General features: G+C 48.4%; 1 protein-coding gene and 1 pseudogene across 1 annotated transcript; one reads left to right on the forward strand and one right to left on the reverse strand.

Moving 5' to 3' along the window:
- Positions 1–17,242: 17,242 nt before the first annotated feature.
- Positions 17,243–25,775, reverse strand: LOC125757398 (sterile alpha motif domain-containing protein 1-like). The gene is made up of 3 exons (XM_049412976.1): positions 25,643–25,775; positions 23,109–23,491; positions 17,243–17,290 (listed from the first exon to the last, which is right to left on the reverse strand). Exons 1-3 carry the CDS (start codon positions 25,773–25,775, stop codon positions 17,243–17,245), a joined length of 564 nt encoding a protein of 187 aa, XP_049268933.1.
- On the forward strand, positions 25,774–50,758 carry LOC119382015 (piggyBac transposable element-derived protein 3-like; annotated as a pseudogene).
- Positions 50,759–71,877: the final 21,119 nt, after the last annotated feature.

Genomic DNA, 71,877 nt, shown 5'->3' on the forward strand with positions numbered 1-71,877 from the left:
TCGCTTGAGGCCAATTGAAAACAATGTGCTAAAGTCCGCTCCACCATAGTGACAAGCGAAGATCGACACGAACGCTGAAAGGCTTCATACCTTTTTTTACGGCTATATTAGGCAGTTTTCGAATAGTGTACGCTAAGTTAGCGTTAGCGCTTGCGGCCCGCTATTTCCGTCACTTAACGGGAGCCCGCAAGCGGTTAGCGTACGATGCATGCGCAGTTGCGCGAGAAGCCAACGCAAAGCTTTGCGTACGCTATTCGAAAACTGCCTATTGCCTTTAATCTACCTCTGCGTTAGCCGCGCACCTTCGGAGCTCGTAGTCGCTATCGATGATCGCGCTGATAGCGACCGTGGTTTCGTGCGCAGCGGATGCGGCAAACGGTAGTTCCGTTTTCAATCCGCGTGCGCTGGCCGCGCACATGCCTTCAAAGCTACGTCGTTTGTTGCTATCTATGATCGCATCTGCCGCGGTTTTGACCGCGGCGTTTGCGGAAAGCAGCGTCACTTTGTTAGGGTGAGCGTTGGACGCGCGTGCACTCTCGGAGTTCCTTCAGTTTCGTCGTCGCCATACATGATCGTGTCAAGAGCGACCGCGGTATCGTCCACAGCGGCTGCGGCAAACGATAACCACAGTTGTGACAGTGTGCGCGCTGGCCGCGCGCGTACTTCTTAAGCTTCCAGCATTCTGCTCTCGGCCGTCGCTCGACGGATTCGGTACCAAAGTTCGTATCAGCCGCCGCAACGCGGAAAAGTGTTCGGAACATCCGAATTTCGGCCCATTCGACACAGTGGAATTCGGCTGGGGAATTGCGCGAATTCGTATCAGCCGGTTACGTTTACATCAATGCCTCCTAAGTTCGTTTACTATAGGTTCGCAAAAAGCCTGGATCGGATTGGGTTGCAACTTTTGTCAATGTGGCTAGATCACGCAAAGAAATTTCGATTTCCGGGAGATTTTCCTTCCAATCATACCAACGTAAGAAATGGTCGAAACCCGGGAGTCTCCAGAAAAATCCGGGAGACTTCGCAGGTATGCACTATGTAGGCAGCTTCCGTTCGTTTGCAGGAAAACTGTTTACGATATCGGAGTCCGTGAACATCCTCCGAAATAAAGATGTGGCCGTATCTGCCCAAGAGAAGGGAATTTAATTGACAGCAATTCTCAGAACGAAGAGTCTCTGCACGAACCACGCGGTCGCCTGAGAACGTAGCTGAACACTGCGAGAAGCCCAAATACGTCTGACATGCAGGTCTTTGGAGTTTTCAGTACACCTACTGAATTCCGGTACTACTTCGTAGCCTCAACGTGCCTCTTGCTTGTAGCATGCCACTTTATCGCTATAAAGCCATGCTGTCCTCAGTTAATAGTCTGACTGTGGACAATGCAAAATCCACTGCCATCGCTGCCTTGGCAACACCATAACACCATCTTCGTCCATCTTGTTCAGGATGTTGACATTGAACTTGGTGGAACGACCTGAGGCTCTGAGACGGCGACACATGCACGAACAATGCGAAAAGCAATTCCCCTCAAGAAACGCGTAGCGATACGCTTTTTGCTAACCCGCCGAGGACGGAATAGTCTTTGTTGCTAGCCATTCCACGGCGAACCTAGTTTTCCACGAGTTTTTCTCCCCTACTGGAGTCGTGTTCCGTGAAAATCCTCAAACAACACGAAGCTGCCAATTAACTGCGCCAGTTCACGGCTGGTGCGATGCTTGTCCGCCATCTTACCAGCTTCTCGGTTTGCGATAACCGGTTAGGAGACTAACTGCTGTTATGTCTGCTGTGTAGCTACCCCTAACCGAGGTTAGCCGTAACCGTAGTCAGCTTAACCACGGTTGTCCGTGTGACAGGGGTGTAACACTGGTTCGAGCAGCGGAACTTAAACAATGAGGCAAAAACAAGACACACAAGGACGTTGCTGTACTAACAACTGAAATTTTATTTCTATGCTGCTGCGGCGGTGCGGTCACACCAGCTCGCGGCGAGCCACTCCTTCCAAGGTGCGTTTTTGGGGGGTCACGTCAATTTACAACAGTCTGGAGAGGATTCCGTCGGCCCCGAAAAGCCTGAGCAAGCCAAACCCGTGCTTAACGAGCCTTCCCATGAATCTGCGTCTGGCCAGGTACCCCAGAAAGCACCGGGCGGTGTGCTGCGAAAAATGATGCACGAACCCAATCCTCTTGCGGCACGAAAATTTTGCCGCGCGACAGCTTTCGAGTGTCGTGTTTTGCCGCCGGCGGCACGCTGCGTACGTTTTTACGCTAGTGTGCTTATAGTTTGGCGCAGTTTTGGTACAGAACAGCGAAGATGTAGCAGGATGTAGCAGGTTTCACGTCTTGGCGCAGTTTGGCGCAATTGGCGCAGCTATCACATCACTGGCTGATGTTTCAAGCCTTGTATATTGCTAATCTCAAACGAATCTGGCCAGTGCTTAGCTTTTGTAGCTTGGCCAGTAGAGCAGCGTTCTCAGACCGTGATTAGTTTTGACAATAACATGTGTAAGGAATGAATGATGTGAGAACACGCAACAGCAACACTGCAAGGGTACAGCAGTGCGGACTTCGGAACTGCACCTGAAAACAATCACTTGATTTTTCAGCAATCAGGACAGATAATTTACTAACCTGTATCGCAAAGGTAGGCTCATTAGGTGGCTGCACTGTGGTGCAGTCATCGAACCCAATGGTGTTAGCGGGTGAAGTTCTTTGATACTTGATGGTGCTGCCGTTAATGACGACGTGCTTATTTGGTGACATGGTTGTGGCTATGTTGATGACATTGTTGCTGTTTCCGATGATCGCAGCTCGTCTGGTGGCACATTTGGTGGGAACGAGCAGTTGGTGCATGGTAGGTGGCAGAAGCCCAGTTCACTTTAAGAGCCTGGCAGTACAGACACCAATGACACCACCGGAGACAGCCATGCCATGTTGAACAGCAGCAGGCTGGCAAACAGGAGGACGGTCATCTGCATTGCAAAGGTAAGCGGATTATATGGCTACGTTGTGGTGAAGCCACCAAGCCCACCCGATCCCACCTGCTGCTGATCTCAAGCCCAGCTGCTACCGACAGGCGGCGAAGGTGCAGTCTGTGGCCGGCTACTCGACTGCTCCAAAGTGTGATTCAGTCTGTACGGTGCACTGCGGGATTTCCCATCACTCTTTCCTCTGAACAAAAAGGTGACAGGGGTGATTCCACGAGAGATCGAACATGCCTGTCCGGTCGCAATTTTTGTTTTGCCTGGGTTTTTTATATGTTATGTGGGCACATTCAAAGTGCACGGAACTGAAAATTTTATTTCCAAGAAACGCTCCCAGCGCGCCAAAAAAATATTTGAAGGTGGCGGCGCGTGCCTCCTGTTTTTGCTCACTGCAATGTTTTCGGATTTCACGGCCGAATTTAGCGCGAACTCTAAATGATGTGTCGAAAATTTCTTTTGCTGGTTTTAATACGCATTACTGTGAATTACATCCATGCTTTTTTTATGCCGTCCTCAAAAAGAAGAAAATGTGAAAAAATGGCAAACACGGCCGAAATCAAAAAAGGGTCCTAAGTTTGAGGCGCCTTGGCGCCTTTACTATTTCAAACAGAAACATGAAAACAGTGTCAACTATAGAAAAGAGCCTTTGCAACATTTATACGGAAGATGATTTTCCTACGGGCAGCGCAAAAAAAGAAAAAAATTGGTAAAGAAGCGAGTTTTTTAGAAAAGCACATTTTCAAAAAATAAAATAAAAAAAACTCCGGTCTCAATTTTGACGGCAATTTTTTATCGAAGAGCGCTTATGTCAATGAACACACGGTTTTAATATCATATGTCCTCATTTGCTTTGTTTACGAGATATAACTGGCCAAAGTGACCCTTGCTGTGAGTGCTCACTTCAGTGCGACTGATGGTTGTTAATAGCTTGCACTGTGCGTAAATCGCAGTTTTAATTATTCTGCTGCAGCAAAACCTTGCTCTGGTGGCTTTTCGTCAAGAAAAATGTGTTCTCAGATTTTATTTGGTTCTACCGTGTGCGAAAGTGGGCTGCTGCCGCCCTCTAAAGGGTGATTCCACGAGAGATCGAACATGCCTGACCGGTCGATATTTTTGTTTTGCCTGGGTTTTTTATATGTTATGTGGGCACAATCAAAGTGCACGGAACCGAAAATTTTATTTCCGAGAAATGCTCCCAGTGTGCCAAAAAAGTATTTGAAGGTGGCGGCGCAGACCTCCTGTTTTTGTTCACTGCAATGTTTTGGGATTTCACGGCCGAATTTAACGCGAACTATAAACGATGTGTCGAAAATTTTTTTGTTGGTTTTAATACGCATTACTGTGAATTACATCCATGCTTTTTTCCAAGTATTTGAAGGAGCCTTTGGAACATTTATGCGGAAGATCGTTTTCCTACAGGCAGCGCAAAATAAGAAGAAAATAGTTAAAGAAGCGAGTTCTTTTCAAAAAAGTACATTTAAAAAAATAAAAAAACTCAGGCCTCAATTTTGGCGACACTTTTTTGTCGAAGAGCGCTTATGTCAGTGAAAACACCGTGTTAATATGTATGTCCTCATTTGCTTTGTTCACGAGATTTAACGGGCCAAAATTACCCTTGCTGTGTGTGCTCACTTCAGTGCGATTGATAATTGTCATCAGCTTGCATTGCACTTAAATCTAGTTTTAATTATTTTCCTGCAGTAAAACCTTGCTCTGGTGTCTTGTCGTCAAGCAAAATTTATTCTCAAACTTTGTGTCTAGCGTGTGTGGGGGTGGGCTGCTGCCGCTCTCTAAAGGCCGAACGCGTACGCAGTTTGCAGCTTACAACCTCAACTTACCCCGCCAGTATTCGCTAATGAGAAGCACGCGAGACACCGCGAACACATGGTTTAGGTCACTTTGTCAAAACTCTCCTTGCACACAGAATAAAGCATCTGTATGCAGCGAAGGCCAACTTAATCTGTAACTAAATGCCACAATCAGCAGGCGCGCTGTTATGCAGTTGTTATGCAGTTGTTTTCTCACTGCCTGCTTGCTTCCCTTCCATTACATGCATTGTACGCTCTAACCATCTTCCCCATTCGACGCACACTGGGCCTAAACAACATTTGTAAAAAAGTTAGCCCAATGATTTCCGAGCCGTTTATTTCACTTCCCGCAATCACATGTTTTCGGCGTCGCAGATAACGTCTTCCTGTATCATCTCGACCTTCACCTCAGCGTTTCAGCAGCCAGAAAACGTGCGATGCGGCATGATTAAGCTATGAGTGGCCGAAGCTGCCCAATTTATGATGTTTTGTTGCAACTTTACTAAAGTGCTTTCCCACGTCGAGGACAGCAGAGGTCATTGGTGGCGCCAGACGGACATTACCCTTAGTTTTGACAATTAGTGCGGCCTAGAAATTAAATATTACAGCCCAAAGCGCTTAGACACCCTTCGTCATAAAATGTTAAACCGTAAGCAGTTCTGGAAAGGCATTCATGACAGCTGCGCAGATGTGAGATAATTTGTGCGGCGCCGTTCAGTATAAACGCTTCGACTTGCTCTAGGTCTAGCTGTTCACTACACGCGATGCGCGCCGCCCATGGCTACGTCCGATTGTTCTGTGCCGATTATTTACGCGTTCACAAAAAGAAGATTGCTGAGGAAAACGTTCTCGTTGCGCAATTTTTTTTTCTTTGCTCTTTTTGTTGTTGCCAACCTCTAGAAGCTACTGTCATATGCTGATGATCTTCGCGACACCTGCGAGGTCTGCTTGCATTGCTTTAGGCTCCTCAAGGAAAACCTGTTTACATCTAACCGCGATGAGGTAGACTAGGCATTCCTTCAGGAAGAAGAAGCGGTTGATATCTTGAACAGGTGCGCCCATCTTCCCTCTCATGATTGTAGGCGAGGTTGTAGGCTGCAAACTGTTTACACGTGAGCCATTTAGAGGGTGGCAGCAGCCCACTTTTGCACACGCTAGACACAAATAAAATCTGAGAACACATTTTTCTTGACGAAAAGCCACCATAGCAAGGTTTTGCTGCAGCAGAATAATTAAAACTGCGATTTACGCACAGTGCAAGCTATTAACAACCATCAGTCGCACTGAAGTGAGCACTCACAGCAAGGGTCACTTTGGCCAGTTATATCTCGTAAACAAAGCAAATGAGGACATATCATATTAAAACCGTGTGTTCATTGACATAAGCGCTCTTCGATAAAAAATTGCCGTCAAAATTGAGACCGGAGTTTTTTTTATTTTATTTTTTGAAAATGTGCTTTTCTAAAAAACTCGTTTCTTTACCAATTTTTTTCTTTTTTTGCGCTGCCCGTAGGAAAATCATCTTCCGTATAAATGTTGCAAAGGCTCTTTTCTATAGTTGACACTGTTTTCATGTTTCTGTTTGAAATAGTAAAGGCGCCAAGGCGCCTCAAACTTAGGACCCTTTTTTGATTTCGGCCGTGTTTGCCATTTTTTCACATTTTCTTCTTTTTTGAGGACGGCATAAAAAAAGCATGGATGTAATTCACAGTAATGCGTATTAAAACCAGCAAAAGAAATTTTCGACACATCATTTAGAGTTCGCGCTAAATTCGGCCGTGAAATCCGAAAACATTGCAGTGAGCAAAAACAGGAGGCACGCGCCGCCACCTTCAAATATTTTTTTGGCGCGCTGGGAGCGTTTCTTGGAAATAAAATTTTCAGTTCCGTGCACTTTGAATGTGCCCACATAACATATAAAAAACCCAGACAAAACAAAAATTGCGATCGGACAGGCATGTTCGATCTCTCGTGGAATCACCCACAGGAGGTCGATTAAAGGACCACTGTCAGCCAAATTTGTCTGCGACTTTTGTGCTTTGCTGAATATTGTCACGTGGTCGTGACGTCGACGAAGACAGCAGTCGGCGTTTGCAGGATGAAACTGTTTATTTGGCCGAACTTGTGGCCGGAAAATGAGAACTGGAACTACAGCAATATACGCTGTACAATGATAGCGGCGAACAGGGCGTCGTTCGTCGATCAACTGACAAGCAGTCAAGCGCGTCGGCTTTTATACAGGCGCTATCGAACTTTCCAGCGATATCGCTGGTGGCGGCGTAATCTCTAGCCAAAGCTGGAACATTCGCGTGCGGGGCGCAATCTTAACAAACCGATCTACTACAATCGCGACGCTTCTAGAACACTACTTCGCCGACAGCGTCGAGCGTTGATAACCGTCCCTGCCGGTCAAACCCGAATACATCAAAACAAGACAAGAAGTGGGCGTGGCATTGCCCCCCTCTGAAAAAGCATCGTCCCGATGCTTGTGAAAGAACATAGAAGAGAAAAAAACAAGTGCATACACAAATAAATCACAATAACAAAGGAAAAAAATAGAGTCCCCAGGCTCGCTAACGCGCAAAATACGGCTTAAGGCGCACGACATGGACGACTTCAGGTCGCGCACGGCGCCGCTGAGAGTTCGTAATGCCGTCAGGGACAACCTCATAGTCGAGTGCGCCGAGGCGTCGAAGTACCCTGTACGGTCCGAAGTATCGTCGAAGAAGCTTCTCACTAAGTCCTCGTCGGCGTATTGGCGTCCATACCCATACACGGTCACCGGGTTGGTATTCCATGGGGCGTCGTCGAAGGTTGTAGCGGCGGCTGTCAGTAGTCTGCTGGTTCTTGATCCGTAGGCGGGCGAGCTGTCGTGCTTCTTCGGCGCGCTGTAGGTAGGTGGTCACGTCGATGTTTTCCTCGTCGGTCACGTTTGGTAGCATGGCGTCGAGCGTCGTTGCCGGGCTCCGTCCGTAGACCAACTTGTACGGCGTCATCTGCGTCGTTTCCTGTACGGCCGTGTTGTACGCGAAGGTCACGTACGGAAGGATGGCGTCCCACGTCTTGTGTTCGACGTCGACGTACATGGCCAGCATGTCGGCGATGGTCTTATTTAGACGCTCGGTGAGGCCGTTGGTCTGTGGGTGGTACGCGGTGGTGCGGCGGTGGCTTGTGTGGCTGTATTCCAGGATCGCCTGAGTTAGGTCAGCCGTAAACGCCGTACCTCTGTCGGTGATGAGAACCTCCGGGGCGCCGTGTCGAAGGACGATGCTCTCAACGAAGAACTTGGCTACCTCAGCGGCACTGCCTTTGGGCAGGGCTTTTGTTTCGGCGTAGCGGGTGAGGTAGTCGGTAGCCACGACGATCCATTTATTTCCGCAAGTCGACGTTGGGAACGGCCCAGGAGGTCCATCCCGATCTGCTGGAATGGTCGCCGAGGAGGCTCGATCGGCTGAAGGAAGCCTGCTGGTCTTGTGGGCGGTGTCTTCCGTCGCTGACAGTCTCGGCACGTCCTTACGTAGCGAGTGACGTCGGCTGCAAGGCGCGGCCAGTAGTACTTTTCCTGTACTCGTGCGAGCGTTCGGGAAAGTCCGAGGTGTCCAGCCGTCGGGTCGTCGTGCAGGGCATGCAGAATTTCTGGTCGCAGTCCCGAAGGTACAACGATAAGGTAGCTGGCTCGGGCCGGAGAGAAGTTCTTCTTTACGAGGACGTTGTTTTTCAAGAAAAATGATGCCAATCCTCGCCTGAATACTTTTGGGACAGCGATGGTCCTGCCCTCCAGGTAATCCACTAGACCCTTCAGTTCCGGGTCGGCTCGCTGTCGTTCGGCGAAGTCTTCGGCAGTTATGGCTCCCAAGAAGCTGTCATCATCCTGGTCGTCGGGCGGTGGCGGGTCGACGGGGGCATGAGACAAGCAGTCGGCGTCGGAGTGTTTCCTTCCGGACTTGTACACGACGGTAATGTCAAATTCTTGAAGTCTTAAGCTCCACCGTGCGAGGCGACCTGAAGGGTCCTTCAAGTTAGCTAGCCAACACAAGGCGTGATGGTCGCTCACAACTTTGAAGGGCCTGCCGTAGAGGTAGGGGCGAAACTTTGACGTAGCCCAGATGATGGCGAGGCACTCCTTTTCTGTTGTGGAATAGTTGACCTCTGCTTTAGACAGCGACCGGCTAGCATAACTGATAACCCTTTCCAGTCCGCCCGTCCGCTGCACAAGGACGGCGCCGAATCCTATGCTGCTTGCATCGGTGTGAATCTCTGTATCGGCGTATTCGTCGAAATGCGCAAGTATCGGAGGCGTCTGCAGGCGTCGTTTCAGTTCATGAAATGCTTCGACTTGCGCTGTTTGCCACCTGAATTCGACGTCGGTCTTCGTGAGCTGCGTTAGTGGTTCGGCGATCCGTGAAAAGTCTTTGACAAAACGTCTGTAATAGGCGCACAAGCCGAGAAATCGGCGCACGGCCTTCTTGTCGGTGGGTAGCGGGAAAGCGGCGATGGCAGCTGTTTTCTGCGGGTCTGGGAGCACTCCAGTCTTGCTGATCACGTGACCCAAAAACAAGAGCTCCTCGTACGCGAAGCGGCACTTTTCTGGCTTCAGGGTGAGCCCGGAGTTCTTTATTGCTTGAAGTACGGATTGAAGTCGCTGGAGGTGTTCGTCGAAGTTCGAGGAATACACAACGACGTCGTCCAAGTAAACAAGGCAAGTCTGCCACTTCAAGCCAGCCAGCACGGTGTCCATGACGCGCTGGAACGTCGCAGGTGCCGAGCAAAGACCGAAAGGCATGACCTTGAACTCAAAGAGGCCGTCGGGTGTTATAAAAGCGGTCTTTTCACTGTCTCTTTCGTCTACTTCGATCTGCCAATAGCCGGTCTTGAGGTCCATCGACGAAAAGTACGTCGCGTTGTGTAGTCGATCCAGGGTGTCGTCTATCCGTGGGAGGGGGTACACGTCCTTCTTCGTGATTTTGTTCAGGCGCCGATAATCAACGCAGAAGCGCAGTGTCCCGTCCTTCTTCTTCTTCACTAACACTACGGGTGACGCCCACGGACTCTTTGAAGGCTGGATGATGTCGTCGCGTAGCATTTCGTCGACTTGTTTCTTTATGGCCTCACGTTCTCGCGTCGAAACTCTGTAGGGGCTCTGTCGGAGTGGTCGAGAATTTTGTTCTGTTATAATGCGGTGCTTAGCAAGGGGCGTTTGTCGGACCCGCGATGACGACGAGAAACAGTCCTTGTATTGCAGGAGCAGGGTTTTCAGCTGGTCTTGCTTGACCTTCGGAAGGCTCCGGTTGACGTCGAAATCTTGTTCGGGACCTCGATTCGTTGAAGCAGGTTCGGCAGCATCGAAGAGGGCGAAAGCATTGCTGGCGGCCACACATTCGTCGATGTAGGCGACCGTCGTACCAATGTTGAGGTGCCTATATTCGTGGCTGAAATTTGTCAGCACTACCTTTGCTTTACCGTCACGCAGTTTGGCTATACCTCTTGCGACGCAAATTTGACGGTTCAAGAGTAGTTGCTGATCGCCCTCGATGATGCCTTCAAGGTTCGCAGGTTTTTCGGTGCCGACGGAAATAATGACGCTGGAGCGCGGTGGAACGGTCACCTGCTCTTCTATCACGTTCAATGCATGGTTTCCTGGCGTCGCGTGGGGCGGGAGCGCTTTGAGGTTAGCGTTATCGACTCAGACCTCAGGTCGATGACGGCGCCGTGGTCACTTAGGAAGTCCATTCCAAGTATCACATCCCTAGAGCAATTTTGTAGGATTACAAAGCTCGCAGGATAAGTCCGGTTATTGATGGTGACTCTCGCCGTGCAGACACCAATCGGCGTTATCAGGTGGCCTCCAGCTGTCCGGATTTCGGGTCCACTCCAAGCGGTCTTTACTTTCTTCAGCTTGGTGGCGAACGGTCCACTGAAGACAGAATAGTCGGCTCCGGTGTCGACGAGAGCTGTGACGCTGTGGCCGTCGATAAGAACGTCGAGGTCGCTAGTGCGTCGTCTCGCGTTGCAGTTAGGTCGTGGCGTGGGGTCACGGCTGCGTCGGTGTGTTCCGCTGCTTCCATTTTGCGTCGTCGGGTCTTCTTCAGTCCGCGAGATTTCGTCGTCAGGGGTCTGTCTGGTTCGCGTCGTGTTCTGAAGGTTTCGTCGCGGCGTCGTCGTCGGCGACGGAGGATCTTCGGTAGTTCGTCGTACAGCAACCGCACCTCCATCGGTTGCTGCCCTTAGTTTTCCGGATACGGGCTAGGCGACCGGCCCCGGTTTGGGCCAGTGTATGGTCGGCAGTGCGGTGACATGTAGCGGCCTGGCGACGGCGAGCGGGAAGGTCGTCGTTCTTGCCACTGTGTTCCGGTGAGGTAGTCGTCAATGTCGCGCGGCCGTTCGCCTGGCTGCGGGCGCGGCGCGTTGATGGCGAATCCGCGTAGTCCCATCTGTCGGTACTGGCAGCGGCGGTACGTGTGGCCGGCCTCTCCGCAGTGGTAGCAGAGCGGGCGGTTGTCGGGGGCACGCCAGACGTCGGTCTTCCTCGGGGTGTTGCGCTGGCCGACAAGTGGTCGGTAGGGCGCCGGTGGCGGCGGCGGCGTCTGGCGACGGTACTGCGGCGGTGTGGCGTCTTGGCGCGGGCGTGGAGGAGGAGCATGACGGCGGGCTGCAGCAGCATAGCTCATAGCTTGCGGCTGCGGCTCTGCTAGCTGAGGCGCGCCGAGTGAATGCTGGATCTCCTGGCGCACGACGTCGGCGATGGACTCTACTTGAGGTTGCGACGAAGGTAGAATTTTTCGCAACTCTTCTTGCACGATTGCTCGAATCGTCTCACGCAGGTCGGCGGGTCCTAGGGCTTGAACGTCGGCGTAGCTTGTAGCCGAGAAGCTGCGGTTGTATTGCCGCGTTCGCATCTCAAGCGTTTTCTCGATCGTGGAAGCCTCCGATGCAAATTCAGTGACCGTCTTCGGCGGGTTCCTTATCAATCCAGCGAAGAGTTCCTGTTTGACACCCCGCATGAGGAACCTCACTTTCTTCTCTTCGGGCATACTTGGGTCGGCGTGTCGAAACAGGCGATTCATCTCTTCCGTGTAGATGGCAATATTTTCGTTGGGCAGCTGCACACGGGTCTCCAGCATAGCCGCGGCCCGTTCCTTGCGGACCACGCTCGTGAACGTGCTTAGGAACGTCGTCCGAAAGAGATCCCATGTTTGTAGGGCGGATTCTCGGTTCTCGAACCACGTCCTCGCGGCGTCTTCTAGGTAGAAGTACACGTGGCGCAGCTTGTCCTCGCAGTTCCAGTTATTAAATGTTGAGACCCTTTCGAAGGTCTCGAGCCAGGTCTCGGGGTCTTCACATGGCGAACCACGGAACGTCGGCGGCTCCCTGGGTGGCTGCATCACGACCGTTGTAGGTGGCAGGGGGTCTGTCATCGTCTCGGCGGTCGATGTGACGGTCTTCGGCTGCCTGGCGTTTTCGGGAAGGAGTCCGTACTCTGGTTGTAGTCCCTTCTGCCGGCGGCTGGTTCGAGGATCCGGGTTGTCCTTAGAGTCGTCTTCTTCGTGGCTTGGGCTTGGGTCAGCGCTCCGCGGTGGCGTCCGGATCATGAAGCAGCACCTCCACCAGATGTCACGTGGTCGTGACGTCGACGAAGACAGCAGTCGGCGTTTGCAGGATGAAACTGTTTATTTGGCCGAACTTGTGGCCGGAAAATGAGAACTGGAACTACAGCAATATACGCTGTACAATGATAGCGGCGAACAGGGCGTCGTTCGTCGATCAACTGACAAGCAGTCAAGCGCGTCGGCTTTTATACAGGCGCTATCGAACTTTCCAGCGATATCGCTGGTGGCGGCGTAATCTCTAGCCAAAGCTGGAACATTCGCGTGCGGGGCGCAATCTTAACAAACCGATCTACTACAATCGCGACGCTTCTAGAACACTACTTCGCCGACAGCGTCGAGCGTTGATAACCGTCCCTGCCGGTCAAACCCGAATACATCAAAACAAGACAAGAAGTGGGCGTGGCAATATCTCTTCGTTTAATGGTCATAAAACTTTATCATAAGTGCTCATATGAAGTGCCTTCAATGCTAGCATCATTAACTGTGATTAATTATGATCAACTTTGAAATCTCTTCAAGACACCCACCTAATATCACAAGAAAGTGGTGCCAGAGAGTGGAGTGCCATAAAACTATGTGCACTAAAAACATAGGTAACAGTGAGAGTGTGCTCTTTAAACTAGGGCCCCTTGTGCAGAAAGGATTGAAACAATATGGCTCGTTCAATATGACCCAGGTGGTTCAACGCCCAGGCACGCATTCTCTCGAAGTTGCTGTCTACCATAACACACCTATCATAAAACTACATGCGACATACCTGCCTGCAAAGCACCCACATAACGGTCGAAAGTACGCCACTTCTGAAACAAAATTTCTTGCTACGCTGCTTTAAACACCACTGACATAAGCAGCAAGAACCATACAAAGAGCAGCCCAACGTAAAGCCTGAAAGCTTCTCTCAAGCACCAAGTCTAGGTGGTGTTGCGTGCGCCCTGAAAATTTGTATATGGAACATCAGCAATACTCATGAAACAAATGAATGAAAGAGAGCCCAAGCAGTCACCAAATGCACCATAGTGATGACGATATTGCAAGTGCTGCCAACTTAGATGGGCTCTCGTGTTTACTTTAAAAAACTACTGGTTGGTTGGTCGGTTGGTTGGTTGGTTTTATGGGGTCCAATCTTTCAAAATGACTCATGCTATAAGAGATACTGTAGTAAAAGGCTCCAGATCACTTCAACCACATTGGCTTCCTTAATGTGCACTGATGTGGCACAGTATGCGGGCCTCTAGCATTTCACCTCCACTGCAATGTGACCGCCGCAGACAGGATTAAACCCATGTCTTTTGTGTCGGCCCCTGAGTGCCTTAATAACCACTGAGCCACCACTGCAACCTTAAAAGTAAAGAAAAATTGAACAGTTCCTAGATTCTAAAAAGTTTTTCTGGAGTGTACACACTTGAAATTACAGTTATCAAGATTTGCATTGTGATTATGCAAGTAGTGGCCTTGCAATTAAGAATTAAAAACTTAAAAGCACACTGATGCTCCGCCCACCATGGCTCACAAGCCAGCAAAGGCAGGGGAAGGAGAAATCTAGTAGAAATGAGGTCCTTATCGGGTACTCAGGTGCCCACATCAAAGTCGCTTGCTGCTTTTGGCCATCAATCACGTAGTATTCGTGACGCTTGTTGTAAGTAACCAATGTCACCATTTTATGTTTCCGGCGTATGGTTTAAAGAACTGCTGCTGCATGGATAATCTTGTCTAAAGGAAGCATTAGCTTCGGCGTGCCGCCTTTTTGCACTGCCTACAGCTGCACGAGCACCAACGGCCGAGACAATGTTGTCTTCTAAAACTTCCCACAATAGAAGAAACTTAACTGCTCGGTGGATTGCTGCGGCAAAAGGTAGTAGTTGAAGAATTGCATTTTCATGTGTTTGAAACATTTTTGGGACTTCTCGCGTCAAAAGAAGTAGAAATCCATGGCTAACGACAACAAACTATAACTGCGTTAAATCGCATGAATGATAGATTGGCATGACAACACATGTATTCAGCCTTTCTGTAATTGATCGAATTTTTTTTCGACTTTGCAAGCAGCCCAGGCAAGCCATGCAGGTGTTGATTACTGGTTTCTTATAGCATCGTGGGTCAAAAATGACACTGTAACAGAAGAACTGAGCTCCCGTGCAGCTTATATCTTCGCTGTATGTTCTGCACCTAGTTTCTTTTTTTTCCTACCTACTTAAAAAAGGCAACGTTTACTGCGTGTACAATGCAACTCCATGTTCACTTCAAGAAAATGAACTGCAGGTGTGCGCAATGTGGTGGTCCAACATAACACAGTGCACCAATGACAGGCCATTTTGATCTGGTATAAGATTGGTCCACTACTGAAATGGTCCCAGTTTACACCAATCACAAAAGTTTGAACTGGGAAACCTTGTACCTAACATCTCCAATGAATGAAAGTGTACTGCAAATACAGTCCAGAAGTGATGTGTATTATCCGGGTACTTAGGCTGTCGTACTAACCGTTCTTTTTAAAATGGGCAGCAGTGAAATGCACTGTGTATGAAATGAATCTCTCTCTGTGTTCAACATGCCGGTATGGAACTAAAACCTCAGCCGTGGCTAAACTCAATCTACAATCCAGCTTCTTGTCCAACAAGTAACAGCGTACGCTTGGGCATTATATATATATATATATATATATATATATATATATATATATAAATATATATATATATATATATATATGCCCAACCACGACACATGAAACAGAAACAAAATATCCTAACGAGTGAGCAGCGTGTAGGCTCGAATCCTCATCAGCAGCAGCAAGCACATCACCACAGACGTGGGCCACGGCTGACAGCAGACAACAATGACATTATGGCCAACGGCAATGTAGCGCAAGCTGGGCATACAGCACTTATTTCCGTCATCAAAGCTGGAACGTCTATATTTATGTCTATGATCAACACACAAAATTAGATTTCATGACGCCCTCGATGTTTAGAGACAACATGCAAGCGAAGCGCGCACCACTCGTCTGAGACAGTTGGTGTCGGTCTGCCTGCGAGATGCCTTCGCATCATAACTTCCGATGTTGCAAGTGGTTTAGTGCTGGATTCTGACGATGATATATGGCGCTTTATGACGCAAAGGCCATTGATGGTCAAAGAACACCAGGTCATGATAGAGGATGTGATAAATGATGGTGTTTAGTGGCTGTATAAGGGCCTAAAATTCTGCACACTCAAAGTGTGTAAAAACATATGATTATTACAATCATGATATTGATGTGAAACATGCATGATGAGAGTAACTGCTAAGCGTTCATGATGCTAAAATATGGGAGTGTGATTAACACAAATACCTTGTCAATGCCCTTGAGTGCAAGGGCCGGGAGGCCGGTGCTTTCTGTAACGCAGCAACCACAGCAGCAACTTTTCATAAGTGGCTGTGCTAAAGATTGCCTAGGTAAACGACATGAACACTGTGTACATCTTGTAAAAACGCCATCACTGATTGACATTTGAAAAACGGGCCTTTGCCGATGAACATAGCAGGATGAAGTGTAAGACGCTGCCGGTACGGCAACGAAGAATGCATTTACCGGTGAGCTTCTAGTACAGTGCATAGTAGAAGGATATGTAGCACAGGAAGTGGCTCACTACATTTATCACATGTGAGTGGATTGCCACGAAACAGAAGGTATGCGTGTATGCTGTGTGTGTGTCCTATCATAAGTCTGCGAAGTGTTTGTTTGTATGATGTGATTTTGATATCAACGGCCAGCTTCCAGGATAGACAGGCATAGACACGCCAGACACGCATAGACATACCACTGCATAGACACGCCAGCATGAGACTTGAATGCATCTGTATAAAACTCGGGACAAGAGCATTTCTGTTGTAAATACGAAAGTACATACGAATATGAGCAACAGGCGTGTCTTTTGTAATATCAGTGAAAGGTACATCAAACTCTGCAAGCTGCCACTGCCATGGTGGGAGCTGTACACCGCTTCCAATGCACAATGTTCAAAAAGTGGAACTCCCATTTCCTCAGCATGATCGCGTATATGCAGCGAGTAAGGCTCTCGCAATGCAGGACGATGGTGAAAGAGTGAGAGCTGGACAGATCATTTACAGTATGTAGGATGTTCACTGTTTGCACTGACTTTCAGAAAATACAGAAAGCAAATATAAAATCTATGCAGCTGAAGTTACCACTCGTTTGACTCCACATAAGGGCTCTCTACGGGGCTCGTTTGAAAGCACCCGTAGAAAGGCAAATGCCTAGATGGTGCACAGGGTGAAGCCTCTTTAAAGTGCCCTGGGTCGCAGACCGATATATGAACATGCTTAGGCTCTTATATAAATCCAACACACTTTTTGTCACTACCCCATGTGGTGCCTTTAGAATATTCATTGTCTTCAGCATGTCACAGCGATTGCAGTGTCCGCATCCCCAGTGGTGGGCCTCACGCCCAATAGGACAGAAGAGCGAAACCAAAACTGAGCGATAGCCAGAGAAGACAACAAAGAGCTAAAAGCACGTGACAGCATCTGAGTCCGAGCAGCGTTAGAGGGCAGGTGGTTCTTGGCTGGATGTCCTGTCCAGGGAGCTAGGCAATTTCCTCCTGGTGCTGCACTGTTCCAGGACTCTTGATGGGTGACTGGCCTAGGGACCAGGCGATGCACCACTGTTCCAGCAGCCATTCCCGACAGCTGGCCAACCGGCGAACAAGGCCTGTACTCTGGCTGTGTGACTGGCCCAGGGATCCACCTCTGGTGTGCTGTGGGCCACTGTTGCCGCTGTGATTCCAGGTGGCTGGCCCACAGTGTGCTGCCGAGACAAGCATAGTAGGTGAAGCTACTCTGCTGCTGAGCTACCAGGGTGGCCCATACTGCTGCTGCTGCGGCGGCAGAAAGCCTTGCTGTGGTGTGGGTCGACACACATTGACGACTTCAACGAGCCAGACAATGTGCCGTCCCAGAGAAATCAGCATCGGTGCCCCAACAGGCCACAAGCCAAGCGAAACACGGCGAGAGACATTCTTATTCCTAGAGACGTCTTGTGCAGCTAATAGGACTGCATGTGTTAGACCCTTTTTGATTTTTACTTCATTAAGAGTTGTTCTTTTGTAACTGTAAATCTATGTGTTTGCGTGAGTGCACTCGCGGCTCGATTTTGCTCCTTGGCGAGCGGTCCTGGGTCCACACTACATCTTTATTCTATCACAGCCATTCGCAGTGAAAGGTGCCAACAGGCGACACTTCTGTCGAGTATAATAACCTTTTCATGCAATCCCAGAATGCCCAGCAGGTACGTTGAGCACTACAGGAAAATTGTGTTTGTCAAGCGCACTGGCTGTTTGATTGGCTGCTGCTCACTGGCGTTGTGGGAGCACGAAACGAAAAGAACATGTCATCGCTTCTTGACTTTCCTTGAACCGTAATACTACACACATCGAACGCATCTGCATGAATCTATGAGCATGAAATGTGAAAGGAATTATGCAGTCAGGGTAGGTATTACTGAGCAGATGTATATCGGATGTAGCAGTTAAGCGGCATGTGCGTTATCCTGTGCCAATGCCACCCAGATGCACTGCCATGAGCTATATTAGCTGGAACACCAAATTCGTGTTTATTGTAATGTCCCGATATGAATGTAACTCTTGGAATTGCAAGAGATACCCTTCCCCTTGAGCATTTATTGTGAAGAACACTTTTGCGATTGCCAACTGCATTTAGCCGCTATGGCCTTTAAAAGGAAATTTGAGTGTTTCTTAATAAGCAATTATATCGGGAAGGTTGATATGGATCCATCTTGGTAGGAAGCACACAACTTTTACAAGAGGACACAAAAGAAGAGACACAAGCGCTTGTGTGTCTTCTTTCGTGTCCTCTTGTAAAAGTTGTGCACTTCCTACCAAGATAGATGAGTGTTTCCTCTCATATTGCTCAAAACTTTACATATCTACGGTACAGTCACCTGTGAGCCAACACAAGAAAACAAACCGGCATTTGTAAAATACAACACCTACATTTAGCATCAACGAAGGGTGGTAGATGCCTATCCTTCGTTACCTATGATGCGATGGACGCACATGCCAATAGTGAGTGCAATTTTACTAAATGCTGACTATACTCTTTCACATACTCTTTAAATATAAGAACCGTACCTTGTGGTCACCAACAGTGTCGATGGACGATGATCCCAAATGCATCTGCAAATTGCATAGACCCCTCCTGACTTCATCTAGGGAATATATCTAGTAGTATATTTCTTTTATTTAATTTATGACATAGAACATACTTGCACAAAAAAAAAAGAAAAGACAGACACTTCGGAGCCGTTAAGGTGGTCCGAAAATGGCAAGCGGAAATGCTAGGCAGATGGAAATCGTAGAGCGGCCGTCGCAGCGAAGCACAGAATAAATTTGTAGCAACAGTGCAGAAGAAATTCATGACTGAATTACCCACAACTATGTTGCCCCTTGCCAAATTCACTTGATCTGAGAAGTGCTGGCATGATGCAAGTGTCTAAGCATGTTAAAGTGTGAGGCGTGAGCTCGCCACTGCAGCAGCTGCGGCGTACACATTTTTCCCATGAGCGCTTGCGCACCCATTGGTGGTGCTCGTGTGCTTGAAAAAGGTGGTGATGATGATGATGAATAGTGGTGTTTTGTGGCGCAAGGGCCATGGGCGGCCAAAGAGCGCCATGTCTTTTGTGTGGTGTTGGCGATGACCAATGATTTCGACGACAGGGTGTATTATGGCTGTATAGAGGCCTAAAATCACGCGCTATAAATAAGCGTAAAAGGGGTGTATACAGTATAAAATTATGGCACTGACAAGTGATGTGATCTATGGGTGTGGGTCGAATGACGAGTGAGTACGGTATTTACAAGTGAGTAGCGGGAAAACAGCACGAACGCCTCCTCAAGGCCTTTGAGCCCAAAGGCCGGGAGGCAGGTGCTTCCTTTGATAGAAACCGCAGCAGCAGCCTCAATCACGAGGCCGCGCTACGGAGCGCCTGGAAAAATTACGTTGAAATTATGTACACTTTTTAAAAATTCAAAGAGGGACTGATATTTAAAAAGGGGTTCTCTGCCAATGAACATAGCAGGATGAAGTGGGTACTGCAGGTATGCAGATGAAAAATGCTTTCTCCTGAGAGCGTCTAGTTTCGTGCATTGTAGTAGGGTGTGAAGTACGGTTAAAGGATCGCCACAGTAGTCGCACAAAGGTGGATCGCCTCCGGACAAAGGGTATGAATGTGTACTGTATGTGTGTCCAATCCTAAGTCTGCAGAGTGTAACTTCTGTGTGGTGTGACTTTGATACTGGTGTCCAATTACCCAGTTGCGGCTTGATAACATGCAGTTTATTTTGTGTGTGCCTATCCCATGTGCTCTGCCAAAAGGCCCTGAGCTTTCTTTTGAGGAATGGTTTTAAGTCTAGCGGAGGGATAGCTACGGCTGTATTGGGACTGTTTTCGTGGGCGGATGCTGCTAGCTGATCCGCCAACACGTTGCCTTGTATCTCGCGGTGCCAAGGCACCCAGCACACTACGACATGTTGTTTGAGGGAGTAGATCGTGCATAAAATAGAGTATAGCGAGACAAGGACAGGATTTGTGTGCTTTGTCATAGTTTTTAAAGCTTTCACTACACTTAAAGAATCCGTGTATATCACTGCCTTTTGTAGTTTCATTTGTTTTATGTGTTTAACTGCCGCAAGTATCGCGTAAGCTTCTGCCGTGAAGATACTTGAATCAGGGTGCAGAATACCGGAATCGGAAAAGGATGGACCGACGGCTGCGTACGACACAGAAGTGTTAGACTTTGAGGCATCTGTAAAGAATTCAGGGTGTGGGTACTTGTATTGTAATTCGAGGAAGTGTGTACGGATATGCGCAAGTGGCGCGTGCTTGGTAACTTCGACGAAAGAAACATCGCAATCTATAAGCTGCCACTGCCACTGCCACGGCGGGAGATGTGGAGCGGGAGCCATTAGAGAGTGTTCGAGAAGTGGCACACCCATTTCTTCAGCTAGGTGCCTCACATGAAGTGAGTACGGCTGTCTCATAGAAGGACGGTTGTGAAAAAGTTCAGAAGCAGACAACTCATTGATTGTAGTGTGTGAGGGGTGTTCATTGTTTGCGTTCACTTTGAGGAAATATACAAATGATAGGTAAGATCTCTGGAGGTGTAGCGACCACTCATTCGATTCGACGTAAAGGCTTTCCACGGGGCTGGTGCGAAAGGCGCCCGTAGATAGTCGAATGCCTAGATGGTGGACAGGGTCAAGCATCTTTAGGGCGCTTGGTGTCGCATACTGATAGATTATTGCCCCGTAGTCCAGGCGAGTGCGTATGAGGCTTTTATGCAAATTCATCAGACACTTCTTGTCACTACCCCACACGGTGCGTGACAACACTTTTAGAACATTCATTGCTTTTATGCATTTGTTTTTTAACTGTTTAATGTGTGATACGAACGTCAGCTTATTATCCAGGATAAGGCCTAAGAATTTGTGCTCCGTCTTCACGGAGAGATGTTGGCCATGCAGGTCAATATCTGGATCAGGATGAAGGCCTCTCTTTCGAGAGAACAGGACACAGGTGCTTTTTTGTGGATTAAGACTGAAACCATTCTTGTTTGTCCATTTAGAGATCTTGTTCAGACCTAGCTGGACCTGCCGCTCACACATGGAAAGGTTGCAAGATTTAAAACCGACCTGTACATCGTCGACATATGTGCAATAAAACATATTTCGTGGTATGCAAAGACGCAAGGAATTCATTTTGATAATAAAGAGTGTACAGCTGAGTACGTCACCTTGTGGCACTCCAGTTTCTTGAAGGAATGGTCTTGACAGAACATTTCCTACTCGCACACGGAACGTACGATCCGAAAGGTAGCTCTCTATTATATCTAGCATTCTACCACGTACACCAAGGTGGGACAGGTCTCTTAATATTCCAAAGCGCCATGTCGTGTCGTAAGCCTTTTCCATATTGAGGAACACAGAAAGGAAGAACTGCTTGTGGACGAATGCGTCACGGATTTGTGCCTCGATACGTAAAAGGTGGTCAGTGGTGGATCTACCCTCGCGAAATCCGCACTTTCCAAGACGAGGGGATTTCGCCGGAAGACCAGATAGCATTGTACAAGGAAAGTACGGTTTTTTGCATTTCGGCAGGTAGGTGTTTCAACATGTCATATACCACACGGTCAGAACCCGGGGCGGAATTACTGCAGCAGCTTAGTGATACCTGCAGCTCAGCTAAGCTGAAGGGTTGGTTGTATGCCTCGTGTTTTGTACATTTCCGCTCTGGTTTTTGTTTTTCTATTCTTGTTTTGTACCGTTGGAAGACTTCAGAGTAATGCGCGGAACTAGACACTTGTTCGAAATGTGCGCCGAGGAAGTTTGCCTGGTCTTCCAAGGTGTCGCCTTGTGTGTTTACTAGAGGAAGTGAATGTACTTGCCGCCCTGCTACCCTACTAACCATATTCCATACTTTAGCCTCCTGTGTATACGAATTGATCCCTGTTAAAAATTTCTCCCAACTTTCTCTTCTTGCCTGCCGGCGCGTTCTCCTGCCTTGAGATTTTATGTTTTTAAAACCGTCAAGGTTCTCGACTGTCAGAGAGTCCCGAAGCAAACTCCATGCTTTGTTTTGTTTTTTGCGCGCCTTCCGGCATTCATTGTTCCACCATGGGACCCGTCGTTTGCCAGACAGTCCACTTGTTTGTGGGATAAATTTGGTGGCAGCATTAATCAAAAAAGCTGTGAAGTAGTGTACAGCTGCACCTATGCTTAAATCACACATGTCTGTCCAACTTAAGAGAGCAGTCTTACGCAACTGTTCCCAGTCGGCTTTGTCAATGTGCCATTTGGGAACCTGTGGGGGACATTCATTTACTATTTGTGTGCTCAGAACAATAGGAAAGTGGTCACTTCCGTAAGGGTTATATATGACCTTCCATTGAAGTAAGGGTAGAAGTGATGATAATGCTGAGGTCTATAGACGAGTAGGTACCGTTAGCGAGGTTATAGTATGTTGCCTCTTTCTGATTCAACAGACAAGCACCCGAAGAAAAAAGGAATTGTTCAATTAGACGACCTCGCGCATCGCATCGAGAGTCACCCCATAGGCTGCTATGTGCATTGAAGTCCCCAAGAATGATATAAGGTTCTGGAAGTTCATCTATTAAGGACTGGAATTCCTGTTTTTGAAGGTTGTCGTGTGGAGGTACGTAGAGAGAGCAGATGGTGACGAGTTTGTTCAAAAGAACCGCTCGAACAGCCACTGCTTCCAGGGACGATTGGAGTGGTAAATGTGTGCACGCTACTCCTTGATTAAATATAACAGCTACACCACCGGATGATGCCACGGCGTCATCCCGGTCCTTTCGGAAAATAATGTGACTGCGTAGAAAGTTGGTGTGTTTTGATTTTAAGTGTGTTTCTTGTACACACAGCACTTTTGGTGAGTGTTCGTGTAAGAGTTCTTGGATATCGTCGAGGTTTCTTAGCAGTCCTCTGACGTTCCACTGTAGAATTTGTATGTCCATTTTAATGTATGTAGTATGGTGCTGTGTGTACAAAAAGTGCTTCCTTAAGTTACAGGGCCCTTTCTAGGCCCCGTAATGCGTGCTTTTTCTTTTTTGGCGCGCTCCAAGGAGTTGCGCCGTTCCTTCGGCGTCTGAGACGCCGGAGTCGTGCTGTTTGTGTCCATCACCTCTTCAGAGGTGGTGGATGGTGCCTGCACAGCAGGCACGTTCGCGGCGGCTTTGGGCCTGACTGCGCTTGCAGCGGCCTTGGGTCCGGCAGGCTCGGGAGTCTGCTGGCCCTCTTTGGGAGGTGACGGAGCAGCACAGGCTACTCCAGCCGGGGGCGCTGATGGCGCGACCGCAGTCACACTCCGTGTAACTCTTGCGGGCGCTGGAAGATGTGGCGCGGCGCCCCGGCGTGACACATCGGCGTAGGAGGGACTAGACTGGTTGTGGAGGGAGAAACGTTTGCGAGCCTCTTGGAACGATAGGTTGAATTTGACCTTCAGTCCTATTATTTCTTTCTCTTTCTTCCACGAGGGGCATGATCGTGAGTAGGCTGGGTGGTCCCCTTCACAGTTCGCACAACGAGCTGCAGAGGTGCAGCTCTCAGACAAGTGCTCCTTGGATGCACATTTTGCACATGTGGCGCACCCTCTGCAGCTTTGCGACCCATGTCCAAAGCGCTGACACTTGAAACAACGACGGGGATTCGGAATATATGGTCGGACACGAAGCTTACAATAGCCGGTTTCAATGGAGTCTGGCAGGTTGCTATTTCCAAATGTAATAATAATGTGCTTTGTTGGGATCTGTTTATCATCTCGCCTTATTGTTATTCTTTGGACTTTGACTACGTTTTGGTCCTGCCAACCTTCCAGCAGTTCACTTTCGGATAGTTCGAGGAGGTCATCATCAGAGATCACACCGCGCACCGTATTCATCGACCTGTGCGGGCCCACTGACACTGGTATGTCCCCAAATGCTGTGAGTTTCGATAGATTGTCATACTGTGTCTTGTCACGAAGTTCGAGGAGGAGATCGCCGCTTCCCATTTTTGCTACCTTGTAACCTGGGCCGATTGCTTCCGTGAGAGTTTTGGACACAAGAAAAGGTGAACTTGCTCGGACTGGTTTGTTTTCATTCTGACTGTGTACTAGTACATGGTACTTCGGAAAGATCTGTTTAGGTTGTTGAAAAGAAAAGTTCTCATCGGTGCGCCACCTTTTCAGGCGGCGATCAGGGAGTGCGGGAAAAAGGTTATCCATATGAGAAATTTGAAGTTCGGCGGCGATGGTGACCACCCACCACCGAGCCCAACGAGGGGACGCTTCAAGGTAGAACACTTGAAGACGCCAGCCATACATCGCCGCTATAACCAAATATAACTACCCATGATTGAGTAACTACACAAGGTTAACCCTTGCCGCCAGGAAGACTGGAAGTAAATAGAAGAGAAGAGTAGACAGGAAAGATGTAAAGTGAGAGAGAAAGACGAAGATGAGGGGGGAGAGAGACAGGAAAAGGCGACTGCCGGTTTCCCCTGGGTGGGTCAGCCCAGGGGTGCCGTCTACGTGAAGCCGGGGCCAAAGGGGTGTGTTGCCTCTGCCGGGGGGCCTTAAAGGTCCAATCACCCCGCGTCGGCTCAACCCCCAGGATCCCCTTATCCCCGGACACGGCAAAGCCACGCACGGCTAGGCGTGGGAGGGGTCGAAACCCCCCGTTAGCTTGGGTCCGTGGTGTCGCTACACACCAAACGCCTACTTGCGCAGACGCCCCTGCGGAGGCTTGAAAAAGGTCTATTACTACACTGCTAGATGACATGATAGCATCCTCGTGGTCTCTGTGTAAATAGCATGCTGACGGAAGCTGCTATGTATGGAATGTAGGCGTGTTTCCGGCCCACACAGCACATTTGGACACAATTTACTTACAAGTTCTACATCATCTAGGTCAGGGGTCTCAAGCACGTGGCCGGTGGGCCACATGCGCCCGCTGACCTTTTTTCACTTGCAGACCGGTACGCACATGACTGCCTTCGTACCATATATATATATTTTTTCATCTCCTTAAGTATGTTCAGAGCTATGCAGACATGACTGGTCTCAAGCACTGTTTTCGTGAGGCACCCAGTGTTGCCATGTGTTGAAACATAACTGCGGAACAAGAACTCTACATTTCATAATCGCCATAACAATATGTAATTCTGGAGGTCTGTATTTATGTGTTTTTCAAATACTCACATCAAATTCCCTTGAGAAATGACCGATGTATGAGAGATGGCAATGGCATGCTTTCGAATGGCAACATTAGCTGACATCTGGTACAAGCTGAGGACACCCCCCCGCTGCAATCTTCCTTCACTGTCCAGGCCCTCGCGGGACGATATTTTGTAACTGCGGCCCAGTAGACAAGGGGAGTTTGGGACCCCTGGTCTAGGTTGTGTAGAAGTCCCCTGCCGTTCCACTGTATTATTGCGTCCACGTTAAAAGTGAATTTGTGCTGCGTGTCTCAAGAAGGACATTGACTTACTTTACTGGTTTTTTATCAGGCCCTGTAATTGGGGTTTTATCTTTTTTGGAGCAATTGAGAGAGCCTTGCCACTCCTTAAGAGCTGTCTGAATTTGACTGATGTCCACAGCATCTTCAGGGGCACTGGACACTCTCTCCAAAGAGCGATGGTATGTCGCGTAGGCTTCGTCTCAAGCGTCTATTGACCCACCGTCTTTGACCCCACTGGGTCTCGAAAGGTCCTCCTTGGCCTCTGCGACGCCTTGAGCGCTGCCGCAGCTTGTAGAAGCCACTGGTGTGGTCAGGTTCAATGCAGGCAGGGTAGCCTTGGTCGCTCCCATCATGGGGGGCGGTCACCTCAGCAAGCTATGCATAGAACTCGTTGTTCGGCTAGTTGGTGCATTGCATCAAGGAAATATATCCAGCCAAAAATGGGCAAACACAGGAAACGGTGAAGGAGACAGGAAAGCGGCTATGCGTAGCTTCAATGGCCACCTGATGCCGTTGTGATGCTGCCGCTCATTGTACCACTTCGGCAAATTATGTTTTTTCTGCCAATTGCGGAGAAGCACGCTGCCTTGCTTCACGGAACCTAATGTTTTGTTGGACTATGATAGAATTGCATTTTCTTTTTTCCGCACAGTGTTGGACCTGGAATATGCCGGGTGCTCTTCATCGCTGTTTGCGCAGTGGATCTCGGCATTGCAGTCATCATCAGCAGAGTGTCCCGTGGTGCCGCACTTTGCACAGGTAAGCTTCCCTCGATAACTCTGGGAAGCATGTCCAAACCATTCACACTTAAAGCAGCATCGTAGATTTGGAATGTAGGGTCTTATGCATAGCTAAGGTGGTCCGTTTCAACTTCATCTAATAGTGTGCCCAAAGCTAATGTTAGAATTATGTGTCGGGTTGGTAGCTATTTGTTTTCACATCTGATCTTTATGCATTGCACTTGTACAACATTCTCATCTTTCCCACTAGCAAGGAGTTCCTCATTGGTAAGATCCATTAAGTCGTCATCTGACACGACACCCCTGACGGTGTTTATCGTTTGATGAGCATTCACAGTGATGAACTTGTCCCCAAATGCTTCAAGGTTTCCTAATTTGTGGTCCTGAGACCTGTCTTTTAACTGCACTAGAAGGTCCCCACTTGCCACCTTCGTGGCCTTATAGCCACTTCCGGTATCCCACTAAGGCACTTGGACACAAGGAATGGTGAAATGTTCCGGGCTTTATTATCTGAGTTCTTGCAATGAATGACCTGGTACTTGGGGAATGTGTCTTGTTTTTCAAAAGAGACTCAGAGGTTGCATTGGTGTGCGATCAGCTGAAAAAGGATTCAAGGATCCCATGGAGACAAGTGGTCTGTTCGGCAATGGTGCCTACCACCCATCATGGAGCCCAACATGGGTTTGCAACTGAACACATAAACATGTCTGCACAGTGCAGGGAACTACGGCACAGTGCACAGTATGCACTTATGCGTGAGTGTACGATACGCATGAGTGCACGATATGTGCACAGCTAGTGAATTTACACAAATACGTCGATCAATCTCTCAACACTTGGCTCAAAGCAAAAGATACGGCATAGGCTGATACCCATCGACTGCTTCACATGACAGTGATTCCCATAATGCATGGAATCTGCCCGATTTTGTTACTATCATCGCCGCTGCACTTTCTGCACTCGGTGGTCGGACTCAAAAAGGAAAACCTAAAGGACATCAGCACCTACATTTGTGGTGCAACCACATCTGTCACAACAGTTCAGCAAGCAAGTTTGGAAGGACTGCCATTATTTCTTTGTTGCTTGTGTGGTGGGACTCATCTGTCACAGCAACTGCATGCGTACCGCCACGTCATCACCACGTGGCAAGTGCCATGTTGCTAAATACACTGAGAGACAAACGAAGGTCCTGCGATAAGGAGACAAACGAAAGAAGAATAAGAATTAAATAGCCAACAAACATGACATCCCAAAAAGCATGCTGCTGACATACATCTGGAACAAGAAGATCGCTCAAGATGTCTATGAGGCTGAAACTTTCACAAAGGACCAGAATGGGCAGCACTTTGTTGAGCACCTGGACGTGGGCATGGCGACGATCATGTGGATTAAAGAAAAAAAAAAAGGAGCCAAGACACCACACTGGGTGGCAGTATCAATACAACGAAGATGGCGGATTTTGCAAAGTGCACCAATATCACCAACTTTGCCACTTTAGAAGGATGGTTCCAACGCTTCCGAGATAGTCACAACTTGTTTTTCTTGGTGTGTGTGGTGAAGTGAAAGCGATGAATGTAGAAACAGGCACCATGTGGCAGAATAACGTGCTACACGACTACTTTAACAGGCGCACACCATCTGAAAATTTGAACGGTGGGACCACGTTGTTTTCCGAGCATTCAGACAAGAACAACACATAGAAGGAGGACGTGCGTGCAGGCGGCAAGTGCCTCAAACAGTGGGTGACTATGTTGGTTAGAGTTAATATAAAGAGAACTGAGAAGCTTCCACTGTTCATAGCTTGCACTGTCCATACTTTGGAATTCGCAGAAGCCTTGCTGCTTCAGAAACATACGCACACTACCTGCAGACTATGTGGTAAATCCCAAATCTGGACACAAAATTTGAGCTGAACAATGGGGATGTCTTTATGAGTAATTAAAGGGGCGATGACACCCAATTTTTGATCATAATCCGTGTTATGTGGGTTAATGCTTGTGTGTTCACGAACAAGCTGGCGAATTTTTAGCGCACTTGGTCGAGCACTTTACTTATACTTGAATATTTTAATAAAGACAAAAGCGGCCTAAGAGTCAGGCAACACTGGCGCACTCGCGAGCCGTGACGTAACAAGCTGCTTGCTGTGCAAGCGTCTGCATTCCGGCGAAGAATTTTGTTCCCTCGTCAGCTGCGTGTGCAATTGAGCCATTTCAACTTTCTTCAGCTTGGCATTAAAACTGAACAATATGCAGCGGCTGAAACATTGGTACAGGACGACGACCCCGCTGCATGCAGCACATGATGTCACAGATGCCGTGGCAAAATGGCGGTCGCCGGCAGTAAACGGCGTTTATAGCCGGCAACTTCTATGGCTTATTTTGTACTGAAATATTCTTGCACAATGCATGTTTCATACATGTATAGGTACAATAGACCCTCAACTCCTATATTTCACTGAAAACCACAAATTGTTGGGTGGGCGTGTGACACCCAATTTTCCATCATAATCTGTGTTATGTGGATTAATCCTTGTGCATTCACAAATAAGCTGGCGAAATTTTAGTGCATTTGGTCGAGCACTTAATTTATAATCGAATATTTTTACAAACACGCGACCAGCCCGAGAGTCAGGCAACACTGGTGCACTCGCGAGCCGTGACGTAACAAGCAGCTAGCTGTGCAAGCCTCTGCATTGCGGCGAACGATATTGTTCCGTGCTCAGCTGCTCGTGATATCGACATATTCGAGCTTTCTTGAGCTTGCAACTGAAATTGAACGATTTGCAGCGGCTGAAACTTTGGTAGAAGATGACGGCTTCGTTCCGTGCTGCACGTGACGTCACACGCGCCATAGCAAAATGGCGGTCGCCGGCGGCGGGCGGGCTTTACAGCTGGCGACTTCTAGGTCTTGTTTTGCACTGAAATAGTCTTTTACGGCCCACTTTTGAAATCCGTAAAGGCATAATAGACCCTCTACTACTAGTTTTCGCTGAAAACCACAAATCTTTGGGCAACCGTATCATGACCCCTTTAATAAGAATTCGTGGGGTATTACGTTCCAAAACAAGGAAATTATTATGAAGTAGACCATAGTGAGGGACACCGTACTAATTTTGACTGTCTGGTATTCTCTAACATGCGCCTAAATGTAAATGCAAGAATGTTTTTGCATTTCACCCCCATCAAAATGCAGCTGCCGTGGCCGGAAATCAAGCCTGCAACCTCAAGGATAGCAGTGCAATGCGTCAGCCTGCAAAGCTGCCAAGGCGGGATCCTCCTTATTGACAACTGTTCGGCATACAAGGTGGAGGCATAGCTGAGAGCTGCTTTTTTAGGGGCGAAGCTCCTTAAAGCGGCACCCGTTCGTCCCTCGTAGTTGTAGCGTGTAACCAGTCGTAACGCTATGATGATATGTGGTGTTTAATGGCGCAAGGGCCAATTGATGGCCAAAGAGCGCCAGTTCATGAGACAAAGGGTGTGAACAATGGTTGCGGTAAGTAGCTGTATAGGGGCCTTAAAATTCCTCGCGCTAAAGGCGGGTAAAACATATATATATATTAAAATCATGAGAGTGACATGAAATATGTGCAGTGGAATGAATGACAAGTGGTCGCAAGAATAAAACTATGAAGATATGACATCAGCACGAATGCCTCGTCAATGCCCTTGAGTCCAAGGGCCGCAAGGCAGGTGCTGTCTTTAACGTATTCACCGCAGCAGCGACCTCTGTATAGAGGCCGTGCTACGGATCACCTTGCTATATGACATGAAAACTCTGTACATCGTTTAAAAAAGCAGACAGTGACTGATATGTAAAAAGCGGGTCCCTACCGATGAACATTGAAGGATGAAGTGGAAATTGCTGACGGTAGGGTAATGAAAAGTGTTTTTTTCTGATAGCATCGAGTTCCTTGCACTGGATGAGGACGTGAAGGACAGTGAGTGGCTGACCACATCTATCACACAAAGGTGGCTCGCCACCGGACAGAAGGTGTGTGTGTGTACTGTACAGTAAAACCTCGGTAATTTGTACTCGGTTAATTGGGAATCCCGGATAATTTGTATTATTTGCGCAGTCCCAAATTTTTACATGTAAATTTAACCGGATAATTGGTGCGGCCAGTCTGCGACTTCCCGGTTAATTGGCACACTTGGCCGCAACTTCCAAGATATGCAAAGGGTGTTGCGAATCTCGGAGGCTGTAACTAAAACATGCTTTTTTTTTTTTGATGTACGGATCTCGAAGGCCATGTTTTTTTTACTGGAAATACGTCGTAGACGCCATGTTTTAGCAATTGCCAGGCGGCGATGCGTGCGGTTGCGATCATGATCATCATCATCTCAACAGCGATGTTAGCCACTCTAGCGAAGTGAATGTTTTGTGGAGTCTTTGTGCCATTTGGATGTCGGCTGGCGAGCATTGTGCGATTCGGTGCGACTGCTCCATTTGTCTCCTGTCTCCGCTTGAGTGTCTTCCCTGTGAATTAGTTGATTGAGGTGTGCTTGGAAGGAACATGCCGAAGTACAAGAGCTTGTCCCTGCACGAAAAGGTGTGCTTAATTGAAGAGGCCAGCAAGTCGATGGCGTCGAAAACGAGAAGAGGCAACCTCCGCTGAGTTTGCTGTCACCGCTGTCACTTGCCCGTTTGATGAAGAAGGGGAGTCTCTATGCGCTCGATATGAGGCTTTGCACGCGGACGAGGAGTGCACTCCAATCGGATTCTCCGAGTACGCAAATGTCGAGTGCACAGTGCAGACGTGTTACGCCGACATCGACAGCGAGGCTGCGAGATCGACCGATTCGGCCTCTAATCTTGACAGCGATGACGAGCCCTCCCGAGCACCCCCTTTGGCGGATGTCATCGATGCCTTGAGTGTTGTGCGCAGCTTCGTCGAGTGCAACGGCGGCGAGGCTGAGATGCTGCGCCTCATTGACAGGCTGGAAAATGTGACTTTCAGTGCTGGGAACTACCGAACGCGTCAGTCACGCATGGAGGAATTTTTCTCCAAGTAGGCTGACTTGCCACAATAAAGGTGTGACTTCCGTACATCACGTTTTCTGGCTGATTTCTTTGATTTCGCGTTGTTTCGGATAATTGGGAATCCCGCTTAATTGGGATATTTTTCTCGGTCCCGAGGCCTTCGAATTAACGAGGTTTTACTGTATGTGTGACCGATTCTAAGTCTGCAGAGTGTAACTTCTGTGTGGCGTGATTTCGATACTGGCGGCCAATTACCCAGATACGGTTTGACAACGTGTAGCTTATTTCGTGTATGCATATCCCATGTGGTCTGCCAAAAGGCTCTGAGCTTTCTTTTAAGGAAGTGTTTTAGGTCTAGTGGGGGAATAGCTAAGGATGTATTGCGACTGTTTTCGTGCGCGGATGCTGCTAGCTGGTCCGCTAACACGTTGCCTTGAATCTCGCGGTGCCCTGGCACCCAGCACACTACGACATGTTGTTCGAGTGCGTAGATCGTGCTTAAAAGAGAATACAGCGAGACAAAGATGGAGTTTTTGTGTCTTTTTAGAGTTTTTAAAGCTTTTACCACGCTTAGAGAATCTGTGTAAATAACTGCCTTTTGTAGTTTTAATTGCTGAATATGTTTAACGGCCGCAAGTATCGCGTAAGCTTCTGCCGTGAAGATACTTGATTCAGGGTGTAGAATACCGGAATCCGTAAAGGATGGCCCAACGGCTGCGTAAGACACAGAAGTATTGGACTTTGAGGCGTCTGTAAAAAACTCTGCACAAGTGTATTTGTGTTGTAGTTCAAGGAAGTATGTGCGGATATGTGCAATAGGCGCGTGTTTCGTTACTTCCATGAAAGAAAGATCGCAGTCTATAAGCTGCCACCGCCACGGCGGTAGTTGTGCAGCGGGAGCCCATAGACAGTGTTCGAAAAGTGGCACACCCGTTTCCTCAGCTAAGCCCCTCACACGAAGTGAGTAGGGCTGTCGCACCGAGGGACGGTGGTCGAAAAGGGCAGAACTAGATAAATCATTAATTGTGGGGTGTAAGGGGTGTTCCTTGTCTGCGTTCACTTTGAGATAGTATAGAAACGACATGTAGGATCGCTGCAGGTGGAGCGACCACTCGTTCGATTCGACATAGAGGCTTTCCACGGGGCTGGTGCGAAAAGCACCCGTAGAGAGACGAATGCCCGAGTGGTGGACAGGGTCAAGCATCTTCAACGCGCTTGGTGTCGCAGACTGATATATTATCGCCCCATAATCTAGGCGCGTGCGTATGAGGCTTTTATAAAGATTCATCAGACACTTCTTGTCACTACCCCACGTAGTGCGTGACAATACCTTTAAAATATTCATGGTTTTTATGCACTTGTTCTTTATATACTTTATGTGTGATATGAAGCTTAGTTTCGTGTCTAGAATTACGCTGAGGAATTTATGCTCCATTTTCACAGGTAGCCGCTGACCATGCAGATCAATGTCCGGATCGGGATGGAGCCCTCTCTTTCTTGAGAATAATACGCAAGTACTTTTTTGCGGGTTAAGGCTGAACCCGTTCTCGTCTGCCCACTTGGTTACCTTGTTCAAACCAAGTTGCACCTGCCGCTCGCACATTGAAAGGTTGCAAGATTTAAAACCGATCTGCACGTCGTCGACATATGTGCAATAAAACATATTCCGTGGAATACACAGACGTAGGGAATTAATTTTTATAATAAAAAGTGTGCAACTCAGGACACCACCTTGAGGCACTCCAGTTTCCTGGACAAATATTCGGGACAAGACATTACCCACTCGAACACGGAACGTGCGATTGGACAAATAGCTTTCGATTACGTTCAACATCTTTCCTCGGACACCTAAGTGGGATAGGTCTCTTAATATTCCAAAGCGCCATGTGGTGTCGTAAGCCTTTTCCATATCGAGGAACACCGAAAGGAAGAATTGCTTGTGGACAAAAGCGTCGCGAATTTGTGCCTCGATACGGATAAGGTGGTCAGAGGTAGATCTACCCTCTCGAAAACCGCACTGGTATGGGTCGAGCGATTTGTTTGCTTCGAGAAAATGTATAAGTCGGCGGTTTATCATCTTTTCAAAAAGTTTACACAGGCAGCTTGTTAGTGCAATGGGCCTGTAGCTCGCAACGGAGGATGGGTCCTTGCCCTGTTTTAGAATGGGAATAATAACGGCTTTTTTCCAGGCCGAGGGGATCTCGCCAGAAAACCAAACAGCATTATACAGGGAAAGGAGGGTTTTTTGTGTTTCAGATGGCAGGTGTTTCAACATCTGATATACAACACGGTCGGAGCCTGGGGCGGAATTATTGCAGCAATTAAGCGATGCTTGTAGCTCAGCTATGCAGAAAGGTTCATTGTATGCTTCGTGTTTTGTGGATTTACGCTCTAGCTTCTCTTTTTCGATTCGTGTTTTGGATCCTTGGAAAGCTTCACTATAGTGCGACGAGCTCGACACCTGTTCGAAGTGTGCGCCTAGGAAGTTCGCCTGGTCTTCCAAGCTGTCACCTTGTGCGTTTACTAGAGGAAGTGAATGTGCTTGTCGGCCTGCTACCCTACTAACCATGTTCCAGACTTTAGCCTCCTGTGTATATGAGTTAATTGCCGATAAAAATTTCTGCCAACTGTCGGCATGGAGGCTGTCGGCGAGTCCCGAAGCAGCCTCCATGCTTTATTTTGTTTTTTGCGCGCGTTTCGACACTCAGTGTTCCACCATGGCACACGTCGTTTGCCGGGCAGTCCAGCTGTTTGTGGGATACACTTCATTGCAGCATCAATCAAAAAAGCTGTAAAGTAGTCAACAGCTTCATCTATGCTTAAAGCACGCATGTTGGTCCAACTTAAGAGAGCCATTTTACGAAACTGTTCCCAATCGGCTTTGTCAATTTGCCATTTGGGAACCTGTGGAGGACATTCATTAGCTATTGGGGTGCTCAGAACTATAGGAAAGTGATCACTTCCATAGCGATTATTAATGACCTTCCATGTTAGTAGGGGCAGAAGTGATGGAGATGTGATGCTGAGGTCTATGGACGAGTATGTATTGTTCGCGAGGCTATAGTATGTTGGCTCTTTTTTATTCAAGAGACATGCGCCGGAAGAGAAAAGGAACTGTTCAATGAGACGTCCTCGCGCGTCGCAGCGGGAGTCACCCCATAGACCACTATGTGCATTGAAGTCCCCAAGTACCAGATAAGGATCTGGAAGTTGATCTATTAATGACTGGAATTCATGTTTTTGGAGTTGGTAGTGGGGAGGTATGTAGAGAGAGCAAATGGTGACGAGTTTGTTCGAAAGAACTGCTCGAACAGCCACTGCCTCAAGGGACGTTCGAAGTGGTAGATGTGTGCATGCTACTCCTTGATTAACTACAACAGCTACACCACCGGATGACGCCACGGCGTCATCTCGGTCCTTCCGAAAAATAATGTAACTGCGTAGAAAGTTGGTGTGTTTGGATTTTAAGTGTGTTTCTTGTACACACAGCACCTTTGGTGTATGTTTGTGTAAGAGTTCTTGGACATCGTCGAGATTTCTAAGCAGTCCTCTGACGTTCCATTGAATAATTTGTGCTTCCATATTGGATGTTAGGTAGTGCTGTGTGTACAAAAAGGAAGTGAGTGTTGTTTAGGTCGAAAGTTAAAGCTCAAGTTGCAGGGCCGTCGTCGGGTCCCATTATCGGCTTTTTGGTTTTCTTAGCCCGCTCCAGGGAGCTACGCCGCTCTTTCGGTGCCAAGGGCACCGGAGTTGTGTCCATTGCCTCGTTTGAGGCACTGGACGCCCGCGTATGCGAGCTGCTGGCTTGTTTGTCCGACCTCGCCTGGCGAGACGTGGTCGTGAGACCCGACGACCCTGGAGTCGCCGGGATCTCTGGCTTGGCAGGTGGAGACTTTGCCTGGTGTGACGAAGTCTTGGACGCCACCGAGCTGGAGGGCGATGTGCTCTCCTTGGCCTCTACGGTGCCGGAGCTTGTAGTGGCCGCCGGTGTGGTCAGATTCAGAGTAGGCGGGGCAGCCTTCGCTGCTCCTACCATGGGGGCGGGTGGCGTTTGCCTCGGCACGTTGCGAGTGGTCCGGGCAACCGCGATAGGCCGTTGTGGTGCTGCCCCCCGTCGCACCACTTCGGCAAAAGACGTTCTTGGTGGAAATGACGATGAAACTCGCTGTCGTGCTTCGCGGAACGTTATGTTTTCTTTTACTTTTATCGTGAGTACTTCTTTCTCTTTCTTCCAGGCAGGGCAGGCCCTGGAGTACGCAGGGTGATCACCTTCACACTTCGCGCAGCGAGTCTCATCGCCAGCGCAGTCATCAACAGAATGACCCGTCGTTCCGCATTTTCCACAGGTAAGCTGTCCTCGGCAGCTCTGAGACGCGTGACCAAACCTTTGGCATTTAAAGCATCGCCGCGGGTTTGGAATGAAAGGCCTTACAGGGAGTTTGACGTAGCCGGTTTCAATGTTCTCGGGTAGTGTGTTGCAGGCAAAGGTAAGGATCAAATGCTTGGTCAGTATTTCGGTGTTGTCGCGCCTTATCTTGATTCGTTGGACATGAGTGACACTTGAGTCTTTCCATCCATCTAGTAGTTCTTCATCGCTGAGGCCGATCAGGTCCTCATCGGACACTACACCTTTGACACTGTTCATACTTCGGTGTGCGCTCACAGAGATCGGGAAATTTCCGAAAGCAACAAGGTGTGCCAGTTTGTCGTACTGCTGCTTATCTCGTACTTCTAGGAGTAAATCTCCAGCTGCCATTCTTGTGACTTTGTAACCAGTTCCAATTGTTTCTCTGAGACATTTCGCAACGAGGAATGGCGACATCCCTCGTGCTGACTTAGTTTCATGTTGACTGTGTATGACATGGTATTTGGGAAATGATTGTTTCTGTTGCTGAGATATGGTTAGCGTTTCATCGGTGCGCCACCGTTTGAGGGAGCGATCAGTTGGTGAAGGGACAATATGTGCCATATAAGACGTGAAAATTTCGGCAGCGATGGTGGCCACCCACCACCGAGCCCAACAAGGGGACGTTACAAGGTTGGATAACGCTTGGAGACGCCAGCCATGCATCGCTGCTATAACCTAATATATCTAACCAAGGTTGGTTATTTACACCAGGTTAACCCTTGCTGCCCAGAAAAATGGAAGTCAAAAGAAGTGAGGAGAAGACAGGACAGATCAAAAGTGAGAGAGAAAGACGAAGATGTGAGGAGGGGGAGAGACAGGAAAAGGCGACTGCCGGTTTCCCCTGGGTGGGTCAGCCCAGGGGTGCCGTCTACGTGAAGCCGGGGCCAAAGAGGTGTGTTGCCTCTGCCGGGAGGCCTTTAGGTCCAATCACCCGGCGTCGGCTCAACCACCAGGATCCCCTTTTCCCCGGACACGGCAAAGCCACGCACGGCTAGGCGTTGGAGGGGATCGAAACCCCCCCCGTTAGCTCGGGTCCGTGGTGTCGCTACACACCAAACGCCTGCTTGCGCAGACGCCCCAGCGGGCCAGTCGTAATGCTAGTACCAGATCTTGACCTCCAAGGTGGTGCCAGTGGGAGATTTTTCCTGTGCGTTGTTGAACAATAAAAAATTCGCAGCGTGCGCGTTAACTAAAAGCCGAATTCTTCTGTCTCTCATTCCCCATTAGCAGCCATTGGCATGTTCCAGTAGGAAACGTTAGTAGAAGTAGAAGTGTAAGTGTTAGCTAAAAGCCGACTTCTTCTGTCTCTCATTCCCACTAGCAGCCATTGTTTACTTCCAAGGTAGTGCCTGGTGAGATTTCTCCTGTGCGAGATTAAACAATAAAAATTTTGTTGAAAACGCCGTTGATTGATGAAATAAACCAACGAAAGACGCCAGATGTTTTGTAAAAGCAAAATGAAAAGACGCCAGATGTTTCTAAAGCAAAACGAAAAGACGCCAGCTGCTTAACGAAAGACGCCAGATGTTTTCTAAAGCAATGGCTTTCTAAACAATGAAAATTCACAGCGTACATGTAAAATTAAAATGAGCTGCAAGTCGTCATAACTCATCGAACCTTTAGTATAAACGCGCCCGATCTCACGTCGGTGATGATGTACTGGGCAGAATTCACGGAAGATTCACGGTTTACCGATGAACCTCCGCAGCTTCGCCCACTCATCATCATTCACTCCGTGGATATGCTGTGATTTTTTCAGTTCATCAGCCTATAGACCACGGCATTGACGTTTTCAAAAGTGTGTTCCTGTGTTTCAAGAATGAAAAGGGCCATACAGTGTCATTTTTCATCGCCTTGCGTATTCTTGTCTGTGCCTGCAGCCAGGTGACGTCAGAAACAATTGGCAAATGTTTCTACCACTGTGGTTTGGGTGCCCCTAGCATGAACACCAGCAAACTTGAAGAGCATGATTGTGCTCCTGCCCATCTACGTCAAGTGTGCGCGACAATGTGGACTTCGTAGAGTATGTCACTGTCGACAGCTGTGGAATGTCTTGAAGTGCTGTAACAGATGATGACATCACTGCCCAAGTAGTCAGTCAAGATGAGTCAAGATGAAGAAGAAGAAAAAAAAAAAAAGGGTGACCTTATTTTTAGGTCTGGCGGTCCCATGCCGCCAATTTCCCACAGGGTGGATGCCCTCCCAAGTGACTTTGAACTTCGTTTTGCCGAGCACCAGGCCGGAAGTGCGCTTGTCCCTATTTTACCGGTAGGTACCCGGCGGCAGCAATTCTCTGCCTCCCACAGCCGAGGCGGATGCTCAACTATTTCACCAAGGCTGCGGTGGGTTAAGATGCGCCCAGGGGCCTTTACAGAACCTTATGGGGCCACCTTTCGAGATGAGTACCCATTAACAACCGAGCGCCAGGTAGGTGTACTCCTCTACCCCTTTGGAAAAACCGGTGGGTTCCCGGTCGGCACTGGGAATCGAACCCGGTACCTCCTGCATTGGAAGCGGACGCTCAACCGTGTAGCCACCGCAGCGGTAAGCGCAAGGATGACGATTGCGCAAATGAAAAAGATGAGGTTAAAACAGCAGTGGACCTATTATGGTTTCAAATGATGAAGAGACTGAATCCCGCCTGGATGTTTCTCAATTTTGAAGAGCATGAAGAAGCTTTCAGCCACATTCGCGCACCGGGAAATAAGACGACAGCTTTGTGTTCCGATGGAAGAAGCCAAATATAATTTTTTCGAAAAATAGAAGGCAGTTCCCAGATGTACTCCCTCTTTTTACTTTACCAGCTTAAAATTCGGTTAATTTGAACTCGTTTGGGATTCCTGTGAAACTTAAATTAACGAGCCTTTACCGTACATACTCTAGCAAAGTGGTTCTCAAATAGAGATCCATCCATACTCGAAAGAAAAAAAAAATGTGTTGTTTGGAGGCACACTGGTCCTATGACAGTGGGCCCCTCTAATTTTTGGTATGCTTTGTGTTGTATATTATACTCTACCACTTTGTTCTGTTGTGTGGCCCCAGTGGGCGCACCACAAGATATATAAAAACACCCTCGCGGCGGCCGAGGGTAAGTTGGGCGTGGTGTGGAAGTTGTGTGTGAGCTTGCTCCTTTGGAGCCACCAGCAGTGCTCGGTGCTTCCCTTCGCACATGCATCCTGGTGTAGTCAACATGCATCCTGAATGCTTTCCATTTACCGCTGCTTATCCACTGCAGCCAGCAGCCATGAAGCAGGTCATTGGCAACATCAGCTGTGGCGATACCCGTTCAGTCTGCTTTCATCGCGGCGAACTAAGTCTGCCGATGCGGCTCTTGCCCTCAGCACATCGCCGCTTATCGTGTCACACATAGACAGCCACCGCTTCCAGGAAGCTCAGCAAAATGCCTGGTGATAACGCCCTTTGTTTAGAACCATCCAGGAATACCAGCAGTACCGTGGACGCAGTGGCTTGAAGATTTTGAAACACATTTGCTCGCCACTGGTGGCCAAAGATTTTTCGCGGAAAGCAAAGCTGCATTGTTGAGAACACTTCTTGGGAGTGAAGGTCAGAGGCGAGCACGAGTTGCACTCGCCGTGGCATCGGAAATGCCAGGGTCAGCCAAAGACGCCTACTCCATATTGGTGAAAACGGTAACGGCTAAGTTCAGCCCTCCAGATATAGAAGCCATGGCACCACTCTCGTTTCGAAACCTAGTGTAAGGCAACACTTCCCCCATAATGTTTCTCTTAGAATTGCAAGACACCGCAGAAAAGCGCAATTTCGGTAACCTGAAGAACCGGCTGCTGCTCTAACAACTACTAATTGGATTGACTTCTGCGCAGCTACGCGAATGTTTTGCTTGTCGAGGAGTCCACACTTACGTTCCAGAAGGCCATGAAGATCATCAAAGATGCTGAGCATGTCCAGCGTCGCCTCCAGAAATACGAGCCTGAAGCACTCGTACAGCTAAACACAGCGCTCCATCGAAGTCTGGGGCAGCACCGTACTCTGCCGCGGGTTTTTGAGCCTTCTACTAAACCCCTGCCACGTCAACTCACCGCACCAGCATTACAACCAGCCACCTCATTCTTGAATTGGCTGCCCCAACTGTGGCAACGTTTGTCCCGTGAGTGGCAAGGTTTGTTGCCAATGTTTCAAGAGGGGGCATTTCGTCCCGGTGTGTCGTAGTCGCCATCGGCATGGCACCAGCAAGCCTCCAGGTCACGCAGCCCCTTCAGACTTTGTCGTTCAGATCGTGTCGAGTCGATGGCCCTGTTGGATAACCGACTGGTTGTCCAGACTCTGGGATGTTACAACGATGTTGAGGTGAGGGAAAGCCTTTATCTCTATTTGTTTCCTCAGTTTCCAGTCTGTCTGAAGACTTGATTACACGCTCTTCGTCAGGCCTTTTGTGTCTGATTCCAGACTAGTAGCTCTCCAAAAAACGCTGTAAGACTATTCAGGCGCTATTGTTCCATTTCTCGGGTCTTTTCAAGCTCTGGTAACGTTCAGAAATCGCACTGCTGAGATACTGTCCTACGTTGTAAGAAATGGATGATCCTTTCTTGGTACTGATGCAACCCACCAACTGAATATGATTCTCGCAGGCGACAACCTTCAATGCTGCGACACCAGCACCCAGTCAGTCCCAGTGAATACCGGGTGTTCGAGTGCACCATCTTCGCCCAAGGTTCTTCGTGAGATGCCACCTGTGCCATCTAACACGTTGCAAAAATTTACCGCATCAGGTATGGTGGGCCACCTACCAGCTAGATTCAGCCATTTCGAACACTTCTTTACTCCTGGCATTGGCCTAGTACACATTGTGACCCATCAGATTCGAATATGTCCTGCAGTTCCACCGCAATGCTTAAAGCTCAGGTGGCGCCCTCTCACATTGCAAGAACTAGTCAAACAGGAAATAGACAACTTATTATGACAAGATGTCATAGAACGTGTCTCGTCATCAAAATGGGTGTCCCCCCTTGTTGTTGTTCACGAACAGAACGAAGCCATTTGAATGTGTGTTGATCTGTGTGCCCCTAACCAGGTCATTAAAGGGGTACTGACACAAAATTTCGCGGCCGAGATAGCCTGCTGGATCGATTCCCGTGTACGTGCGTGTACCATCTGCAAAATATCGGCAGCGAATAAAGCTTGGAAGGTATTTTACATGAATTTTGAAGTTCGCGAGCGCGATCCAGCATTATAGGCCGCACCTAGTGCATTGACACCCTCGGAGGTGACCCGAGGTGACCCCCCTACTTCCCCTACGTAACCGTTTCAGCCGGTACAAGTTACGATGACGTCGTAGCCGCCATTTCTGTTTTGACGCGCTTCCCGACGAATCGCTCCTCACCAGCGGGTCAAACATGAAGTGATTCGCCACGTCGAAAATTCCTTCGATCCCCGCCGCAAGAAAATCGTCGCCGTCGGACGACGATGAGCCCGACGACGACAGACCGCGCGGAAATGCGTCACTGTTCTGTGTGCTCACGTGACCGAGCGTTTCACTCGCTAGGTGGTGATAGTTGCACCCGGCGGCTTGCCGTTTTTGGAGCTCTGTCAAACCGAAACTGAGGCTGTGTCGGTAATGAGGAGCTTGTAATTAATTATCTGTCGCGCGCTGCAGCAAACGATGTGCCGTGTTATGACTAACAGGCCCCCAGCAACACATTGCAGCAAAAAAACGCGGGGCGAAAATTTTTGTGTCAGGACTCCTTTAATATTAACAACTTCCCATCGCCTCCCACAGAAGACTTGCTGCAGTCTCTGCAAAGTGCTAAATGGTTCTCAAAGTTAGATCTTGCCTCGGACTACCACTAGGTAACACACATGAACATGGCCGCGAGTTGACAACCTTTATAATGCATGAAGGCCTTTTTCGCTTTGAGCACGTATCTTTCGGGCTTACTTCCACTCCTTCTGCATTCTAACAACTCATGCACCAAATTCTCTCCGGCTGTTCGGGTGTAAAGATTTACATTGACGACATCATCATTTTTGACAGCACTCAAAAGGAACATGACAACCTGGAAAAAGTTCTCACGCAGATTTCTTCCTTGGGCTTAAAGCTGAATGACAAGTGAGTCTTTGATGCCCAAGAACTGTCTTTCATTGGACACAAGATCTCAGTTCGGGGCATATCGCCTCTCGAGAAAAACATTCAGCAGGTTGAGACATTTAGCCATCCGTCCACTTCAACCGAACTATGCTCTTTCCTTGGTTTGACTGAATATTCACTTAACAAAACACGTTGCGGGGCTAGTTGCTGATACGTTCTTATTTAAAAATTGTAGCGCTACATTAGACGAGGACAAGAAGAAAGGTACAAGACAGGACGGGCGCCGACTCCAGCAGAGTTGGAGTGAGCGCCCGTCCTGTCTTGTACCTTTCTTCTTGTCCTCGTCTAATGTAGCGCTACAATTTTTAAATAAGATTGACTGAATATTATTCCAAGTTTGTGCCACGCATGGCCCATGTAGTGAACCACTTCATCATTTGCTGCGTAAAGATCTCCAATTCGACTGGGATGTGGCCGCTGAGAACAGGTTCCAGCAGATATAAAAGTATCTTCACGATGTGCCCATTTTATTGCTGTTTGACCTAACCTTGGTTGTGTGTTATCCCCAGATGCCTCGGATTACGGGCTTGGCACTGTCTTGCAACAGACCGATGAAGGAAACACTGACTATTCAATTTGCTTCTCATTCTCTCTCTCTTGAGCTGAGTGCAGGCACTCCACTGGCAAAAAAGAAGCTCTGGCTTGTTAATGGACTTGTGAAAAGTGACACGTCTATCTCTGGAGAAGGAACTTCACACTGATCACTGATCAGCAGGCACTATATGGCAGCCTTTGCCATGTAGATAAGAAAGTCTAGATCACTCTCTACCATTCTGAAGAACACTTGCCATGTTGAAACCGAAACCCCAATTGCCTTTCCACACATCGCCATGCGCAAGACAGACGATAATTGAAAACTTTTTTTCTTTCACGCAGATTTTTTCTACCGTACAGGTAGAACAGTAACGTTTGTAGAGAAAACGTTGCATCACCCAGTAGACACTGGACATTACTGATGGTAAACCTCAAATACATGCATGAATGGCTTCAGTACTTTTAAAGAATGAGCTGTGTGGAAAGTGGCCTTTTGCCTCGATGTCTACAATGGTAAACTTGTAGTTTAGCTGGCATGTGCAACAGCGAAGAGAACCACAGGATTATATCCTGTGTAGTTAAAAATCCGTTGCAGTTGGGGCACTTGATGGCGTTAAGCTTCTCGCCAATACAACCAACACAATCAGAAAAGTTCCACTTCTTGCTAAAGCAAATCTTTGTTTGCCTGTTGTGGTTGGACACCTCAGCACATCAGGTGCAGGGGTGCAAACCCCAACAAGCAAACAATGACCCAGATGGCCGGCAACATTTACCTTGGCTCCATGGGATCTTTGCTTGTCAACACACGCATTCTGTAGCTGATTCCTGTATCTACAGTTGGTGTTATGGTAGTGAGGGACTTGCAGGCAAAAAAAAAAGAAGGATCCCATTTAATGACGATTTCGAGCAGTCACTCTCCACTAGGAGCCAACTCATGTTAACTTCATCAGAATAACTGCAATTCCTTTCTCTTCTACCACAGCTTGCTTGACTGCTTCTTCATGAATTCATGAAACGCTAGTAACAGGGAATAGATGTTGCACAACTATAATGCCCAAAGACATTACTTATCTGAACAATTTATTTGGAATTGCAAAAAAGAACACATTTATCTTAATGTGACCATGAGGCTTTCCACATGCCGATGGGCCTTCTGAGGATTGCTGGATGAACAATCCTGCTATACACAAGATCTTTGTTATTCTGAATTAGGAAATAGAGAGATGGTCTTATTTCATCACTTTTAGGTGCTTACGCCCGCAGAACTGCAAGCCCAAGAGCTAGTCTGAGGTATGCGGAGTCAGCGTGTTGTTGTTGTGTGGCCCAGTTTATGCTAATACTGCAAAGTGCAAAGTGATTTCCCACGCTGCTGTTCTGACCACTTACCGCAAACGAAGGACGTAGGCCGGCTCTGCAAAAAGGGGACATGGGAGACCCCACGCAGGGAAAGAAAGGCGACTCTGTCGTTGCACTGTTGAACAGTAGAGCCGCCAAAGCCGCCCCCCACTTGGAACAAAATAGAAGAGGTGAACGGGAAGCGTGTTGCGCAGACGGGGCAACCCAACGTACGGCCACCTGGTTTCAGTGTTAATGTTTGGCACCTGCGCGCCCTTTGAGAACGCGGTAAGAGAAAGGAATCAGTTTTACGACCGCTTGGCCGGCTGCGACCGAAGGATGCTTTTGTGTGCAATTGCCCTTAGGTCACAATTATGGCATTCGAAACGTTCAAGCAATCCGGTCCCCAGCTGCACGGGATGACTGTGTTTCCTTAGGCTGGCAGAGCATCTCACTGTCACGTACACATATCGCCAGTGCCCAGGGCCTAGGAATGTTCTCGCTGCTGTTGGGGCGACTTCTTGAAAGAGATATTTGGTGTGCGGGCTGGTTACGAGTGAAAGCCTGAACGTGGCTTCCGATGATATGTGGTGTTTAATGGCGCAAGGGCCAATCGATGGCCAAAGAGCGCCAGTTCATGAGACAAAGGATATGAACAATGGTTGCGGTAAGTATCTGTATAGGGGCCTTAAAATTCCTCGCGCTAAAGGTGGGTAAAACATAGATATATATATTAAAATCATGAGAGTGACGTGAAATATGTGTAGTGAAATGAATGACAAGTGGTCGCAAGAATAAAACTATGAAGATATGACATCAGCACGAATGCCTCGTCAATGCCCTTGAGTCCAAGGGCCGCGAGGCAGGTGCTGTCTTTAACGTATTCACCGCAGCAGCGACCTCTGTTTAGAGGCCGTGCTACGGATCACCTTGATATATCACATGAAAACTGGGTACATCGTTTAAAAAAGCAGACAGTGACTGATATGTAAAAAGTGGGTCCCTACCGATGAACATTGAAGGGTGAAGTGGAAATTGCTGTCTGTAGGGTAATGAAAAGTGCTTTTTTCTGATAGCATCGAGTTCCTTGCACTGGATGAGGACGTGAAGGACCGTGAGTGACTGACCACATCTATCACACAAAGGTGGCTCGCCACCGGACAGAAGGTGTGTGTGTGTACTGTATGTGTGACCGATCCTAAGTCTGCAGAGTGTAACTTCTGTGTGGCGTGATTTTGATACTGGCGGCCAATTACCCAGATGCGGTTTGACAACGTGTAGCTTATTTCGTGTATGCATATCCCATGTGGTTTGCCAAAAGACTCTGAGCTTTCTTTTCAGGACGTGTTTTAGGTTTAGTGGGGGAATAGCTAAGGATGTATTGTGACTGTTTTCGTGGGCGGATGCTGCTAGCTGGTCAGCCAACACGTTGCCTTGAATCTCGCGGTGCCCTGGCACCCAGCACACTACGACATGTTGTCGAGTGCGTAGATCGTGCTTAAAAGAGAATACAGCGAGACAAAGACGGGGTTTTTGTGTCTTTTCAGACTTTTTAAAGCTTTTACCACGCTTAGAGAATCTGTGTAAATCACTGCCTTTTGTAGTTTTAATTGTTGAATGTGTTTAACGGCCACAAGTATCGCGTAAGCTTCTGCCGTGAAGATACTTGATTCAGGGTGTAGAATACCGGAATCTGTAAAGGATGGCCCAACGGCTGCGTAAGACACAGAAGTATTGGACTTTGAGGCGTCCGTAAAGAATTCTGCACAAGTGTATTTGTGTTGTAGTTCAAGGAAGTATGTACGGATATGTGCAATAGGCGCGTGTTTCGTTACTTCCATGAAAGAAAGGTCGCAGTCTATAAGCTGCCACCGCCAGGGCGGTAGTTGTCCAGCGGGAGCCAATAGACAGTGTTCGAAAAGTGGCACACCCGTTTCCTCAGCCAAGCCCCTCACACGAAGTGAATAGGGCTGTCGCACCGAAGGACGGTGGTCGAAGAGGGCAGAACTAGATAAATCATTTATTGTGGGGTGTGAGGGGTGTTCTTTGTCTGCGTTCACTTTGAGATAGTATAGAAACGACATGTAGGATCGCTGCAGGTGGAGCGACCACTCGTTCGATTCGACGTAGAGGCTTTCCACAGGGCTGGTGCGAAAAGCACCCGTAGAAAGACTAATGCCCGAGTGGTGGACAGGGTCAAGCATCTTCAACGCGCTTGGTGTCGCAGACTGATATATTATCGCCCCATAATCCAGGCGCGTGCGTATGAGGCTTTTATAAAGATTCATCAGACACTTCTTGTCACTACCCCACGTAGTGCGTGACAACACCTTTAGAATATTCATGGTTTTTAAGCACTTGTTCTTTATATACTTTATGTGTGATATGAAGCTTAGTTTCGTGTCTAGAATTACGCCGAGGAATTTATGCTCAGTTTTCACAGGCAGCCGCTGACCATGCAGATCAATGTCCGGATCGGGATGGAGGCCTCTCTTTCTTGAGAATAATACGCAAGTACTTTTTTGCGGGTTAAGGCTGAACCCGTTCTCGTCTGCCCATTCGGTTACCTTGTTTAAACCAAGTTGCACCTGCCGCTCGCACATTGAAAGGTTGCAAGATTTATAACCGATCTGCACGTCGTCGACATATGTGCAATAAAACATATTCCGTGGAATACAGACGTAGGGAATTCATTTTTATAATAAAGAGTGTGCAACTCAGGACACCACCTTGCGGCACTCCAGTTTCCTGGACAAATATTCGGGACAAGACATTACCCACTCGAACACGGAACGTGCGATTGGACAAATAGCTTTCGATTATGTTCAACATCTTTCCTCGGACACCTAAGTGGGATAGGTCTCTTAATATTCCAAAGCGCCATGTGGTGTCATAGGCCTTTTCCATATCGAGGAACACCGAAAGGAAGAATTGCTTGTGAACAAAAGCGTCGCGAATTTGTGCCTCAATACGGATAAGGTGGTCAGAGGTAGATCTACCCTCTCGAAAACCGCACTGGTATGGGTCGAGTGATTTGTTTGCTTCGAGGAAATGTATAAGTCGGCGGTTTATCATCTTTTCAAAAAGTTTACACAGGCAGCTTGTTAGTGCAATGGGCCTGTAACTCGCAACGGAGGATGGGTCCTTGCCCTGTTTTAGAATAGGAATAATAATGGCTTCTTTCCAGGCCGAGGGGATCTCACCGGAAAACCAAACAGCATTATATAGGGACATGAGGGTTTTCTGTGTTTCAGATGGCAGGTGTTTCAGCATTTCATATACAACACGGTCGGAGCCTGGGGCGGAATTATTGCAGCAATTAAGCGATGCTTGTAGCTCAGCTATGCAGAAGGGTTCATTGTATGCTTTCGTGTTTTGCGGATTTACACTCTAGTTCTCTTTTCCGATTCTTGTTTGTATCGTTGGAAAAGCTTCGGTGTAGTGGTGACGAGCTCGACACCTGTTCGAAGTGTGCACCTAGGAAGTTCGCCTGGTCTTCCAAGCTGTCACCTTGTGTGTTTACTAGGGGAAGTGAATGGGCTTGTCGGCCTGCTACCCTACTAACCATATTCCAGACTTTAGCCTCCTGTGTGTATGAGTTATTCCCGATAAAAATTTCTGCCAACTTTGTCTTCTTGCCTGTCGGCGAGTTCTCCTGCCTTGTGACTTTATGCTTTTAAAACTGTCCAGATTCTCGGCTGTCGGTGAGTCCCAAAGCAGCCTCCATGCTTTATTTTGTTTTGCGCGCGGTTTCGACACTCAGTGTTCCACCATGGCACACGTCGTTTGCCGGGCAGTCCAGCTGTTTGTGGGATACACTTCATTGCAGCATCAATCAAAAAAGCTGTAAAGTAGTCTACAGCTTCATCTATGCTTAAAGCATGCATGTTGGTCCAACTTAAGAGAGCCATTTTACGAAACTGTTCCCAATCGGCTTTGTCAATTTGCCATTTGGGAACCTGTGGAGGACATTCATTACTATTGGGGTGCTCAGAACTATAGGAAAATGGTCGCTTCCATAGGGATTATTATGACTTTCCATGTTAGAAGGGCATAAGTGATGGAGATGTGATGCTGAGGTCTATGGACGAGTATGTATTGTTCGCAGGCTATAGTATGTTGGCTCTTTTTTATTCAAGAGACACGTGCCGGAAGAGAAAAGGAATTGTTCAATTAGACGACCTCGCGCATCGCAGCGGGAGTCACCCCATAGACAGCTATGCGCATTAAAGTCCCCAAGTACAGGTAAGGTTCAGGGAGCTCATCTATTAAAGACTGAAATTCATGTTTTTGCAGTTGGTAATGTGGAGGTATATAGAGAGAGCAAATGGTGACGAGTTTGTTCAAAAGAACCGCTCGAACAGCCACTGCCTCAAGGGAAGTTTCGAAGTGGTAAATGTGTGCATGCTACTCCTTGATTAACTATAACGGCTACACCCCCGGATGGCGCGATGGCATCATCCCGGTCCTTCCGGAAAATAATGTAGCTGCGTAGAAAGTTCGTGTGTTTGGATTTAGGTGTGTTTCTTGTACACACAGCACCTTTGGTGTATGTTTGTGTAAGAGTTCTTGGACATCGTCGAGATTTCTAAGCAGTCCTCTCACGTTCCATTGTATAATTTGTGCTTCCATATTGGATGTCAGGTAGTGCTGTGTGTACGAGAAGGAAGTGAGTGTTCTTTAGGTTCGAAATTTAGAGCTCAAGTAGCAGGGCCGTCGTCAGGCCCCATTATCGGCTTTTTGGTTTTTCTTAGTGCGCTCCAGGGAGCTACACCGCTCTTTCATTACCAGAGCACCGGAGTTGTGTCCTTGCCTCGTTTGAGGCGCTGGACGCCCGCGTATGCGAGCTGCTGGCCTGTTGTCCGACCTCACCTGGCGAGGCGTGGTCGTGAGACCCCGACGACCCGGGAGTCGCGGAATCTCTGGCTTGGCAAGTGGTGACTTCGCCTGGTGTGACGACGTCTTGGACGCCAACCGAGCCGGAGGGCGTGTGCTCTCCTTGGCCTCTACGGTGCCGGAGCTTGTAGTGGCCACCGGTGTGGTCAGATTCAGAGTAGGCGGGCAGCCTTCGCTGCTCCTACCATGGGGGCGGGTGGCGTTTGCCTCGGCACGTTGCGAGTGTCTGGGCAACCGCGATAAGCCGTTGTGGTGCTGCCCCCCGTCGCACCACTTCGGCAAAAGATGTTCTTGCTGGAAATGAGGACGAAACTCGCTGTCGTGCTTCGCGGAACGTTATGTTTTCTTTTACTTTTATCGTGAGTACTTCTTTCTCTTTCTTCCAGGCCGGGCATGCCCTGGAGTACGCAGGGTGATCACCTTCACAGTTCGCGCAGTGAGTACCCATCGCCAGCGCAGTCATCAACAGAATGACCCGTCGTTCCGCATTTGCACAGGTGAGCTGCCCTCGGCAGCTTTTGAGACGCGTGACCATATCTTTGACATTTAAAGCATCGCCGCGGGTTGGTATGAATGGTCGTACAGCAAGCTGACGTAGCCGGTTTCTATGGCCTCGGGTAGTGTGCTGGAGGCAAAAGTAAGTATCAAATACTGGTCAGATATTCGGTGTTGTCGCGCCTTAGTTGATCCTTTGGATATGAGTGACATTTGAATCTTTCCATCCCTCTAGTAGTTCTTCCTCGCTGAGGCAATCAGGTCCTCATCGGACACTACACCTTTGACACGGTTCATGGTCCTATGCGCGCTCACAGAGACGGGGATGTTTCCAAACGCGACTAGATGTGACAATTAAGGTACTGTTCCTTGTCTTTTAATTCGAGGAGTAGGTCCCCGCTTGCCATCCTTGTGGCCCTATAACCCGTTCCTATGGTATCTTTCAAGCACTTAGCAACAAGAAAAGGTGAAATGGCTCTAGCTTTTTCAGATGGTTGTTCACAGTGAACCACGTGGTATTTCGGAAAGTGTCGTCGTTTTTGGGCCAAAAGAATTGAGATGCATCGGTGCGTACCCTTTTGGGGGCACGATCGTTGGAAGAGGGGTTCGAGGTCCCATGGAAAAGTCTCTTGTTCGGCAACGGCGCCTACCACCCACCACGGAGCCAACAGGGGAACGTGGCAGAAATGTGAAAGTCTGCGCAACGCCAGCAGTACGCCGTCACTATAACCTAATATGGTCTACCCAAGATTGGGAGCCACACACGGTTAACCCTTGCCGCCAGGAAAAATCGGAAGTAACGAGAAGGGAGAAGTAGACAGGAAAGTTTAAAAGTGAGAGAGAAAGACGAAGATGAGGCGATGAGAGAGACAGGAAAAGGCGACGCCGGTTTCCCCTGGGTGGGTCAGCCCAGGGTGCCGTCTACGTGAAGCCGGGGCCAAAGAGGTGTGTTGCCGTCTGCCGGTGGGCGCCTTTCAGGGTCCCATCACCCGGCGTGCCATCTTTCAACCCCCAGGATCCCCTTTTCCCCGGACACGGCCAAGGCCACGCACGGCTAGGCGGGAGAGGGGGTCCGAAACCCCCCCCCGTTAGCTCGGGTCCCGTGGTGTCGCTACACACCAAACGCCTGCTTCGCAGACGCCCCTGCGGGAGCAGAAAACACCAATCCGTATAGCGTGCAGTCAACCCTGCATAACGTGACACGACAGTCGGTGAATAGGAAGTTGTTTGGAATACACATCATGAGGGTGTTGTAAAATTTGCCTCGGGTAAGGCTGTATTGGAGCCCAATGATGAAGGTTCCACTCATCAGTAAACCATGACGGAGAAGCGCTTTTTCAAGCTTCGAAATAATCTGCACATTGTTGCATAAGATTCTGATTTCCGAAGCAAAGATTGCCTGTGGAAAGTGCGTCCTTTTCTGGAGCTTATGCGAAAGCGATGCTTGGAGCTAGCTGTTGAGGAGGAATGCTCAATCGATGAGCAAATGATCCCTTTCAAGGGCCAGCTTTCCATAAAACAGTACGTGAAAGGTAAGCCATCTCCCTGGGCATAAAGGTGTTTGCTCTATGTGGTAGAAGCGGCTTACTCTACGACTTCGCTGTGATACCAAAGGAAAAACACGATTTCTGCCGAGCTGAAGAAAGACTATGGTCTTTGTTCTGGTGTTTTCTTGCGTCTGTCTAAAGAACTTTCTCGATGCAATTATCGCATTTATTTCGATAACTACTTTACATCAGTGCCACTACTTCGCCAACTACGAAATTACAAAATGTTGGCAGCTGGAACAGTGAGCAAAAACAGGCTAGGCAAGTGCCCTCTTGAAATCAAAAAAGTGATGAACAAAAAGCCGCGAGGATACTCCGCTGAATACGACACAAGCGATGATGTGGTGGTGTGGTCTGGAACGATGACAATGCTGTGTCTGCTGCATCTAACTTTGTTGGCATCGGCGATCAAGATGATGTCAAGAGGTGGGACAAGACCAAGCGTGAGCATAGTTGTGAAAACAGCCCGAGATCATCGCTAAGTATTACCGCAACATTGGAGGTGTTGACAAGATGGACTTCTGCTGAGCCTATACCGCAGCGAGATCAGGTGAAAAAATGGACCCTCAGGCGATATTTCATTTCTTGGCCGTCGATATTTCTTGGCCGTCTGTAATACTTGGATAGAGTACTTACATGACAACGCACGCACACGGCGTTCGAAGGTACTTACCTCCTGCACTTCCGCCTCCTAATTGCGGAGGCCCTCATCAGCAGTGTGCCGAACACAAGGAAGCGTGGGAGACCGTCCCACGAAGTCGTTGAGGTTCGGCAGATGTTCCTCACGAGAGGAAGCCCGCAGTCGGCGGCCTTGCTCGCATGCACGCTACGATGGATGGATCCATTGGCCAGAATCCCGGGACCAAGCACTTCCATCTCGATGCAAAGTATAGAAGGTTGCAAGGGCGATCAAGAGTTTTTTTCCAAGAAATGTAAAGTGCCGCTTTGCATGACGAAGGACCGTAACTGTTGCTACATATTTCACACTTGAGACTACTCTTGGCGTTTTGGTCAGTAGCGTTCAAATTAATCTTATTTGTTCAATATAAGAGTAGAAACAAAAAAATTTGGGGGCGCGAAATAGCGAGCGCGTCTGAAAGGGTTCCAATCGTGAGAGTGACGTGAAATGTGTGTAGTGAAATGAATTACAAGGGGTCGTAAGAATAAAACTATGAAGATGTCACATTAGCTAGAATGCCTCGTCAACGCCCTTGTGTCCCAGGGCAGCGAGGCAGATGCTTTCCTTAGGCGTACCTACCGCAGCGGGCAGCCTCTGTTAGAGGCCGTGCTACGGAATGCCTAGGTAAAATCACGTGAAAGTCATGCACATCTTTAAAAAACAAAAGCAATGATTGATAACTAAAACTGTGTCCCTACATATGAACAACGATGGATGAAGAGGTACTTGCTGTCGGTAGGGTAATTAAAATGTTTTCTTTGAACAGTGTCTAGTTCTTTACATTGAATTAAAATGTGAAGCACGGTGAGTGGTTCACCGCCACTTCGCGCACATAGGTGGATCACCACCGGAGAGAAGGTGTGAATGTGTACTGTGTGTGTGTGTCCTGTTCCTATAGCCTTGTAAGTATTACTTCTGTGTGGCGTGACTTTGGTACTGGCGGCCAATTACCCAGATGCGGCTTGATGGACGTGTAGTTTGTTTTATGTGTCTGTGGTGTCCCATGTGCTCTGCCAATAAGCCCTGAGTTTACTATTCGCAATGCCCATAGACTGTCGCGCCGCCAAGCGGAATTCAGGAGCGTCCTCTCGAGGAGGGTTAGTAGACGACAAAATGGCAGCACTACGTAGTCGCTCCCTGTTCGGCTGTGCTAGCCTTCAGTGTTAAAGCGTTTGCAAGAAACGAACACTAGGACTTTGCATGTTCCCTGCATCAGTGAACAAACCGGGCCCTCCGTGACACGAGAAATCTGGTTCGTTTTTGCGAGACGCGAAGGTTTCGTGAAAATATGTGGCAACTCGCGCTTTTCAATGCTAGCCCACAGAGTACACATACTATCAGCTTCGCGAGGCTTCTGTAGCCACGTAGGTTAGCTAAATGTTATCGTCTGACATTTTCAGTTGAAGCTCACCCTGCTTTACTTGCACATAGCATTCGTCAGTGTTTCTTGCAGTGCATGAATCCCATAACATTGTACGTACGGGAGGTCGCGCGGGCTCGCGATGTGCTCTTCAATAACTTCTCAAGTCGGTGATACAATAAAATAGGGTCTCTATGTTTTGTCAGGAAAGCGCTGTTAGAATCGTGCGAGCGACGTTTCAATCATTCGAAGACGCGTCTGCTCCTCACGCCTTTTCGTGGAGCGAACGCTTTCAACGCCGTCCTTCACCAGTGTGTGGTTTCATAGCCAGCGCTGCGCCGCTTGTTTTGTACGTTTGTTGATAGGTGGCAGCACACTGCAAGAGATTTGCTTGTTGACCTGTTTGAGAGCAAAATATGTTCGCGCGTCCGCGCTTAAACGTCTCTCTACTTGTAAACATGGTGACGCGGAGTGGTCGAAGTCGTTCGGCGGAGGATATTCTTCAGATTGCTTTCAGTAGTGATGTCGAAAGAAACCATCTTGACGACGAGGACTTTTCACTGGACGTAGAAGGCTGTGAAAGCACCGAGAGTGACAGCGACGATGAACGATCAGCTGCTAACTCATGAGGGGCGAGTTGCACTTCACGTCCCCTCGTGCGGTAATGTTCTTTCACGCTCGCAAGTCACTTTCATTGTATTTAATGTATAATATCCTTGAGCGCGATCAAAATAAAAGCATAGTTCTTCGTGTGCATTGCATGTAGCACAATTATTGTGGATATTATGGAGCGCCGCTCGCCGCCAACACACTCGAGCTCGACCAGCGAAGCGAAATGGTTAGAGTGATGGGACGTGCAGTCACGGCCACAATCCCGCCTCTCGGCTAACTTCTCCTGTACTTCACCGGCAGCTTCCGAACGGCATTGTTATTCCACGAATGTTTTGCATCGTCGAATTATTCGACGTTGCGAAAAGCATACGTGTGCATTCTTTTCAATATTCATGTTTCGATCGTGCTGATCGAACCTGCAGCATGCGAGTGAAGTGAGTTGCACATGGCTAGAGTCTCAGCATGGCTGTGACACAAGTGCTACTGAATGAGATGTTAAATGCTTGTGTTCCGTTGAAGACGTAACTCCGCGTTCCTGACTGCGCAAGTAATGACGACGGCGTAATATGTTTGCAAACCACCACCACGTTAAACGTGCGGTCCCGTGCAGCAGCGATGGCACTACTCGCTGGCGGCGTACTACAGCGGCAAATCCGTAAGTCAGGCTCGGTACGTACTACCTCGGAGTGCCGGTCGGCTCATACGTCAGTTCTAGTTCATGCAGTTTTATGTAACACGCACAGGATTTCGCGCAGCATCGTTGATGCACGGGAACTGAGCGGAAATATAACCTTTCACACCGCAGCAAATAATTAGGTGGCCAGTACTTAGCACTTTCCATGGTTTGGGAAAGTATTTTGGTCTCATATCCAATTCAGTGCAGCTGATGACTTCATCCGGTGAAAGTGGCACGGGCCGTACGTGCGCACGTCCTATCTGTTCCTATGCTAACAAACGGGTTGACCCTCCTCCGGGCGCCATGTTGAATCGCACGGCGCGCCACCTATAGTTCGTGGGCATTGCGAATAAAAGAAGGGCTTCAAGTCAAGTGGAGGAACGGAAATGAGTGTATTGGACGCAGCGTTTTAGTGGGTGGATGCACCTAGCTGGTCCGCCAACACGTTTCCTTGTATCTTGCGGTGCCCTGGCACCCAGCAGACTGCGATATGCTGTTGGAGTGTGTAGATCGTGCATAAAAGTGTGTGTAGCGAGACAAGGACAGGATTTCTGTGCTTTTTCAGAGTTCCTAAGGTTTTTACCACACTTACGGAATCCCTGTATAACTGCCTTTTGTAGCTTTAATTGTTTAATGTGTTTAACGGCCGCAAGTATCGCCTAAGCTTCTGCTGTGAAGATACTTGAATTAGGGTGCAGAATACCGCAATCGAAAAAGCATGAACCAACGGCCGCGTATAACACATAACTTGATTTGATTGATTGATTTTATTGGCGCAAGGGCCACTCTTGGCCAAAGAGCGCCATTTCAATAGAAGTTAGTGGCAACTAATTAGAAGAAGTTCAAGGATGTAGATGTGACATGGCTGTAAATGGGCCTAAAATGGGTCGCTGCAAAAGTGTAAAAGACATAGGTAATAAAATATGGGGATGACTAGTGGTATACTAAAGAGGACTTAGTTGCGTAAATAATGATTCTGTATTACAGATAATACATGGCGCTTGTAAAATATAACCGGGAGCACCACTGCCTTAGCAGAGCCCTTGTTTAGAAGGGTCTGAAGGCGCGTGCTACACAAAGTATGACACTCGCAGCAGCACCATCTCTAGAGAGGGTATGCTACGAGTTTTTTGACACTATAACATTCAATGCGACGTCGTTTATGTAGTTTAATACAGCCTTACTGTCGAACAAAGGCTTCACCCCAAGAAATAATAAAGGATGTAGGGGGACATGCTCTTTGTAGATTAAAGGGAAGTGGCGTTTACGTTCTATTTCAGCTTCCCGGCACTCAATTAAGACGTGGAGGACGGTGAGTTGGTCGCCACATCTCCCGCAGATGGGAGCCTCTTTACCAGTTAGGAGATGTGAATGTGTGTCATATGTGTGTCCTATTCTGAGGCGACAAAGGATGACATCATTCTTTCGTATTTTTGTTGTTGGGTGCCAGTCTCCTAACTGTGGCTTAATTAGGTGTAATTTGTTGAGGCTTCCTTATCCCACAAGTGCTGCCCATAGCTCTTAAGGGTTTTTTTCAGAGTTGGTTTCAGGTCAGTGGCAGGAACAGCTATTGAGGAAGTACTTGGTTTGCTTGTTATCGATGTTGCCATTTCATCGTCAAGTACGTTACCTTTGATGCCTCTGTGCCCGGGAACCCAGCATAATACAACCCGCCGATTGTTGGCATAGCCGGCACTAATCATTGAATAGAGTTCCCTAATTATGGGGTTTTTAAGTTTCGGGGGAAGCATTAGAGCCCTTACAACACTTAGGGAATCTGTAAAAACAACTGCCTTATGCACCTTTGTTTTCTTAATTTGTTTAACAGCTAATAGAAGTGCATATGCTTCCGCTGAAAAAATACTTGTTTCTGGTGCAAGAGCTCCATATTCAGAGAAAGACGGTCCAATGGCCGCATACGACACACCAAGGTTTGATTTTGATGCATCTGTGTAGTATTCAGGGCTGGAGTATTTTCGTTCGCAGTTCTAAAAAGTACATTTGAATATGGATGTCGGGAGCATGCTTTGTGACTTCCATAAACGACGTGTCACATTCCACCGTCTGCCACTGCCACAGTGGTGGAAGTTTCACTGGGGCCATAAGGTTGTACTGTAGGAGTCGAACACCGACTTCCTCGCCAAGTTTCCTCACACGTATTGAAAAAGGTTCCGTCACGGATGGTCTATTGTGGAAGACCGTTGCGCTAGAGTGGTCATTTAGGATTGCGTTACAGGGGTGTTCTTGGTTAGATTGGACTTTGAGAAAGTATTTGAAGCTTGTGAACGTTCTTTGAAGGTGTAGCGACCATTCGTTGGATTCGGCATATAAGCTTTGTACAGGGCTTGTTCTGAAGGCGCCAGTAGCCAGGCGGATACCCAAATGGTGAACAGGATCCAACATTTTAAGTGCACTGGGTCTGGCGGACTGATAGACCTCAGAGCCGTACTCTAATCGTGTACGAACAAGGCTTTTGTAAAGGGTCATTAGACAGTTCCTGTCACAACCCCATGTCGTCCTAGAGAGCACTTTCAATAGATTCATCGCTTTCAAGCACTTTTGTTTTACATATTTTAAGTGGGGAATAAAACTGAGCTTTGAATCTAAAATTACGCCTAAAAACTTCTGGTCGCTTTGTACCGGAAGACGTTCTTTGTTAAGTTCTATATTTGGCTCCGCGACCAGGCCTCTCTTCCTTGAGAAGAGCACGCATGTGCTCTTTGTGGGGTTTATCTTAAACCCATTTCGTTCTGCCCATTTCGATACCTTGTTTAGAGAGAGTTGAACTTGTCGTTCGCAGGTTCCGAGGTTACAGGACTTAAAACCTAATTGTACATCGTCTACATAAACAGAGTAGAAGATTGCTTTCGGGATGACGGATGACAACTAATTCATTTTCACTATGAAAAGTGTGCAACTCAACACCCCTCCTTAGGGGACTCCAGTTTCCTGGATGAACGGTCTAGAAAGAGCACTGCCTACCTTCACTCGAAAAGTCCGGTTAGTGAGGTAGCTCTCGATTACTCCTAACATACTTCCCCGGATACCCATTGAAGAGAGATCTTGTAGAATTCCGAATCGCCAGGTGGTGTCATACGCTTTTTCAAGAACTGTTTGTGAATGAATGCATCTCGTATGTTTGACTCCATGCGTACAAGGTGATCTATTGTTGACCTCTCGTGCCTGAATCCGCATTGGAATGGGTCTAGTATTTTTCTATTTTCCAAGGTGTGGAGTAAGCGACAGTTAATCATCTTTTCGGAGAGTTTACACAGGCAACTCGTTAAGGCTATTGGCCTGTAGCTACTTGCTATTGCTGGGTCTTTTCCTTCCTTAAGGACAGGTATTATGATGGCTTCTTTCCATGAAGACGGTATATATCCTGCTTCCCATATCGTGTTGTAAAGATGAAGGAGTGTGATTTGTGTCTGAGGGTGTGCATGTTTAATCATTTCATACAGGACACGATCAGGACCTGCAGCTGATTTGTTGCACGTGTTCAGTGCTGCATGCAGTTCAGTTATATTAAAAGGAATGTTGTACCCCTCATCATCCGTGCACTTTCTGTCAAGTGGCTTTCCCTCCATTAGAGTTTTATGCTTTAAATTAGTTAGTTAGTTAAATTGGGTTTAATGGCGCAAAAGCAACTGAGGCTAAGCTGCGCCAGACACAGGGTGTTTTGTAGTAGTCAGGACATTATATGTAATTCTAAAGCCTATGTAAGAAGCCGCTGTCTTTTAGGAAATCGATGACATTTGACAGGGGAACCAGTGCATCATCTCCTAGAATTAGACTCGGGTGCATAGGTATCTGATGTTTGTATAGTTCTCTGAAGTACTTTTTTCTTTCTGTTTCGCCATATGGGCACGTGATAAGGATATGTACAACTGTTAATGGCTGCTGGCATTTTTCACATTGCGGCATGTCTTCCTTTCTAAGCAAAAAGTTGTGTGTGAGGTGAGTGTGCCCAATTCGAAGTCTGCATAGAATAACCTCAATGAACCGTTGTTGATGATGGCACGTCTTCCATTCGCCTATTGTGGGCTTCACCAGATGAAGCTTATTAGTTGTACAGGAGTCCCACTGTTGCTGCCATTTTGATAACACCGCTAAGCGGATAGCACGCTGGCTATCTTTGTAGGGAATATTTATGTTTTTAATGGCTTTTTGTGCTGCTAGAGATGCACATTCGTCTGCCTTTTCATTGCCTGGGATCCCTACGTGACTTGGGACCCAGCAAAAACGGATGGTCACGCCAATACTGTTTAAAACAATCATGTTTAACATATAACCAATTAACGGTTCACACTCAGATTTTAGATTTAGCGCCTGTCGTGCACTTAATGAATCAGTGTATATGACTGCTTTTTTGTGTTTACCTGTGATGATTTTTTGCACTGCTTCCCGTAGGGCGTAGACTTCGGCGCTGAAAATGGACATGATATGAGGCACTCTAACGCTGATAGCGCTTTCCTCCATCACAACTCCGACTCCGACGTGGTTTTTAGTTTTCGAGCCATCCGTGTATACCTCGGTATAATCTTTGTATTTATCCTGAAGTGCGCGGAATTCCTGAGTTAGGTGCTCTTGTGCGGTGTCTTTTTTCTTCAGGCGAGCCAGTGAAAGATCACAAAGCTGCGTCACATCGGACCATGGCGGCAGTCTCGGCGGTTTCTTGGCGATATTTAGAGCATCATTAGAAATGTCATATGCGTGGCAGTGCTCTTCGAAACGTAGAATGAGTTGTTTGATGGAGTGTGGTTTGTTAGAGTAGTGTAAGCGTGAGTAGCAATTTGTGGTAATCTCATGGCATATGTGTTGAGGTAGTGACCTGATCCTTAAAACATATGAGACGGTTAAAAATACTCGACGGTGGCTTAGCGGAGGTTCATTGCAGTCTACGTATAAACTCTGCACAGGGGATGTTCTATAGGCGCCATTGGATAGACGCAGACCGAGATTGTGTACAGGGTCCAGGCGCCGAATGTATGACTCTCTTGCCGAGCCGTAAACAACGCACCCGTAATCTAGAATACTGCGTACTACCGAACGATAAATCCTCAGTAGGCATATCCGATCGGAACCCCAGTGCTTATGCGATAAGACTTTCAATATATTAAGCGCTTTGTGTGCCTTGATTTTTAGTGCATTTATGTGAGCCACAAAATTCAGTTTTTTGTCGAATGTGACGCCTAGGAATTTGTGTTCATGTTTTATCGTAATTGCAATGCTGTTTAATGTCATAACTGGGTCAGGGTGTAATCCTCTTTTTAGCGTAAACAGAACAGCGACAGTTTTCTGTGATGAGAATCGGAAACCATTTTTGTCCGCCCAGAGCACCAGTTTATTTATGGTAACTTGGAGTTGCCTCTCACAGGTTGATAGGCTCGACGCACGGGAAGCGATTTGGAGGTCGTCAACATATAGAGAATACATAACTGTGGGTGGTATGACCTTGTTAATAGTATTCATTTTAACTATAAATAGAGTTGTGCTAAGAATGCAGCCTTGAGGTACGTCGTTTTCCCGGACAAATGTGCGTGAAAGTACAGTCCCCAACCGCACCTGAAATGTTCTGTTAGTCATGAAATCGGATAGGCAGTTCAGCATTTTACCTCGAATGCCCAGGTTAGCGAGGTCTTGAAGAATACCGAATCTCCACGTGGTATCATAGGCCTTCTCCAGGTCGAAAAAAACCGCGAGACAGTGTTGCTTGTATCGAAATGCCTCTCGTATTTCATGCTCTAATCTGACAAGATGATCAGTAGTTGAACAGCCTTTTCTATATCCACATTGATGTTTGTTTATCAGATCTCTTGAGTATAGGATGAAAGACAATCTGCAGTTTGGGATGCTCTCATATGTTTTTGCCAAGCAGCTGGTTAGGGCAATCGGCCTGTAGCTGCTCGGCGATGTAGGGGGTTTACCAGCTTTTAGAAAGGGAACTACTATTGCATTTTTCCATCGTTCTGGCATTTTTCCAGATTGCCATATCATGTTGAAAAATGTCAGTAAAGCTTCTTTGGATATTTCGGAGAGATGTGCTAGCATGGAATAGTGTATGCGATCAGGTCCCACAGCCGTTTTTTTTGCCATTTGATAGCACGATCTTTAGTTCCTGTAATGTTAGGGGTTTATTGTAAGCCTCATGTGAAGTACCAGTGAGAGGCAGTTTCTGCTTCTCTGCAGACTGTTTGTATTTCAGGAATGTATCCGAGTAGTTGGCTGAGCTGGAGATGTTGTAAAAGTGTTGTCCTAAGATGTCTGCCTGCTCTTGTATTGTTGTTTGGGTGTCCGGACTTGTAAGAATGGGTATGGTATAGGATGAATAGTCGCCTCCGAACTTTCTCAGCTGCTCCCATATTATTTTAGATGTGACTGTGCTATTGATAGACTGTGCTATTGATGTGACTGTGCTATTGATATTGTGACTGTGCCACTTCTGTGTGGCGTGATTTTGATACTGGCGGCCAATTACCTAGTTGCGGCTTGATAACGTGCAGTTTATTTTGTGTGTGCCTATCCCATTTGCTCTGCCAAAAGGCCCTGAGCTTTCTTTTGAGGAATGGTTTTAAGTCTATTGGAGGGATAGCTACAGATGTATTGGGACTGTTTTCGTGGGCGGATGCTGCTAGCTGATCCGCCAACACGTTGCCTTGTATCTCGCGGTGCCCTGGCACCCAGCACACTACGACGTGTTGTTTAAGTGAGTAGATTGTGCATAAAATAGAGTAGAGCGAGACAAGGACCGGATTTGTGTGTTTTGTCATAGTTTTTAAAGCTTTCACTACACTTAATGAATCCGTGTATATCACTGCCTTTTGTAGTTTTAATTCTTTTATGTGTTTAACTGCCGCAAGTATCGCGTAGGCTTCTGCCGTGAAGATACTGGAATCAGGGTGCAGAATACCGGAATCGGAAAAGGATGGACCAACGGCTGCGTACGACACAGAAGTGTTAGACTTTGAGGCATCTGTGAAGAATTCAGGGTGTGGGTACTTGTATTGTAATTCGAGGAAGTGTGTACGGATATGTGCAAGTGGCGCATGCTTGGTAACTTCGACGAAAGAAAGATCGCACTCTATGAGCTGCCACTGCCACGGCGGGAGATAGGCAGCGGGAGCCATTAGACAGTGTTCGAGAAGTGGCACACCCATTTCTTCAGCTAGGCTCCTCACACGAAGTGAGTACGGCTGTCTCATCGAAGGACGGTTGTGAAAAAGTTCAGAAGCAGACAACTCATTGACTGTAGTGTGTGAGGGGTGTTCGTTGTTTGCGTTCACCTTGAGGAAATATACAAAAGATAGGTAAGATCTCTGGAGGTGTAGCGACCACTCGTTCGATTCGACGTAGAGGCTTTCCACGGGGCTGGTGCGAAAGGCGCCCGTAGATAGTCGAATGCCTAGATGGTGGACAGGGTCAAGCATTTTTAGGGCGCTTGGTGTCGCAGACTGGTAGGTTATTGCCCCGTAGTCTAGGCGAGTGCGTATGAGGCTTTTATACAAATTCATCAGACATTTCTTGTCACTGCCCCACGCAGTGCGTGACAATACTTTTAGAACATTCATTGTTTTTATGCACTTGTGTTTTATGTACTTGATGTGTGTTACAAAGGAGAGTTTCGTGTCTAGGATAAGCCCTAGGAACTTGTGCTCCGTTTTTACCGACAGACGCTGTCCATGTAGGCCAATGTCTGGGTCGGGATGGAGGCCTCTCTTTCGGGAGAATAAGACGCAAGTACTTTTTTGTGCATTCAGTGTAAAGCCATTTTCGTCTGCCCATCTAGAGATCTTGTTTAAACCTAGCTGGACCTGCCGCTCACACATCGAGAGATTGCACGATTTAAAGCCGACCTGTACATCATCGACATATGTGCAATAAAACATATTCCGTGGGATGCAGAGACGCAAGGAATTCATTTTGATTATAAAGAGTGTACAGCTAAGTACACCACCCTGTGGCACTCCGGTTTCTTGAAGGAATGGTCTTGATAGAACATTTCCTACTCGGACACGGAACGTACGATCCGACAAGTACCTCTCTATTATATCTAGCATTCTGCCACGTATACCAAGGTGGGATAGGTCTCTTAGTATTCCGAAGCGCCATGTTGTGTCGTAAGCCTTTTCCATATCGAGGAACACAGAAAGAAAGAACTGCTTGTGGGCGAATGCGTCACGGATTTGTGCCTCGATACGTAACAGGTGGTCGGTGGTGGATCTACCCTCGCGAAATCCGCAATGGTACGGGTCAAGTAGATTGTTTGTTTCCAGGAAATGCATAAGTCGGCGGTTTATCATCTTTTCGAAAAGTTTACACAGGCAGCTTGTAAGTGCGATGGGCCTATAACTCGCAACGGAGGATGGATCCTTGCCCTGTTTAAGAATGGGAACGACGATCGCCTCTTTCCAAGACGAGGGGATCTCGCCGGAAAACCAGATGGCATTGTACAAGGAAAGTAAGGTTTTTTGCGTTTCGGCAGGTAGGTTTTTCAGCATGTCATATACCACACGGTCGGAGCCTGGGGCGGAACTACTGCAGCAGGTTAGCGATGCCTGCAGCTCAGCTAAGGAGAAAGCTTTGTTGTACGCATCGTGTTTTGTGGATTTGCGCTCTAATTTCTGTTTTTCTATTGTTGTCTTGTAGCGTTCGAAAGCCTCGGAATAGTGCGACGAGCTGGACACTTGTTCGAAATGTGCGCCTAGAAAGTTTGCTTGGTCTTCTAAGCTGTCGCCTTGTGTGTTTACTAGAGGCAGTGAATGTGTTTGTCGTCCTTCTACCCTACTAATCATGTTCCAGAGTTTGCCTTCTTGTGTGTATGAATTGATGCCTGATAGAAATTTTTGCCAACTCTCTCTTCTAGCCTGTCGGCGCGTTCTCCTGCCTTGAGACTTGATAATCTTAAAATTTGTAAGGTTCTCCGCTGTCGGGGAGTCGCGAAGCAAATTCCATGCTTTGTTTTGTTTCTTACGCGCATTTCTGCAATCATTGTTCCACCATGGAACTCGTCGTTTCCCAGAGTGTCCACTTGATTGTGGAATACATTTGCTTGCGGCATCAATCAGAAATGATGTAAAGTATTCTACAGCTGCGTGTATGCTTAAGGAAGACATGTCCGTCCAACTTAACAGTGTAACTTTCCGAAACTGTTCCCAATCGGCCTTCTTAATCTGCCATTTTGGAACCTGATGGGGACATTCATTTGTAATTGGTGTGTTCAGAAGTATTGGAAAGTGGTCACTTCCGTAAGGATTATTGATAACTTTCCATTTAATTAGGGGCAGAAGTGATGGAGACGCTATGCTGAGATCTATGGACGAGTATGTTCTGTTTGCAAGGCAATAATATGTTGGTTGTTTTTTATTCAACAGACATGCGCCAGAGGAGAAAAGGAACTGTTCAATCAGACGACCTCGAGCATCGCAGCGAGAGTCACCCCATAGACTGTTGTGTGCATTCAAGTCTCCAAGGACCAGAAATGGTTCTGGAAGTTGGTCTATTAAGGACTCGAATTCATATTTTTGGAGGTGGCACTGCGGGGGTATGTAAAGTGAGCAGATTGTGATCAGTTTGTTGAATATGACGGCTCGAACAGCCACTGCCTCAAGGGATGTTTGGAGTGGTAAGTGGATACATGCAATTCCTTGGTTAACTATAACGGCTACGCCACCAGATGACGCCACAGCATCATCCCGGTCCTTTCGGAATATGACATATTGGCGTAGAAAATTTGTTTTTGGATTTTAAATGTGTTTCTTGTACACACAGCACTTTTGGTGAGTGTTCATGTAGCAGCTCTTGGATATCGTCGAGGTTTCTTAGTAGACCTCTGACGTTCCATTGTATAATTTGTGTATCCATTTTGAGTGTAAATTAGTGCTGTGTGTACTGAAAGAACTATTACCTTAAGTCACAGAGCCCTTGCTAGGCCCTGTGATGCGGGCTTTTTCTTTTTTGGCGCGCTCCAACGAGCTGCGCCGCTCCTTCGGCGCCTGAGGCGCCGTTGGGCTTGCCGTTGTGTCCATCACCTCGGCAGAGGCGCTGGATGCCCGGTCGCGGCTTACGCGGACGGGTGTCAGTGTTTTGGGGCTTTCTGCCTGAACAGAAGGCCCTGGGCCTGCAGATCCGGAGGCCTGCATGCCCTTTGGTTGCGGAGCAGTACGGGCTGCTTCCGCTGAGGGGGCAGTTGGCGCTACCGCCCGTCCACTGTGCGTGGTACGTGCGGCCGCCGCGAACCTTTGTGACACTGCCCCCTTGCGTGCCACGTCCGCGAATGAAGTTCCCTGTGGAAAAGAAAGGCGTTTTCGCGCCTCCCTAAAGGAGATGTTTTCCGTTACCTTGAGTGTTATTATTTCTTTTTCTTTTTTCCATGCGGGACAGCTACGAGAGTAGGCTGCGTGCCCACCTTCGCAGTTTGCACAACGGGGAACTTCTACACAGTCGTCTGCAGGGTGATCGTGCGAACTACATTTGGCACAGGTTTGACGGCCGCGGCAGCTCTGAGAGCCGTGACCGAAACGCTGGCACTTAAAGCAACGCCGCGGGTTTGGGATGTAAGGTCTGACCTTAAGCTTCAGGTAGCCTGTTTCAAGATATTCTGGTAGGGTGCTTGTGGAAAATGTGATAATCAGGTGTTTTGTCGGGATTTCTTTGTCGTCACGTCTGATTTTAATTCGCTGTACGTGCGTCACATGGTGTTCTTTCCAGCCCTCAAGGAGCTCACTCTCAGTCAAGTCAAGCAGGTCTTGGTCAGACACTACACCTCGGGAGCTGTTGAGGGATCGGTGTGGTGTAAGTGAGACAGGGGTGCTTCCAAAAGAGGTGAGTTTTGAAAGTTTTTCGTACTGGATCATACTATGCACTTCCAGAAGAAGGTCCCCACTAGCCATTCTTGTAGCCTTATAGCCTTGACCGAGTGTGTCGGTGAGGCATTTCGATACAAGAAAAGGAGAGATCGTTCTTGCGTTCTTTTCGAGTGTTTCGCAGTGGATTACGTGGAAGCGTGGAAAAATTTCTGTGGGTTTGAACAAGGCATTAAAAGTCTCTTCGGTGCGCCCTCTCATTGTGAGACGACGATCATTCAGCGGAGGAAATGAGGTTGAGGCCATAGATTATGTATAGTTTCGGCAGCCATGCCAGCCGCCCACCATGGAGCCCAACATGGGGACGCGACAGCACTTAGATATATATATATATAAGGCATGCCAACGTCAGCTGTACACAGCCACTATAACCAAATATAATGTGCCCAAGAGAGGGCACACACACAAGGTTAACCCTCGCCGCCAGGAAAACGGAAGTAAATAGAAGTGAGGAGAAGACAGGAAAGATGAAAAGTGGGAGAAAAGACGAAGATGTGAGGGGAGAGAGAGACAGGAAAAGGCGACTGCCGATTTCCCCTGGGTGGGTCAACCCAGGGGTGCCGTCTACGTAAAGCCGGGGCCAAAGGGGTGTGTTGCCTCTGCCGGGGGGCCTTAAAGGTCCAATCACCCGGCGTCGGCTCAACCCCCAGGATCCCCTTTTCCCCGGACACGGCAAAGCCACGCACGGCTAGGCGTGGGAGGGGGTCGAAACCCCCCCGTTAGCTCGGGTCCGTGGTGTCGCTACACACCAAACGCCTGCTTCCACAGACGCCCCTGCGGGGAACGTTCACTGTGTATGACGTGGAATTTCGGATAGGTTGTTCGAGGTCGGCAAAAGGAGGTTAGCTCGTCGGTGCGTACCCTCTTTTGAGGGTAACGATCGAGTAGACGTGGAAATGCAGGTGTTTCCATAGTAAGTATGTGTATTTCGGCAGCAGTGGCGGCCACCTACCATGGAGTCCAACTAGGGGACGCTGCAGCACTTAACATATAAGGCAGCAGACGCCAGCCGTACAATGCCGCTATAACCTAATATATTATGTCCAAGCGAGGACACATATACACGGTTAACCCGAGCCGCCTATGAAAATGGTGAAGTAACAGAAGAGAATAGAAGACAGGACAGCGAGGAAAGAAAATGGAAAGTGAAAGATCGGAGAGGGGGATAGGAAAAGGCGACTGCCGATTTCCCCTGGGTGGGTCAGCCAATGGGTGCCGTCTACGTGAAGCCGGGGCCAAAGGGGTGTGTTGCCTCTTCCGGGGGGCCTTTCAGGGGGAACCCCCGGGTTGCCTCTTCCGGGGGTCTGCAATAACAGCTGCTGACCACGACTACATCGTAGCTCCTGGCTACATTGGTGAATGTGGCAGATGTTCACAAAATTGACTCAGTTTAAGGGGCAATAACTCGTGCAGTTGTTCGTCACCGTTGCTGTGTTTTACTGTGTGCAAGCGTACTGAGCTTTTGCAATAAATTTCCAACTTTGTGCTTCATGTTTATTCAGCTGAATGCAAGAAAGCAATGGTGCAATTCGGCAGGATGGTCGCCGCGGACAGCTCGATCGCTTTTTTTTTTCAGGAGAAACGGTAAGCTCAGGGCACGCGACATTTTAGAGTCACTGTATATGCTACCTAAAGGGAGCATATACAGTAACTCTACGCGACGTAATCTAACAGCAACATCTGAATTGGTCTTCTTACGTAGGGGCATGCGGCGCCTCGAGATTATCCCCGGCCTGTGTGTGTCTTAACGTTTGCACGAACGTCGTGGCACTCGAGCCTACAGTGGCACGGGTCGGTCGTCTACGACCGCATAGAAGAAAACTTTGGCGCACATAAACTTACCGCGCACAAAACGTTAAAAATCCGAGCGCTCCAAGTTGCTTTACAAATCACCTGACTGAGTGAAACAATATTGGGTCAGGCACGTCTTTTCTACCCTTGACTCTGGAACCTTCGCTGAGCGCTCCGGGCCAATGCTTTCCAATCGTTGTCACCGTCGTGCGCGGGAACTGGTCACCGCCGTCTCCCACATTAAGGGGTGTCCTTTCTTTTTTCTGGAAAATGTAGCATTTCGCCGCTAAGGGACACAACAGCACGGTGCCAAAGGCTAACAAAGAAGCTGCGGCGCGAAGCCTTTGCGAGAAGCTGTAGCGGGCTTCGAAAACAACCACTTGCGTCTGCATGCTGAAAGAACTGAACACGCAATCGTGAAGACCGACGCTCACTGTAGGCTTCCAAAACCGTGCGTCATCCGCGAAACGAAACGATCGCATAAAAAAACCGCATTTCCCCGAAGGGGAGTATGAGGAAGTGCGAAGCACGGGGTGATGCTATGAGGGGGCGCGCGCGACTAAACTGCAGAGCCGAGCGAAGGAGACGGCAGCGAGAGAGCACGCGCCAGCCGACCCACGGAGGTCTGGCCGTTTTTAAGTGCAAAGCACTTTTACTGATGATGATGATTTGTCTTCCGAACTCGTTCCAAAGAACCCGCAACGCGTTCAACTTGTTGGCGGCGTTGCGCACGGCCGAGATGGGGCTCAGGTTGTTGTCGAACCACAGTCGATCGCACACCGCGCAGCTATATCCGAAGCTGCGGTCCAGGAAGTCTCGCTTGAAGCGCGCGTCCGGCCGGTCGAATTCGAGGGCCCGCGCTCGCTCACACATCGCGCGTCCCCGCGCCAGATCGGCTTCGGGGTGCTCGGCTTGCTTCGCACGCTTTCGTTCGGCGTCTCGCCGCCGGCCTTCATCACCACAGGCAATGCGCGGGGCGCGCGCAGCCACGGAGCGGAGGGCGGAGCGCGCGCAGTCACGTGGGGCGTGACGTCGCTGCGCCGTTGCTACAGACGCTCCTCTCCGCTCCTCGCGCCGTTGCTATGGGACGGCGGATTCAGGGTCGCTTATAAAGTGCATTCGCACTTAAAATGCATATTCGCAACTCTGTGGCCGGCTCTGTGGTGGTGGAGCAGAGTACACGAGCCGGCGGCATGCGGCGGCGTGCCCGTGGAATCCCAGCAGCCGTTGCGAAAAAAACCACGTGACTTCCGTCCGCCACACTTTTTGCGCTCCAGCTCGGATAGCGAGGGCCTCTCCTTAGTCTTCCTTCGTCCATGCAGGCGGCGAAGCGCGAGTAAACGTGGCGGACAGCTGCGAGTGTCCGCGGAAATATTGAATAGCTTATCAACAGAGTTGCGGAAACGACTTATTTTTCCGTTTAGGTTATCGTGTTAATAAATAGCACGATTTTCAGCAACAATATCTGAGACCGGGTATGCACAGTCGCGATCATAAGTTTGGAGACCACGCAATCGCATGGCAGCGTGCATGCGCGCCGTCTATCGGATCATTGCTTGCAGCCGAGAGTCTCTCAGTGCGCATGCGCGGCCATTCTATCTCGCTAGCCTGCTTATTCGCTTGCTGCACGCCGGCGCGCGGGCCGATTATCGGAATTTGCGGCTGCCGCCACCAGTAGCGCTTATCACGAAGCAGCGGCGCGGCAGCATGGAACTCCTTGTTCCGATCTCGGCGCTGATCTTGGCGCTGTTTCCGAACGACATAACGTTGAAACGCTCCGGGCGCAGATGGCTATCGCTGGCAGAATGCCAAGATCGTCAGAATACCAAAAACGCCAGGTCACGTCTACGCTCGTATTTTTACTCTGTCATCGCGTCTCGCTATTGGCGGACAAACACGCTCTTTGAAACGTTTTACACAGCGAAAGGTATACAGTGCATTTCGAGTATTGCTGGTTAGTGTTCCGCAAGCATGCCTCCACGAGTGCCGGTCGAAGAAAGAAAACGAATAATTGAGTTATTTCTCGAGAGCCTACCACAGCGCCAGATCTGTAATCTGTTAAACAGATCTCGGAGAGCAGTCAACAGAGCCATCCAGGCCTATCGAAGAGATAATGGACAAGGTGTGGAAGGCCAAGGATCACACAGCAAGAAACTGATCGATTAATTGTAGCAGCAGTAGTAGCGGACCCATTTATAAGTGCGAAAGAGATTCGCGAGCAACTGAGTCTATCCATTTCTTGCTGCACCATCAGGCGCCGGCTTAGCGAAGCTGGACTACAAAATTGCGTGGCGGCGCAGAAACCACGCCTTGCGGACCGCCAAAAGTGTCTACGCCTCAAGTTTGCCCGAGCCGTCAAAGACTGGGGAGCTGAAGAGTGGGAAAAAGTAGTGTTCAGCGACGAGTGCACTTTTTTCCACCAGGTGGGACCAGCAGCGACGTGTCTGGAGGCCGCTTCATGCCAGGTGTAAGAAATACCCCGTTTTCATTAACAGGAGTATTTGGTCTAACGAACTGATTCGGCTGTTGATTCAATCTAACCGGTTTGTTTTAAGCAGTTACGCGTGTTAACATCATACGTGTTATCTACTGAATCACTTAATTTAGTGAGGAAACAATGGAAATTATATGTCGCAGTTCTCGGTCTCCCCTTGAGCTTGCAAGCGTGCTTGTTCTTAAATGTTTTGTAGATAGGAAATTTAGTTCATTTTACACACGATTTGTATTATACTTGTCTGTCTTATACAGGTGAGCGCGCATGAAACAGTGTTGTGGACTGTCCCTATACCAGCTCCGACAACTTGAGTGTATCATATTTAGTTTCTGAACAGCCATTCCGCACAGTCTTTTTCTGCTGTTGTTAAACACTGTTTTTTATGTTTTCCCTAAGTACATTAGTGTAAACCGGCGCTTCTGTGCCCATATAAGCAAATTTGACTGAGAACTCGGCGATATTTTTCTTCTTTTTTTTCCCAAGGTACTTCCCTCCGTATACCCAGAGCATCTTCTCGAGTGGCCGATGCATCGTCAGCGTGTGGGGTGCTATGACGAAAGAAGGCCTCGGTCCGCTCGTACGAATTCAAGGTCCATTTACTGCAGCCGCGTACTGCGATGTGCTCCAGTACGTCTTTCTGCCGTACGTCCTTGACGGGCCCTTCGAAGACGGCATGTATTTCCTTCAGCATGGCCGCAGCCCCATCCACTTGGCGCGCTCGGTGACGAAAGTTCTCGAAGAGAACGTCGTGCCCACGCTTGACTGGCCTCCTGTTGGTGCGGATATGAACCCCATAGAAAACATCTGGGGCATCATGAAGACCCGGCTTGCTGCTCTGAACTTCGGCAGTACAACGGCAGACTCTATGTGGGCAGCCCTGAACGCGGAATGGGAGGCCCTCCGCTCATGTCAACATGTGGTGCAGTCTCTCTATGATTCAATGCCACGTCGCATGCAACTCGTCAGTGCCGCCCAAGGCAACATGATAAAATACTGAAACTTGGCAACCAAAATGCAATTCCTTGAAGCTGTGGTGATCGTTTACCTTTTTTCTATCAGAATAAAAGTATCCTTCTCTTTCTCTACTATGCCTGCAAGTTCTTCCGGAGATCACATGCCATGCTTGACATTTCTCGCGCTGCAGGGATAAGGGAAGTAAATAGCCCTGTTTGCTCGCTTCGTTCTGCCGGTGATATCCACTTGTACAGGCTGTTTCGCATTTAGGGGAAAACTCGGAGCATAGCATCGCGATGCAGCGAGCGCTGCAGTCGCGCGCCAAAAGGCGCAGAAGGCGCAGACGCTCGAATGGCGTAGCGTTGAACCGCGTCGTCTGCTACGCTGGCGTGCGCTGTAACATTCTGCGGCAGTGCTCGGAGACCGAGCACGTTGTGAGCACATTTTGGGGGCTCTTGTCGCTGCGTATTACAGTAGCACACACAGTGCAGAAATATACATGCACGCTCTCAGTACACTGGCCTTTAGAAGGAACAAACGAAGCATGCTGTCTAAAAAAGTTTGTAGAACACCACTTTTTCCATTGATGGCTCAGAGGTTGGCGTCGCACAACGTTTAGTAGCGATTATCGGCTCAGCTCTATCAGTAACAATGAAATGCGCACACTGCGCCTGTGAGTAGCACGCTTGCAGAAAAGGCGGCTAGCGCGCGCCGCCGTAGCAGACGACGCGGTTGAAAACTCCGTTCTCGAGCGCCTGCGCACGCGCGAACTGCCGCCTGGCCCAGCGCTTGCCGCATCGCGATGCCATGCGCTCACCGTTTTCCCCTAGTGCACGGTGCCCTAGTGCGAAACAGCCTGTACTACAAGACAGCCGCTCTGCTGATAACGTGAGCTCTTTCTGCCACCCACACAGCCGCGGCAGAAACGCGTGTATCAACAAATATAAAGCGCTCCTCTTAACAAGCACGGCGAAATGTTGCCCGCTCGGCAGACGCCTCAAACCCGGTTCCTACGAGACACTTCCATTTATCGCGAAAGGGCCGAGCTTGGGCCATCGCTGCTGTACTGTCAGCATTATTGGCGGCAGCGATCGCAAATTCCGGTAATCGGCCCGCGCGCCGGCGCGCAGCAAGCAGGCCAGCGAGATAGAATGGCCGCGCATGCGCACTGACAGACTCTCGACAGCAGGCAACGAGCCGTAAGACGGCGCGCGCATGCACGCTGCCACGCGATCGCATGGTCTCCAAACTTATGATCGCGACTGTACGTGTTCTGTGTTACGCGAGTGACAGCGTGAGCACGGCCGTCACTGCTGCTCGCGTCATGTTCATTGCTACAGACATTAGCGTACTGCTCACTAGCTAAGTGCAATATTGAAATACCAGAACTTTCACAAACCTTTTCTGCCTGGCTACCAGAAGAGTCTGTAAAGATTATATTTGTTGACCTATTATGCAATGACCATTTGTTGTAAACAAGTAGGTCATGCACACTTTCGTCGGAGGCTCACGAGGGAATCCCTTCGTGCTGTCCCTCCTCTGACAGCCTTCGCCTTGCCCAACCACAGGTTTCCATATTCCTGCTTATGTGAAGTACCCAAAGAACGGCAAGAATACTGGGAAACGCCGCTGTACATTGCTTGTTTTATATTGATATGAATAACGACAATGTAGTAGCCACCGTAATTCTAGGGCGCACTTGTAGAATTTCAGTCTCTCAAGCACTAGATACAAAAAGTTATTGATGTGTCACTCGATGAAATTTGATCGGCATAAAGCGTGACCAGGATCAAATCTTTCGGTCATGGCTGACTCACTCGTGGCAAGTTGCGGAAAGGAGCCAGTCGAGCTCGATATGAACTACGTTCAGACCTGCCGGCGACAACCTGAGATCGAAAATGGCCTTTACGTAAACTCCATAAAACGAAGGAATAAAAATGTCCCGCAATTGTTACTCACGTGCACCTT

This window comes from Rhipicephalus sanguineus, chromosome 2 (genome assembly GCF_013339695.2).
Source record: "Rhipicephalus sanguineus isolate Rsan-2018 chromosome 2, BIME_Rsan_1.4, whole genome shotgun sequence".
NCBI classification, from domain to species: Eukaryota; Metazoa; Arthropoda; class Arachnida; order Ixodida; family Ixodidae; genus Rhipicephalus; species Rhipicephalus sanguineus.

Excerpts from the sequence above, each read along its gene's own strand:
- LOC125757398 (XM_049412976.1), bottom strand. The coding sequence starts at position 25,775 with ATGATGGGAGCGACCAAGGCTACCCTGCCTGCATTGAACCTGACCACA. Across the intron at positions 23,492-25,642 it reads ACCCAGTGGGGTCAAAGACG|GGGACCACCCAGCCTACTCA; the intron begins GTGGGTCAATAG and ends CGAACTGTGAAG. Across the intron at positions 17,291-23,108 it reads CATCCACCACCTCTGAAGAG|CAAGGCTTTCTGCCGCCGCA; the intron begins GTGATGGACACA and ends CCCACACCACAG.